A 72,089-nucleotide genomic window follows, 5' to 3' on the forward strand; every position below is an offset into this window, starting at 1 on the left:
TTGGTTATTTTTTCAAAATTTTAAAGATTAAAATATATATTTAAAGTTTAGGAGTCAAAATTGAACAAATTAGTTTATGGGTCAAAACAAGTTTTTTAAAGGGGCAACTAGAGGAGTAGCTATATTAAATAATTTGATTTGAAAAATGGCAAAAAAAAAAAAAATCAGATATCACGAAAATTGCTAAAGGGATGTTCGAGTTGAACTGCAAGATTGTATGTGGACAAATTTATCCTCCCAGAAAAATAGGTAAATTTATCTTACTATTACCCCTATAAATTTGTGACGAAAATATCCTCTAACAAATCCTAAATTTTAGAAAACAAGATTGTGAATCAAAATTATAAAGTTCCAAAATTTTAAATAACATGTAGGTTTAGAAATTTCAAAATTTGAAGATAAAATATGTTGAATGCATACTTTGAAATAAAAAAAGATTAAGATTGAATCAAAATGCAAAATAGATTAAAAAAAACATAAAATCAATTTAGAAAAGTGGAAAATGAATAAAAATAAGATTGAAACTGGAAAGTACTGTTTTTAAAAATATGGATGGAGCAGTTGCATTGCAGAAGATGAAAATTAATACCATGGTAGGATCTATTTTGGAAGGGAAGGCAACTGAAAGGACTCTTTCTCACTTTTGGCCTAACTTCTTCCCACTTTTACCCTAACATTTTCCTAAAGAAAAATTTAAACCTCCCATCATCATCAACCTCGTGGGCTGTGTACGTCACTGAATAAATACATAAAGTAAATATGCGTATAAACAAACTAAAGACAGAGTAAGTAGAAGCACATACGGTTCCTGGATTTTTATTGATCAACCTGCCTGCAAAATAAGGGATGAGAGCATACGATTGATCCAGTGACCCCTTTGATGAACTTCTTCCCCATATGGTAAACTGTATTCTGATCGGCGTCTGCACTTCCACTGCCCCCGTAGATAGTATTATATACGGGGTCAGTAAGGTAAACTATATTCTGATCGGCGTCTGCACTTCCACTGCACCTGTAGATGGTGTTATATACAGGGTCAGTATCTCAACTATGCAGCAGTTGCTACACATGACATCCGACAAAAGGGATATGGCCCACGCCACTTCCCTATCTACTGATAGTGAAAGTCGTGTAATTTTTTTTCCTTCTGGAAATGAATATCTCTAGAGATATATTCACTGAGTTGTTGTAGGGTGGAATTGAAACGTGCCGACAGTGAATCCTTGATAATTATCCTACTCCTTCCAGCTTCCATCATGTAAAACTGTTGCTAGGAATGATTACACAGTATTCCCACATTGATTGGTTTAATTCCTCAAACGATGTAACAAAAATGGGTGGGGATTGATGAAATTTTGTGTAAGAATATTAAAGAGATACCATATTTAAGATTGTTGAATGCAGTAGAATTTATTGACCAATTAGTTATGTTTGTTAAAAAGAAATTAATAATATTGTAAAATAGTTTGAATGATATATGTAGATTTGGTGATTTCAATATTAAGCTGAGATCTTGATCGTTTGGTAGAAAGATTTTAAGGATTATGTAGAATTGGTAGCTATGGTGGTTTCAATATTAAGTCGAGATCATCTGGCTAGTTTGTAGAGAGATTTTAGATTTCGTTTGAACATTTGATTTGTCGAATGTGGGAGGCTGAAAACGTTGATGGGTAGAATGGAGAAAGACTGCAAGGACAATTATGGGCATGAAATGTGTGGAGGGACTAATATGAAATTATACACCTCCCTAGGAAATCAAATTTAGCCATGATGTGCAATTTAGAAAAACTTTGACCATTTTTCTTAACGATAACCTGTACGTAGCTATTTCTGAGGATTTCCTTTTTTAAAATCGCTCCTTCTTTTGGAATTTATCTGTGGCCTATGCGAAAACGGTAGAAGGTTTTGAGTGATGATGGCCGAATTTGGGCTGTATGCAAGCCGGTTTCGTCCCCGACTGTGGTACAGGTTGGCGGTGCCAGACAGTAAGGTTTTAGTTGAGGAAGGAGGTGTTAGGTCAAATTTGCATGGGCCGTATGTGGAGCGGGCTGGGGTTGATAGGCGATTAGGACTCGGTTTGGGTTTGGAGTTGGTGGTTTATCGGTCTGGCGGTCCAGGTGGTTCATCATCGATTCGAAGTCCTGCTGGTTCTGTTAGGTCCGTTTTTTGGTAGCGAATAAAAGTAATAGAAGTTTATAAAATATTGAGGGGCTTTTATCTACTAGTGAGTAGCATCAATTTTTGGTTTTGAAGTTTTTGTAGGAATCGAGATCTAAAGTAACGATTCATGATTGAATAATTTGAAAAATTTTGTACTATTTGAAATTATTTTTTTGCTAAGCTATTTGAAATTATTGTTTACAAGTTCATAATATTCAAATATATAGCGAACTTCATTTATTTTTAAAAAATAGGTTACCCATAGTAACAAACTAAAATAACAATATAAATATGAAAAACAAAGTTCATTATTCCAATATTTTAGTTGGGTTTTTATTGATCTCAAGTAAAAATTGTTGGATAAGTATACATTAGTATATATAAACTGTGTAATACAAGCAAATATATTACAACGTAATTAGCTACAAACAATATACACTTTAACAATTTGATGAAATCAAACATGATAAATATAGTCGACGCACGCTACAATAGCTTTGACCTAAAGACAATTATTCGTTGTGCACAAGTTGCTAGCAGACTACAATGATTGTCTCGGCAGGATACAACGACTAAATCCGGTAAAACTGCAACCTCAAACTACTCGGATCTGGCAGAACTCTTAGACACTTACTCTCAACACAAACAAGAACAACAACTCAAAAGAAGAGAGAACTCTTGGAAGAGAAGGAAGAAATGAAAACAAGAAATGCTTGGATATCTCAAAATGAAGGAAAACAACAACTATACATAGTTGTCTAAATGTGTAACATCTCCCAAGAAACTTAAACACATACAAAGTTACAATTGTACCTTTAACCAAATAAAGATAACTTCATCTTTAACAAATATGTAACATTAACATATTTGTAACTTTAACAAATTTGATGTTATATGAAACAAAAGTTGAAACATAAAGAATTTGTTATCATACAATAACAAACAAATTCTTAATATGCAAATTTAATTTCCGGATGTTAAATTCGTATATTCGACGGTTTTTCCAATATCTTCAAGTTTCACTTTCTGTCACTATTAAAAATCCAACAAAAATATTTTTAGACATAATTGTAAAGTGATTGATTTTAGTATATGTTAGATCTAGGTCAAAGTTCAATCTTCACCTCCAAAAAAAACTTTGGTTTTAATTATTTTCATCTCTAGCTAGGCTTTTTATTTACTTCATTCCTATCTTGCATGGTAAATTATCGGTATTTTATTTGTTTGACACAAAGTAAAATGTCCAAGTTTGTATTTGGGAAATATATATTTATATACAAAATTATATAATGTTTGTTATTTCTACGAGTTTCATATAAATTCATGTTAAATAAACTTGAAGTTAATGAAATACAATACTTTATACTACATACTAAAACTTTAACCAGTCATAAATACTGCAGTCGAATATAGCTTGGTTACCAAATTATTTGTAAAATAATTCAAACACAAATTACAAAGTTAGATTTTCCAACTCCAAATTTCATAAATTCAACTTATTCAGCTAACATTTCTTAAGATAACTTCCAATGTGGTATATTATAACATAGTTCTTTTTCATATGTGATATGATGATCGTTAGTAGACGTAAAAGAAAGAAAAAGATCCATCAAAGTGAGTATATCTCAGCAGTAATTGACATATATATCAAATCAAGAGTTTGTGAGTTCGATCTCCACCCCCACATGTTAAGTTCATGCATGTCTCTAACCGTTTCAATTACATGAAATTTCTTTTCATATAACAAGTTTAAATTCTAAGTGCTCTTTATAGAAGAGAACTGATAATTGCACCAGGGTACAATTATTGATTCCTTACTATTGTCTTGACACTTGTCTCAACATAATTTGATACAACCTAAAGAGATAAGGTTTGGCCGACAAGACAAGTCCTTGACTGGCATCTTATCTCTTTGGAATCTACTTTTAAAAAAGTAAAGATAAGCATGACCGACAAGAGGCATCTTATCTTTGAAAAAGTAGGAAAAGAAATAAAGCGGAAATACTGACAAAATAAAGAAAAGTCAGAAAATAAAAGCTGATATGACTGTTTCTGGACTGGATGCTTATTTTAGAAATCTAACGAAGTCACCCGGCTTCTTCTGATTTAGCGAGGATTGCGGATTCTGTATATCAATCGTAAAGGCTTCTCTGGTTTCCAATTAGGCCGTTCCATCCAGGGTCTTACTCTCGGCTTCCCGCCTTTCTCTGCCTAAGGAACACCATCGATCTTCTACCAGGGTTGCCTTATGAGATATGAAATCCTCTCAACTGAGTCAATCCTATACGCTACCTGCGTTGCCTTGTGGTTGGTTACTCCACATCAGAAGCATGTCATCTACTGCATTGTGATTTCTTCTGCAAATCCTTCACAAAAACAGACTGGGATAGTGATGATAAGATCAGAATACAATGATCTTATCTAAAAATTCAAACGAAATTTAAACAAATTAATTTACATAATTTACAGTAAGAAAATTAAATTAAACATTTGAAATATCTAGTCTCAGCTAGGCTGTGAATCTAGATATGGGTCGTTGATGTCGTATCCTTCGAAGAGATCGAAGTCTTCTTCGTCGTCTACGGCATCATTATTGACAGAGGCGGAAGAGTCAACATCTGTCTGGGCATCGTCGGGGTCAGAAATCTGAACTGCGACGGTATTGAGAACTGAGTTGAAGTCGGCTTGGGATCCGGCTCCAGCTAGCGAACTCATGACAGCATTTTTGGCCAGAAGGAAGCTCTCGTCTTCTTGTCTTGTCATGTCTTGAAGATGGACGTTGATTTTCAACCAATCCTTCATCTTGTCAGATTCTAGGTAGGAATAATCGAATTTTTTCCACCATTTGATGCGTAAAGCTTTGCTCAACGCTTTGAAGTTTCCACTGGGTACTAGCTGGAAATTCCAGCAAAAGATCCATGCTATTTGAAAGTACAAAGCAAATTTAAACGTCTTAGATAGGGGAGACAAATAGATACTTTGTTGGAACAGGTGGTAAGATCTCTGAACTTCTACCGGAAAAATTTCGTCGGAGAGTCCAAAGTATGTCCACCAGGTTTGAAACCAATTCGGAAAGTGCGATTTGTAAGCTTGCTTACAAAAAGTCACAAACCAAGAATGGTTGTAACCTTGTAACCAGAAAACAATATACCAAGCTTTCATGTAGTCTCGGTAATTGTATGTTTGCGGTTGGAAGGTTGCCGTCAGTTTCTTCCTTACAAACATACCCTGTTTCCAGGAGGAAGGGGTAAGGATGCGGAAGATCCTGAGTTTTGAGTAAATGGTCCTTGAGAGATCATTTCTGTCTGGAATATGAGTAATCTCTGCAGACTTAGAATCCACCAGAATAAACTCATAGAATGTCCGGGTTTTTTGAAGATCCTCTGGCAGGAAATTAAAGCCATGAGGAAATATCTGTTTGCAGACTTCTTGGACCGAAGGTCCGTTGAACTCTGGTTGAATGGTTGAGTCCATCAGGGTAGTTTTGGTGAAATAACCAGTGATTGGAGGCCTTGGCTGGAAAACCTTTGGCCTGACTATTTGAGAAAACGAGGAAGGGTTCCTCAGAATCGTTGGTCTGGGAGCGGCGGCAGTCGTAGCAGGGCGCCTATTTCTCGTTGTATTGTCGCGGGGGCGCAACAATGTGCTTGAAGGAGTTGGAAGGCTTGGAGGGCCTTATTGGATAGTCAAGGTTCTTTGAGAAGAACCTAGCTGACGCCTGGATACCGTTTCAAACTGGATATCCATGGCATAATTCTCTGCACTCATTAGTGATGGTACAGATGATTGAGTAATGGGCCTTTTGCCCTTTGAGATAGCAGCCCTACAAGAGGATGCTACTGTTTGTGGAGAAATGGATGATTCATTTCTCGGCGACGGAGGTCGCTGATTGTTTTGTGGCGAAGGCCGCTGGGAGTTTGGCCGTCTCCGGTCGGAAGGAGGTTCCATCTTGAGGAAGAGAGGTCAGAGCTGATTTTGTGTTCTTCAAGAGATGTTCTCTTGAGAGGTAATCAGCAAGGGAGTTTTCACTTCCTTTTATAGGCTCGATTTTGAAATCAAAGCAAGACAGTATGGTCTGCCATCTTGCAAAGATTTGCTTTGAGACAAGATTCTTTACATCCTTTTCAAAGATGTATTTGCTTGCTTTTGAGTCTGTTCGTACAGTGAAATCTTTGTTGATAAGATCTCCCTGGAACTTTTGATCGCAAAGTACTATTGCTAATACTTCTTTCTTCACTGTGGAATAGTTTTTCTGGGCACTATTCCATATTCCTGAATGATAACGGATTATGGAGATTTTCCCGTTAACTTCCTGTTTGAGAACAACTTAATCTTTGGTTGGGAGACCACAAGACCATTTGTTCTGATGATATTGAAAAACAACTGGAGATGCTTAAAGTGCTAATCTACAGTGTTTGAGAACACCAGAATGTCATCAATGTATACTATTGTGAATTCTTGGTATTTGTTGAAGATATCGTTCATTATCTTCTGAAATTCGGATGGGGCATTCTTCAATCCGAATGGCATGACGTTCCACTAATACTGTCCAAATGGAACATTGAAGGCCGTTTTGTAACGGTCACTTGGATGAATCTGAATTTGCCAAAACCCAGATTTTAAATCAAACTTTGAGAACACCTTTACAGAAGTGATCCTTTTTAATAAATCATGTCGATTAGGTATAGGATACCTAATCCATTTGAGGACTTTGTTGAGAGGCTTGTAGTTTATAACGAGCCTAGGAATTCCACGTTCTTTTTCGGCCTGGTTGTTAACATAAAAGGTCGAACATGACCATGCGCTTTTGGAAGGACTGATTAGTCCTTTTTTGAGAAGATCTGTTATCTCGTCGGTACATGTTCTAACCAGATCTTTGCTCATTTGAATGGGCCGAGCCTTGGTAGGGATTTCGGCTTCTTTGAATCCATCTACATATGGCAGATTCACCATATGTTTCTTCCTATCCCAGAAGGCATTCGGGATATTTGAACAAACTTCCTTTTCAAGCTTTCTCAGGAAGTTTTGAATTCTCTGCTGAACGGATGGCACGTTGATTTGTATTGCCACCTTGCAGGTTTTTATATCATTTTGAAGGAATTCAATCTGTTTTTCCTTCTTTGCGATACTGTTGATATAAAGACTAATGTCTTCCTCAATTGATGAAATATATCTTGGAATTATCGGCTGACTGAATTTGAAGATAGTCTCCTTGTTGAACTTCTTTGACACTATTCCTTTATCAGTGACTGAGAAAGGATATAATTGAGTTAAGAAGGGGGTACCTAGTATGACTCCTTCATTAAGGTTTTTGACCAGGATGAAGGTATTGATGAGGCACACGTCGTCCTTGCAGATATGGACCTTTGATAATTTGTATTTGATATTCAACGGATTCTCGCCGGCTCCGCTGAGACTTTCTTTGGTTTTTTCAAAGTATCTTGAAGGGACCAATCCCTCTTGGATAACGTTCTGATCGGCTCCAGAGTCGATAAGAGCGAATGTTTCCAGCTGGAAGTCTCTGATCTTGAAAGTAATCTTGGACATCCATTTCTGATTTTGAACTTTACTGATGTAATTGATCCCCCTTGGTGAACCAATCTGTAAAGTTTGCTCAGGTCTTGAGGAGGTTTCTCCTTCCGTTGTTTCTGACTCTTGGATTTTTCTGAAGGTGAATTCAAGAGTAGAAAGTCGTTGCTTATTACTAGCAACTTCTTTTTTGAGATTCTTCACTTCAGTGTGGAGATCTTCAATTTGGATTGGCTTCTTAGCTTCTCCTTTGACCCTTTTTAGAATATCGTGAAAAGAGTATTCTATTAGGTCGTATTCTGGTTTCCGTTGAAGAGCTTCTGCTTCAAGGCTTTCCCGAAGTTTAACAAGACACATTCTCTTGGAGTCTTCATCGGGTAGTCGATCAATTAGATCAAAGAGAGCCTCTTGATCTTTACTGATGACATTGATATGGCCATGGCATTTTTCCGCGCAATGGCCAGTGCAAGGAATAATTTCATCTTCTTCAGAGGAATCACTTTGGGAGAAAAAGATCTCTTCGTCAGAATCTTCTTCGTTTATAAGGTTGATCTCATCATTGTTAGTGGAAGATTCGGAATTCGAGGAGCTTTCTTCTTCACTTCTGATGGCATAGAGAAGAGATTGTCGTGTTTCTTCATCTATGGTCAGAGAATTGATCTTGTCCTTCAAAGGGCATTTGTTGGAATAATGTCCTTTGCGGTTGCATTTGTAACAAACAACAGAGGATTTTGTGAGGACGATTCTTTGAATAATCCTTCTTACCCTTGTTTCTACTTTAATATTTCCTTTTACGCCTTGGTAATTCGGAATCTTTTGATCTACTCTTATTGAAGAGTCGTTTGTTGGAAGATTTCTTCTTCTTCTTCCGTTCGTCTTCAGGTCTGTTGTCAAGACCATATTGTTTGCAGAAAGTTCCCAACTCCTTTCGGTAGTCGGGATCTTTGATGACTTTGGTTGTATGCCTATTCTCTAGACAGAGATTAACGCATATCTGTTGAATCGTGGCGTTGATGTCTCCGATTGTTAACTCCGCCCAATCGATACGATTAGTTGCAGAGTTTGTTGCCGTAGTCTGGTAGAACTTTTGAGCAATATAATATGGAAGTCCTTCAACGAACTTTTGCTTCCAGATATCTGCTCCACATGTTGTAATGGTATAAAGACGCGCTAGGAAGGTGTCTTTGTACCATTTGTAGTTACTCATCTTTCGACATCGAAGGCTTAAAAGAGCTTCGGCATTGAGATCTAAGTATACTTGAGTGCTCCCAATAAAATTCTCGGTCATTGCATATATTAATTGATTTACCATATCTGGCTCATCAATCTGCATAGCGTTAGAACCTTCCTGTTTGACCACTGATTTAGTCGCCGTTAGGATCTTTGTTCTATCTTCGTCGGTTAGCTGGTTATGCCACCAGCTCCTCAGATTTCCAGAGAGGCCCGAGATAAGATGTGGGCTGTCTGTAAAACCGACTTCTTGGTGCTGAAGGCAGTAGCTGCCATCATCATTTCTTGAAAGGTATTCATCATTTGAGCTTCAGAATATCCATCGATATTCCAAGTGATTATAGAAGATCCGTCATAAGTTCGCTGATCATGGCGGAGATCATCTCATCCCATATCCGTAGGAGATGGTTTAGGATAATGATTCTTTACTTCCGTGTGCATGGTGACCGGAAGTATTGTTGAGGATGAGGCCTGGGGTGTAGTTGGTATGGTAGCCACTACATTTATACTTTTGGCCGCCTCGGTTTTTTTAGAAGAGTCTTCTTTATTAAGGGACAAAGAAGAAAGTCTTCTGTTGATCTCAGCAAAAAGATCTGAGGGGTCTTCTTTGAGAGGTCCAATCTTAAAACTATTTGGTTGAAAGATTGGCTGGCAGGGATCTACAGGTGGGATTCCTGGTATTTTGGAGATAGTAGGAAGAACCGGATTCTCGATTCTTTCTACAGCTTTAGACACCTCTGAAAGGATCTTATTTGAGTAGTTGAGTTGATGTTGGATGTTCTTAATCTCTCGAACACCAATTTTCTGGACCTTGTCTTCATCTATTGTTTTATAGGGTGAAGACACCATCTTTATGGCAGGTATTACTGGGTGAGAGAAGGTAGCTTCTTCTTCCGGGGGGAAGGTGGAAGCTATTTCTTTGCCTCTTGCTATGACCCAGACGGTGCCGTTTCTTATGACTGCTACCTGTCCATCGGCTTGAAGCCTTTTGACTAGAGCTTCGTTTCTAACCAGCTCTCGTTCTTGTATCTTTGAAGCGAAATCTCCAATGGTCATGACAGGTTTCCTTGTTTCTTTTGGTGCAGCAATCCACATATCGATGTATTTGCTGTATAGTTCTTCATAACGCTTCTCAGGTTTTGAGATTACGTTTATTTGATTGAAGGCGGATTCAGTTCTCCTTTCCATGTCGGATTGAGTTGGAGATAGAGATCCTTCTTCGTATTGAACATCTGGGATCAGATGGGTAAAATCTACCGACGCTTGCATGGATTCAGATCTTTTAAAAGATCTATTAATATTGCTCACTGATCTTGCATCTGAAGATACGCTTCGGCGGCTGCTCATAACTTCTCTAATTCTGGGATATCTTGCCTCAGAATTGAATTGAACTTCGACATTTCCATCTGGAAATTCGGTGATTGATGCCTCCGTATTAGTTCTTCTAGCGGGGGCTGAAACTGCTTGAAGTCTCCAGATAGTGTTTCTAGAGATTTCATCCCATCGAAGTGTCTTCGGAATGGTCATCGAAGATTTTTCGAGATTGACTTCCATTAGCATGGTGTAACCTTTTGGAGAGACACCGAGTGCTTTTGGAGAGAGGTTGGTATGCATCAATTTGTAATAGATGCGGTAGGAAACAGCAAACGGAAGGGATCCGTCTTTTAGCTCCAGTCCTTCGGAATGAACATCTAGACATAGTACGTCCATAATGTTCTTATCTTGAAGGGAGACGGTAAGTCCTGGTTTGCAGTTGAAGTAAACTGGTCCTTGAACCAGATTTGATTCGACGATCCCTAGCAGAGAGGGAGTGAAGTTGAGATGCCTTTTATCTCGTAGGGCGAGATAGATTGGGACATCTAAGCCTTCTCTGAAGAGAGGTTTCAAGGCTACTTGGACACATCCAATATGGAGGTATTTGAATTTGTTTCTGACCTTGAAGAGGGTCTCTTCAGGGAGAAGGGTGATTTCTGTGAATTCATCCTTCATAGCCACGTTCTCCTCGGTGATGATAATAACATCCTGCTGGGAGAAATTGAAAGTATTTATTGTAAACCTGATTTGGATCTATCTTGGGGATAGACCAATTTTTGAGGCGATCTTCAACCTTTGTCTCTATACTTTTAAAAAATTACCATTTTGGTCATTTTTGTGAAATTTTAATAAAAATTATATACACGATAGAAACCCTTTAATATACCCTTATGTTATATTTCAAGAATTTTATTTAGTGTAGTGTCATATTGAAACTATGATCAAATTAAACAAAGGGATTAGTACATAGATGGTCTATTTAGGAGACCTAATTACGTAAAAGGATTGAAAGTTAAAGAATTTACATTTTTGTCTAACATAATTCCCAAAATTGATGGTACCCATAATAGAAATTACTAATATATCCATCTCAATATTAAATCATTAATAATATATGAAATTGGTAAATACTTATTAAAATATACCAAATCCCTAAAATTAAGCTAATTCAGATTGTTAGAATCCACAATTTCGTAACCCACTATTTTTAGAAAACAAATTTTCATAACCTCTTCATCTTCATCTTCACCGCTTCGACGGAAACCCAACCATCAGAAGACTTGCCCATCATCTCCGTCATCTCTGCCGGTTGCTTCAGAAGACTTCTCATCTTCAAGGTTCTCATCAACGTTATCTTCGGCGCCTTACGTCGCATTTATAGGGCAACTCGACACCGGCTACGTCTCCGTCGCATTTATAGGGCAACATCTTCTTTTTTTTTGTCACCGGCTACATCTCCGTCACCGACTACGTACCCAAGCTTCTCATCTCCGACGGCCTCTGTCGCATTTATAGGTCAACATCGTTTCAATTTTTCACAGAATCGAGGTATATATTTCTTATTGTATATGCTCAATTTAGGTTTCTTTTTTTGACAAAATATATTGCTCTCCGTTTCCATTATCTATTCCTATCTGCTATTATCCTTTATAACAGTGTATATTTGAGTATATATAATATAGTGATACTGATTAGGATATATAATATATATCTAGGAACAATTTCCATGGAAAATGTATTAGGATATATAATACATCTGAATTTTACATAGGAACTTCAGTATTACATTGGTATATACGAGTATATTTTTCTTTATTCGTTTGTTCTGAGTAACGTATGTGTGGGGATATATAGTGTTTAGATAAGGATATATATTATATATCAAGATTTATGTATCTCGATATATACGGATGGTGATTTAAAGTTAAAAATCTATTGGATATATACCGTTAAGGATTTACATCAATACAAACGGATAAATTTTATATCTCATGATGTGTAGTCTATGTTATATCGGATATATTATATATTAAATATGTTATACTTTATACCATGTCTTATAGAACTTCGTTTTGGCCTTGAAATAGGATTGTTTCTCTTGGCAGTGGCGTGCAAACAGCATACTGATTTTTTTTTTTTTTGAACAAGTTCGAATGTGAGAGGAGTGCAGAAAATTTAGATTACCATTTTGAAACATTGTAGCACCGTGGACCATAGCAGAAATCGAAGGGAAACTGTTCGTAGCACCGTAGCGAAGAAGAAAAAATGGAAGAAAAAAACGAGAAACCTTGGAAGTGAACGAAGAAGAAAAACGGTGGGCGGTGAACGAAGGAGAAAATCCATGGGCGGTGAACGAAGAAGAAAATCCCTGGGCGGTGAACGAAGAAGAAAAAATAGAAGAAAAAAATGAGAAACAAGGGAAGTGAACGAATTTTTAAAAAATGGAATAAATTTTATTTGAGGGATTTGGAAGAGAGAATTAAGGAATTTGAATTGACATAATATCTACGGGGCCCACATTTATTAAATGATTGTGATTTTAATTTATGGAAATAACAATTTAATATTTAAAAAATTCAAATTCATTAATAAATGAAAATGCAATAAATAGGGGTAAGTATAGAATTAAATTAAAATCTTACCTGCAGAAATCTAAAAGTGTAAATTTATAGAGATTTAGACATTTATATAAATAATTCTAAAACAGCCCTACCAAGATATTATCTGTTAAACAAAAGAAGAAAATTAAGGCTCCAACATCACTTTTTAAAAGAACGTTGAATAAAATAGACATTTTCAAATAATTAAATGTACAGAAACCGTAATGAATAAAACGTTAAAAGTTAAAGCACCAAAATAGTATTTAAACCTTTAATAAAAAAAATGGAAAAGTAATCAAATGAATTTTATAATAATGCAGGGGTAGAAGATCAAACTATCAACTTTAAAGATAGTAACAAGTGTTTTATCTATTTAAGGGTAAATGTGGAATAGGAGATTGAATCTTTGACCCTAAAAAAGGAGTAAAATCTCTTCACGGTTGAGCTAGTCAGGTTGGCAGTTAACCTTTATTAATTCTAAAGTTAACCAGATATTAAATTTTAAAATTTTATATGCGGCCTTAACTGTATTAATATGTTTTTTTTTTTTTCAAAATCAATGCCCACGTTCGAAAAAAAGTTAAAAAAGTAAAAAAAAAAAAAACTACAAATATTATTAAATCATAGTCATTGTGTTGGGAATGGAGACAAAGTAATAGGAAGAAAAAAAAACAAAATAAATGAGGGTGCTAAAAGGTATTGGGCCAGAAAACAAAAGGCCAACTACCTTTTAGTTATTCCAGATTTTCAGGTCTGCCCCAAGATACTTTATATAGGTAAGTGTACTTTTGTTTTTTGTTTACAGTCGTGAGAAGAAGAAAATTGTGGGAGTTGACGGCTAGGGTGGTAGTAAAAACAAAACAGTCGTGAGAGGTATATACAGCAGCCACTTTTGGGGTTTTTGGTAGTTAATTTGAGGCGGTGGCTCGGGATAGTTGGTAGAGGCCTGGGCAAATCAAGATGGTCTTTATTGGGGTAATTGTATCTTGATTATCTTGTGAGTTTTTTATTCTTGTACCTAAGTATTATTAGGTTTAGAATAGGAAGCTAGGGGGTTTTTGTTGGGACCTCTAGGAGAAATTATTGGGGAGAGTTATTGTAATCCGATTCTTAACATTATTATTGAATTACCTGCAACTAAGTGGACTACTGGATGTAGTCTTTAGTGGTGAACCCCTATAATAATTTTACTGTGTTGTTTTCTTGTTCTTTACAGTTTTCTTTCTTATTTGCATATTGTGGTCGTGTGTGAATATTTTATGTGGAAGGAAAAATTATACCAGACCGTTAACAATGGAGACAAATATCACGCACACCATTATTATGAAGGGATTCTGAAGTTCATCGGAGAAAATTTCAGTTTTTGGAAGATGCAGGTAAAGGATATTCTTTCGTGCAAGAAGATACACAAGACTCACTACAAGAAAATTGAGTATTTTCAAAGGTCAACACCTTTGGAAAAGTATAAAATGAACCTTCGATAAATCGTTTTTCAAAGGTTTACTCAACCTTCAAAAAGGGTCGAAATAGGTCCCGTCGAAAAAGCTTTTTCAAAGGTTTTGTTAACTATCAAAATTCCATATTTTTCAAAGGTACAATTAGCCTTCAAAAATTCACATTTTTCAAAAGTTATAAATCTTTGATAATTGTTAAACTAGTTGTCAATAATTAGATGGTTTCAATTACTTTTTTCAAAGGTTTTTATTATTTTCCAACGATCATAATCCTATTTTCAACCATTTTCAAACCTTCGAAAAAAAGTTATTTATTGACATATGTAAAACCTTCGAAAAAAATCAAGTCAATAATAGAATATGAAATTAATATGAAACTAATAATAATTTCTTTTAGAAAAATTAAATTACTTTTCATCAATAATTATGGCAAAAATGACCAACAAGTAGTCACGGTATTTTGAACAAATAACAGGCAACAAGTGCATTTAATAAAAGAACAAAAACACAAACATTCTACAGACACCATAATTGAAAGAATAAAAAGACACTAAAGCACCAAACGACATATGAAATGAAAGATTTACAGGAAAATAAAAAGGAAAGGATTAGAGACGCATATCATATCATGTACTTACCATTTTCTCGAGTTATTTTCATTCACCTCGTGTACCAAAGTTGTCGGATCAATTAATGAATCTCACCAAAGAATCAATTAATGTACCTGCTCGATAAATATCTGCCCATTTATATCTAACATACTAACTCGTTCCATTCCCAACCCTCGAGGATTTCTCCTATCGAAAGAGCCCATTCTGCATCTTGGAATGCTTCTTAAGGGATCAATGCTTTATTACCACCTCCCTCAACAAAGGAAAAATGGAGTCCTCAAATTCCATAACAACACGGGCATATGTGGAGATATCAATGCATAACTTTAATATACCTCGATAACATTCAGATAGTTGGAAGATGGTCCAAAATAGAACCGACTTGCAAGTTCTTATTATTTTTAACTGTTCTCAAGACATCAAGGGTAATAAAATTGATACAGGCTAAACTTTAAACTTTATGAGTGACTAAAGAAATACCTTGCAATCAAATGATCCACAAAGCAATACTGAAAGTTATTTAAAACACCCAAACTTGCCTTCAAGTGCTTGAATGACCTTTCAGATCCCAATAGTTTCAATGCAATCGGTTGATCAAGACCAAAAACTTCACCAGAGGCAAGCTAAGGAAACAATCAAAGTAAGATTTCATCCAAACCATCAAAACATAATGAGAGAAATACAAGTTATCTCTTAAAAAAGGCATCCCACCACCATGTCATTCTTCATAGAGAATGAAACATCAGAACATAAATACTACTACTCAATCTAGACGCTCAATTCATTTCTCCCTAGCACTCAAGCTATCAAGAAACTTGCTATAAATGGAAAAGGCCGCCAATGACGAAACTCTAGTCAAGATTTTACTTGCTCGAATGATATCATCTAATGACTTACAAGATAGCATCTTAAAATAGTATTAGATAAATATGCATAAACTCACCTACTTGATATGCGCCAAAAAATTAATATCAGTTTTTCATTTGATGATAGAGATTAATGAACTTAACATTTACTATATTATATTAATAATTACAAGTTGTATCACTACTAAATTTCAATTATTTATAGATCTAAAGCAGGAATAAATTTAGAGCAAATATCTCACAGAGTTGAAGTAATTAAATGTCGTATGATGAGATTGAGGAAGCATGGTCCAAAGTGGGAAAACATTAGGATCCATATTGGAGGAGGAAAGTGTTAAATGTCAACAATAATAACAACTAAAATTAATAACAACAAAAATTAATCGTATGGGTAATTTGGTTCAGCTTTTAGTGTATATGTTCAGTAAAAGTGTATAGCAGTGTAAGATTACATCGTCAAAACTTATGGGAATTGGGGGAACTCTGAAGCCCTCTACGAAATCTTCCAGTGAGCTCAATTTTGAAACTTATATACACACACACTACAAAAAATTGAATTAAAAAAAGTGATAAATTACAATGTAACCTAATTTTATAAAATTGAAGATGTTGGTTTCGTCATTTTATTATTATTATATGAATATTTTAGATATTCGTATTATATTATATTAATTTTAATTAATACAAAATATTGATTTAAACATATTTTCTATTCATTTATTTATGGTACCTTTTACGATTCATAATTATTTATTTACGTGAATATTTTAGATAATCCTTTTTTTCATATGAATATTTTTTTATTGGAATTTAAATCAACACATACGATATTGCATGAATGTTAAACTACGTATTATATTTTATCATGATTTTTTATAAAAATATTTTATCGGGATTAATTACAATTCTTCATTTATCGTCAAAAAATATCAAAATATATTATTTACTTACAATTTTTTTTGTAATTATAATTTCAAAATAAAGGATAATTAATTATTCAACAAAATTGAAACTGAATTTAAACATGTTAATGAAATTAATAATTGTTTTATATAATACAATACATTATTTATTGGACTTTATTTCTAAATTAGAAGTGGGAAAGTTACTTAATAATTACCTACTATAGCTCTCACCTATTTTTACCTATACCGACCCAATATAATCATATGTAGCTCAACCATAAACTTCAGCTAATAACAAAGTCCGACTACAAGGATTTTGTATTTCTAAACATAAATGCACAAATTATAAAAACCTATTTTTCTCTCTCCTTTCCCTTCACGCGCGTATCGCCTTTCAGTATATGTCGTCTTTTTCTATCCAGTGCCGCTACTGTCTCAACAGCTTTCTCCTTCTGGCTCGCCACTACCGTTCCCTCTCTCGATCACGCCCCTAGCATACAAGTTTAAAGCAACAACATTTTGCGACCTCGACTACAACTGTTATGCCCTCTGTCTTCCCTGTAACGACTTCTACTATGCCCTTTGGTTAAGTATGGTGAGAACGAAAATCTCACTTTCTCGCAAGTTTTTTAGTGCTCTCCCGTTTGCATTTTGTATTTATCTCACCCACTATGTATATATATGTCTCTCGAAAAGATGAAGAAGATGAAGAGTTTTTAGAAGTTAAATGGAATAAAGATAATGAAGCATTAATAATCTTCTAATTATAGTCTTGATTCATAGTATATGGCAAAATTGAAATATGAAGATGAAACACTAGAAGGTATTATGGCATAAATGAAGGGAGAGGGGAATTTTAAGGAGTGGGATCCTGAGGGGGAGAAGAGAGAAATGGAGAGAGAGAAATGGAGAGAGAAAATTTGTATTTAAATTATACAAGTACAATCAAAAGAACAGTGAAAACAGTTAAAATGAGAGGGTAAAAATGGAACACAAAGTTTCTCCTAATAGTGACATTTATATATATATATAGATATATATCAATTACGTCAAGAATTAAGTCGATTTCATCCCGATTATCTGATAAGCGTCGATTCCTAAAACCCAATTCTTTCCATCATAATCCATTCGATTCCGATCTTTCCATGTAATACTCATAATTTTCAATTCTCGATCCGACAATGATCTTTTCAAAGTGAATCTTCCACCAGATCGAACATAAAATGAATATTATATATTTCACTATATTCACAAACGAAAACGAATAGAGTGGGGAAGTTGCAATCGAAGTTTGAAATAGAGTTCGCATAGGAACAATTAAAGCAAACAATGTCCTCTTGATAAAATTACACACAAAATTAAGAATCGAAAAAGGAATTGCAAGGCGCACCAGAAGTGTAGAGGTCGATTGCCTTCATCTAAAACAGTTTCCCGGAGGCAAAATCTACACTATCCATCAAATTATCGACGAACAAGTCATTATTCTTTACCGCTGTCGATCGCCTCTAATCTCTCTGTGAACAAATAGTAAAAACCTCGAGGTTTCAGAAATTGACGTCGGAAATACGAATGAGAAACTGGAAGCATCGACGATGGTGGCTGTAAAATCAACATTCGAATTAAGAATAAAAATTATAAGTTTTTTATAACCTTCAATAAAAGTACATAATTTTATTTAAAGATTTTTAAGCACCTTCAATAATATATTTTTCAAATGTTAATATGTCAAAGGTTTTTTCAAATGTTATACTATATGTTAAAGGTTTTCAATAACCGTTGGTGAAATAGTGAAATAATTTGGAATAATTTTCGAAGGCCTTTAAAATACCTTCGATAAAAGATAACACAATTTCTAGAGGTTTATGAAACTTGTTCATAAATATGTATCTTTTTTTTAAGGTTGGTGATAATCTTTGATAAAAAGTGCATAATTTTCGAAAGTTTTCCAAAATCCTTTGATAAAAGATGATATATTTTTCAAAGGCTTTAAATATCTGTTGATAAATGTATTGTTTTTCAAAAGTTTTTAATAACCTTCGATAAAAATGTGAATAATTTTCAAAGATCTTCAAAATAGATTCAATAAAAGATAACACAATCTCTAAAGGTTTATGAAATATGTTCATAAATGTGTATCTTTTTCTAAAGTTTTTAATAACCTTTGTTAAAAGGTGCTTCGAAGGTTTTCTAAAAAACTTCGATAAAAGATTCTATATTTTTCAAAGGCTTCAAATATTTGTTGATAAATGCAATGTTTTTCAAAGGTTTTCAATAACCTTCGATAAAATAGTGTATAATTTTCTAAGGTTTTCAAAATACCTTCGTAAAAGATAATACAATTTCTAAAGGTTTGTGGAATTTGTTGATAAATGTTATCTTTTTCGAAGGTTTTTAATAACCTTCGGTAAAAAGTGTAAGATTTTCAAAGTGTTTTTAAAAACATCATATATTTTTCAAAGGCGTTAAATCTTTGTTGATAAATGTACTATTTTTCAAAGGATTCAATAACCTTCGATAAAAGGTGCTCGAAACAGCTCAACTTTCTTGTAGTGACTTCAGGGGAGAGGCTAGCAAGGATGACTGACAAGGATTGGAATGAGATGGATGAGCAAGTCGTTGCAAACATCAGAATGTTTGCAATTTGGTGGCGAAAGAGACTACATCAAAAGAACTATTGAAGGTCTTGCAAGACAAGTATGAAAAACCTCCTGCCAATACAAAAATACTTCTATGGACGAAGTATTTTAATATTGACGTGGAGGAGGAAACTTCAGTAAATTCCCACATTAATGTGATCACTGATATCGTGAATAAATTATAAGGGTGCTCAAAGGCATTGGGCCTAGAAAACACAAGGCCAACTACCTTTTAGCTATACAAGATTTTTAGGTCTGCCGCAAGATAGTTATATAGGTAAGTATACTTTTGTTTTTTGTTTACAGCCGTGAGAAGAAGAAAATCGTGGGAGTTGATGGCTATGGCGGCAGTAAAAACAAAACAGCCGTGAGTGGTATATATAGCAGCCACTTTTGGGGTTTTTGACAGCTAATTTGAGGCAGCGGCTTGAGGTATTTGGTAGAAGCTTTGACAAATCAAGATCGTCTTTATTGGGATAATTGTATCTTGACTATCTTTTGAGTTTTTCATTATTGTACATAAGTATTATTGAGTTTATAATACTTACAAGTTAAAGGGATTTTGTTGGTACCTGTAGAGGATATTATTGGAGAGAGTTATTTAATCCAAATCTTAACATTATTATTTAATTACTCACATCTGAGTAGAAGACTCAACGTAGCTCTTAGTCGTGAACCAGTACGATTTTGCTGTGTCGTTTTCTTGTTCTTTACAATTTTCTTCCTTATTTACATATTGTGATTGCATGTGAATATATTATGTGGAACGGGAAATTATACCGGATGTTAATTTTCAAAAACTATGTACCTTTGTAATTATTGTAATAATTAGCTAACCATAAAAAATGATATTCTCCTTGATGTCCAGTCAAGTGGATTGCTGACTCAATATTGCATTGTATTCAATTATTTAAAAAGTCAATGAATTGATGAGGGATTTCTATCAGTAGTAGAATTTAAAATTAAAAATTGAGATATGTCCTTATCCACAATGTTTGGGGGTAAACGTACCCGGGACACGTGGAGGACCCTTATTCGTGTTTGAAGAAATTAGATAAAAATGATTGCTTAGGTCCACCTCGGCCCCACCGAGGTGACCGGGTTTGCCCCTTAAAAGATGAAGTATGGGCACCAAAGTTCGACCTGACTGGGGTCCGACCTGTTCGGAACCCGACAGGTCCGATATGAGAAAAGACATGTAACGCCGGTCGTGTGTGCTGTTGGATCCGTCACCTATAAATAGAGGGCTTCATTTCACGCTCAGGTATCGAGTCTCACCTCGAACTAAATAAGGAGTCCATACCCTCTTGTGCAGGTCCACTCTTGTGTTCAGGTCGGAACCGGAGACCGGGTTCGAGCTCGATTCGTGAAGAACCATTGTGCAAATTCCTGCATAAACATTTGGCGCCGTCTGTGGGAAGACATCTTAAGTCATCCCGATCTAAAAAAAATAATACGCAAAAATGGTGCATCCAGCAAACTCTGCCAATACGACAGAACAGAGGGGTGTGAACGCTGATAACGACCCTCAACGAGACCTCGGTGCAAGAATAGTGGAGGATTAGGTCCGAGCAGGGCAAGAGGGAGATCTGCCGCACAGATCTGCCCGCCATGCGAACCAAGAGCTACCGCCTGCTCACCCGAAACCCTCAAAGGCCAACAGAGGCCGAGGAGGGACGTCGAGAAAGACCTCCCAAAGGGCCAACCAGGCAGCAGACCCTGAAGCTCTGTCTACTCTCCAGCGCGAGTTGATGATATGCGCCATCGGTTGCGCACAATGGAAGAGATGTACGTCGAGGCAACGCGTGCTAACCGAACTGCGTCTCCCTCTATAGCCCCGGGCGCACCCGGTGAAAAGGGAGCTCCATCTATCCAACCTGGCGATCGCGAGCCCATTCCCAACGATGAAGGAGTGGATTACAGCTTGCGGGATAACGATATGAGAAAGCATCTCACTGAAAAGAAGAAGAGAGCATCTCGGGAGCCGGAAGACTCTCCTTCCTACTCCCGAGAATTCTCCAACTCGAACCTAAAGGCTCAATCGAAATACAAGCCTCTAACACCAGAAGTTGTGATCACCAGGGAAGAATTCGACATGATGAAACACAGGTTCGATGAGCAGGTCGAGGCACTCAAAGCCAGGTGCGAGAAGAAGGAAAGCTCATTTAACGATGGCGACTTGGGAGAATCGCCATTCACTTCGGATATTATGGAGGCCCCAATCCCTCCGAAGTTCAAGACTCCCACTATGAAGCCCTATGATGGGTCTAAGGACCCCAAAGACTATGTTGAGGTCTTCGAGAGCCTCATGGATTTTCAAGCGACAATGGATGCAATAAAATGCCACGCCTTCCAGATCGCTCTTACCGGCAGCGCACGCCTGTGGTACCGAAGACTGCCGGCTAGGTCGATATCGACCTATTCTCAGCTGAGAAAGGAGTTCATTAGCCAGTTCCCTTCTCGACATTACGATAGAAAAACAGCGACTCACCTCGCCATCATTAGACAGAAGGAAGGAGAGACGCTGAGAGAATATGTCACACGGTTCTAGGAGGAGCAGCTTAAGGTCGCGCACTACTCCGATGATTCGGCCATGTGCTACTTCCTCACCGGCCTGGCCGATGAGACCTTGACAGTAAAACTTGGAGAGGAGGCTCCAGCCACCTTCGCCGAAGTATTGCAGAAGGCGAAAAAAGTCATTGATGGACAGGAGCTACTCCGAACCAAAACTGGCCGACGTGAGAAGCGGATCGACCAGAAGAAATTGAACCAGGAGACGAGGAGGCCTGATGTCAAGTCCAAGGATAAGGGTCCATCCTCCTCCAGTAGCCGAATTGAGTATCGCAGGTCGGACGGTGGCCCCAATCGAAGCCGACCTTACGAACGTTATACCCCGACCACCATCCCAATCTTTGAAATACTTACAAACATTGAGGAGACTAGGATGGAAAAGCTCCTCAAGCGACCCGAGAAGCTCTGTGGAGACCCAGAAAAACGTAACAAAGACAAGTACTGTCGTTTTCATCTCGATCACGGCCACAATACAACAAGTTGCTGAGAATTGAAGCGTCAGATTGAAGATCTCATTCAAGATGGCTAATTCAAAAAATTTGTGGGCAAACCGAGGTCTAACTTGGTCGAAAAGAAAGAAGAGAGGAAGCGTTCAAGAACGCCGCCTCGCCGGCATGACCGACCTGCGGTCATCAACACTATTTTCGGGGGCCCGAGTGGAGGCCAGTCCGGAAACAAAAGGAAAGAGTTAGCTCGCGAGGCCAGACGTAAGGTATGTATCATCAGGGAGCAGAAGCCCACTTGCTCCATCAGTTTCGGCGATGCCGATCTAGAGGGGGTCCATTTGCCCCATAATGACGTGCTTGTGATCGCTCTTCTCATCGACCACGTCCTGGTCCGAAGACAACTGATTGATGGAGGCGCATCTGCCAACATCTTGTCTCTCCCAACATATCTTGCCTTGGGATGGACCAGGTCATAGTTGAAGAAGAGTCCAACACCCTTGGTTGGATTCTCTGGAGAATCGGTCTCCCCAGAAGGGTGCATTGAGCTGCCGGTAACTATCGGGCAAGATGCTATCCAAGTAACGCAGATGGGCGAGTTCGTAGTGATCGACGGCAGATCGGCCTATAACGCCATTTTCGGGAGACCCATCATCCACTCATTTCGGGCCGTCCCCTCCACACTGCATCAAGTTTTGAAGTACTCAACCCCGAATGGGGTGGGCACGGTCCGAGGTGAACAAAAAACCTCACAGGAATATTATGCATCCGCGCTTAAAGGGTCGGTGGTATGCGTCCTGGAAGAACAAACCAATCGTGGCAAGCTGCAGGAGTAAGAGGCCGACCTGTCAAAGGGAGGCAAAAGGCAGTTCTCCCCGCCAACAGAGGAGCTCGAGCTTGTTCTTTTACTTAGCCCCGAAAAACAAGTAAGCATAGGAACCAAGCTGGGGGCCACTGACAGGGAAGAACTGATCAACTTCCTCAGGTCTAACTCGGACGTCTTCGCATGGTCTCACGAGGACATGCCTGGTATCTACCCGAAGATCATGGTGCATCGCCTTAACATAGACCCATCATTCCGACCTGTAAAGCAAAAAAGAACACCTGTAAATAAAGAGAGGAGTGATGTAATTGTTGAGGAAGTAAACAAACTTTTAAAAGCTGAATATATACGAGAAATTGTGTATCCCGAGTGGCTCTCTAATGTAGTATTAGTTAAAAAGTCCAACGGGAAGTGGAGGATGTGCGTGGACTTCACTAGTTTAAATAAGGCGTGCCCAAAGGGTTGCTTCCCCCTTCCAAGGATCGACCAGCTCGTGGACGCAACAGCCGGGCACGAGCTACTCACCTTCATGGATGCCTACTCCGGATACAACCAAATTAAAATGCATTTGCCAGACCAAGATCACACCGCGTTCATAACAGACCAAGGTCTGTACTACTACAAGGTGATGCCTTTTGGCCTAAAGAATGCGGGTGCGACCTACCAAAGGATGGTGAACAAAATGTTTGCCAAGCAGATCGGTCGGAATATGGAAGTGTATGTGGACGACATGCTTGTCAAGAGCAAGCAGTCAAAGTCGCATCTTTCCGATATGACCGAAGCTTTTGGAGTGCTAGCAAGTACCAAATGAAGCTCAATCCGACCAAGTGTGCCTTCGGTGTCTCCTCGGGAAAATTCCTTGGTTTTATGGTAAATAACCGTGGGATTGAGGCTAACCCAGAGAAGATAAAGGTCGTGCTCGAGATGGAGGTACCCAAGACTCTAAAGCAGCTTCAGTGCCTCAATGGCAGGATTGCAGCCTTGAATAGGTTCGTGTCAAGATCGACGGACAAATGTCTTCCGTTCTTCAAAGTTCTTAGGAAGAAGGGACCGTTCGAATGAACGGAAGAGTGTGAGCAAGCGCTAGGGCAGTTAAAAGACTATCTCTGCTCGGCACCTCTACTCGCAAAGCCATTACCAGGGGAAAAACTCCATTTGTACTTGGCGGTATCTGCTAGCGCCGTCAGCTCGGAACTGATCAAGCAGGAGGGTGCGAGCCAAAGCCCCGTTTATTACACCAGTAAGGCCATGACCGAGGCCGAGATATCCCCAAATGGAGAAGCTGGCCCTCGCTTTAGTCACCTCGGCCCGAAGACTTAGGCCGTACTTCCAAGCGCACACGGTCGTAGTACTTACAAACTTGCCCCTGAAGAATATCTTCCTTAAGCCTGAAACATCAGGGCGTCTGATGAAGTGGGCATTGGAATTGAGCGAGTACGACATCCAGTTCGAGCCCAGAACTGCGATGAAAGGACAAGTAGTGGCCGATTTTATCGCAGAGCTCACTCCACCACCTCAGTTGGTCAAGTCCGACCTCCCATGGACGATCTTCGTTGATGGATCTTCTAACGAGAGGGGGTGCGGGGCAGGAATCCTCTTGCTCGCACCAGGAGGTGAGCGATTCGAATATGCTCTGCGGTTCAACTTTCAGACGTCAAATAATGAGGCCGAGTACGAAGCACTCCTAGCAGGCCTGCGCGTTGCCAAAGGACTGGGGGCCAATCACATAAAGGTCTTTAGTGACTCCCAGCTAATTGTAAATCAGATCAAGGAGGAGTACCAAGCGAAGGACCCCGGATGGAAAAATATCTGAGCAAGGTCAGATCGCACCTCGCCCAGTGCGGGACTTGCGAGGTGAGTCAAGTTCCAAGATTTGAGAACTCTAATGCAGATGCCTTAGCTAAATTGGCATCAGCATACGAGACCGACCTGGTCGAAATCTTGGACACTCCTTCAATCTTGGAGCCAGATGTAATGGAGGTTGATACTCCATCACTCACTTGGATGGACCCAATCGTGGAGTTCATCAAAGGAACCCACCGCAAGATCCGAAGGAGCAAAAGAAGATGACGCGAAGAGCAGCTCGGTTCACACTCCGAGAAGGAATGTTGTACCGACGTGGCTTCTCCCTGCCTCTCCTCAAGTGTGTGACTCCCGAAGAAGGCCTTTACATTCTTAGGGAAGTTCATGAAGGGGTGTGTGGAAACCACTCTGGCGCTAGGTCATTATCGGCCAAGGTGGTTCGACAAGGGTACTATTGGCCCAGTGTCGAGCAGGATGCAAAGCAGTTTGTGAAAGCTTGTGACAATTGCCAGCGTTTTGCAAACATTATCCATCAACCCCCCGAACTGCTCACCCCCATCTCGTCCCCATGGCCATTTGCGCAATGGGGGGTGGACATCATAGGTCGTTTTCCTCTAGGCAAAGGACAAACAAAGTTCGCCGTGGTCGCTGTGGACTACTTCACTAAGTGGGCTGAAGCCGAGGCACTATCCCACATCACAGAGTCCAGAGTCACGTCATTCATATGGACAAACATTGTGTGCCGCTTTGGCATACCCAATGCTATTGTGACGGACAACGGAAAACAATTTGACAATGCAAAGTTCAAGGACTTTTGCAGAAAACTTGGTATAAGCCACCTCAGTTCGTCCCCTGCGCATCCAAAAGCGAATGGACAAGTCGAAGCGGTAAACAAGATCATAAAGCGAGGACTCAAGCTAAGGTTGGACTCCAGAAAGGGAAGGTGGGCCGAGGAGCTACCTGAAGTTTTGTGGTCATATCGAACCACCCCAAGAGAATCAACTGGCGAAACTCCGTTCTCGCCAGCCTTTGGCTCCGAAGCTGTTGTACCAGTCGAGATCGGCATACCAACAGACAGGGTAGAACAGTACGAGCCAACAAAGAACGAGGAAGAGCTACTCCTTAACCTGGACTTATTGGAAGGGAAAAGGGAAATGGCTTAGCTGCGCTTAGCAGAGTATCAGAACAGAATGGCCAGACATTACAATGCCCGAGTTTGACCTCGAAGCTTCCAAATTGGACATTTAGTCTTAAGAAAAATTCAGAGTCATGTTGGCACCTTTGACCCAAGTTGGGAGGGACCATTCGAAGTCAAAGGCATAGTCCGACCTGGAACTTATATGCTGGCTGACCTGGAAGGAAGAGTGCTTGCGCATCCATGGAACGCGGAGCACTTGAAGCGCTATTACCCCTGAAATGTTAAAATAGTCCCAAAATGGGCTTGTAAAAATTTTCGAGGGGCGGAACTTTCAATAAATGGGTTACTTAATTTCATAACTCCGAGTTCGATTAGAAATTAAATGGGGGCCACGGACTCCCATAAGACTGAAAATCGGCAAAGTAAGGGCAAAAATTGATCAAATTCGATCACAGGTTCGAGGTGCGATGTCAAAATCAATTACGAACCAAAATTCAATCCTTTTAACGCTTAAGTTAAAGGTGCGATGTTGAAGGTTTAAGAAATTCAATCCTCTAAACCTACGGGTTCGAGGTGCGATGTGAATATTAACTATGGACACAAAATTCAACCCTTTGAACGTACAAGTTAAATGTGCGATGTAGAAAGTTCCAATTGCTTAGTGTTCTTTCGGACTTCCGAGTTCGAGGAGAAATATTAAAGATTAATAAAAGAGACTCTCAAATTCAAACCTTAGGAAAGAGGTGCGATGTGAAAAAAGTTATCTCACAAGCCTTTAAACTTACAAAAGTTATGGGTTAGAAGTGCGAGATGAATTTGTTCCTTCATAAGTTCCAACTTATACAAGCAAGTTTAAAAAGATTCTTAAACGGAAAAGTAGTAAAAGAACAGACAGAAATGGAGAAATGGAAGTTTCATTGATTAAAAAGGACAGAGCTAAGGCTTATATACCTTGCAGCTCTGCCCAAAGACTTACAAAAAAATATATAAAGATAGAAGGAAAGAGAGCTTCAGCTACTTCCGAGGTGGGAGGACAGCTCGCCCTCGGAGCCTAGAAGGTTAACCTCCTGAGATCCATCCTGCTGGGAAGGAACCTCCTCTTGCGTTGTGCCGATCTCATTGGGCTCTTGGCTAGGAGCATCCTCTTCTTCCATGTCGGAGTAGTCAGAGTCCAGCTCCCTGACGTACTTGACCACCAGCGATTGGGGGCCAGGAGTCCCATTAGGCCCAGAAGCCCACTTCTCAGAATATTTCTTCTTGAGATTGCTGAGATCGATCTGAAGGTGGGGCATGTCGGCAGCAATGCCCTTCATCAGGAACTTGAAGCCGGCGTCGCTGAAGTCCTTGGCAAACCCATCGAAGTCCAGGTGTTGCCTGAACGACTCCTCCAGTAGAGATCCATTGGTTAGGCGCTCCTTCAGGTCTTTAAGCTCGGCTGTGAGGCGCCCAATTGAGGTATCCTTCCCCTCAAGGACCTGAGCGAGATCGTCCTTCTCCTTCAAGAGTTGGAATTTCTCCTTCTCCAGCCCCTTGGTAATCGCATGGGCTGCTCGGAGGTGGGCCTTGTGCTTTTCACCCTCCTTCTTCAAAAGCTCGGCCTTGGCATCCACCTCGGCCCTTAAGATACCCACCTCGCCTTGGGCCTTTAGCAGCTCGCCCTTCAGCGTGGTGGCAGCCTCTAAGGCAGCAGAAGAGTTCTCCCTCTCCTTTGCTGCCAAAGCCTCCCTTCCATCCAGCTCAGCCTTGACCATAATAGCTGAATGAATGGAAGCGACAAACGCCTGCGAAAGTCAAGGAACACAATGGTTAGATCAAGCTGTGAATCGAGAAAAGAAAAAATAATAATAATAAGTGATGCAAAGTAGATCTTACCTCGGCAGCGTTGTCAATGGTCCTCTGCAGTACAGACCCAGGATCACTCACGAACTTGGATGCTCTCTTCAGGCAGCGGTCCAAGCACGTGGCCGAGATGCGGGACACCTGGTCCTTCACCCCGGAGCTTGACGGTTCCATCCTGAACCGCGTTCGCACATCGAATGTCCCCCCCATCCGAGCTTCGGGGTCATCTACCAAATCAGCATGCCTCGTAGGCGGAGTCCCACGAGCCCCAGCTTTCGAGGAGGAGGAGGCCTTCTTCTTCTTTCTTCTTCTCCTCAAAGGCGACTCTCCCCTCACTTCGTTTAGGGGAGATACGTCAAGCGTCTCGGACTCTTCCCTCGGACGCTTCTCTTCAGATCGACCCCCAGACAAGTCTAGTTCGATCACAGGGGTGGGGACTGCAGAAGAAAGCCTAGAGTTACCCTGAGCCTCAGTCCGTGGCACCGTAGGCGTCACCGGTTCAGTCCCCACCACAGTCTTGAGGGCGTGAGCACGACCCTTGGACTTGCGCTTCACACTCCCAGTGAATCCGCACACCATTGCTGCAAAATAAACAAGCATAAAATTAGGGATCGAAGGAAAGATGAAATTAAGACCTAGGTCGAGCACGACTTACCGAGTTCAGAGTTTGGCCTTGAAGCTTCGATTGGCCGAACTAGAGGGTTGTAGTCAAGAAGCCCCGACTCCAAGAGAAGCTTGTCGGTGACTAAGGTTCCGATCTTCCTGCCCTTGGGGAAGTTCTCCTTGTAGAACTTGAGGGTGTCGAAAGTGGCTTGATCGAGCTCGGGAATCGGCTTGATCGATACTGCACAAAGTAAACAAAAAGTTCGAGTTAGATGCAAATATCAAGAAGCTGAAAGAAAAAAGAAAACAAGAAAGACTCCATACCTAGGTTCCCAAACCTAGCAGGCATGTCAAAGAAGGGACGACCTGACTCGTCCTTTGTCAGCCACTCACCCGAGGCAAAGAACCACTTTCCTACCCATCCCTTGATGGAGGTCGGCCCCTTGACTATGCCACCTGCGCCTTTCCTCACACACATATAGTACCGACCAGGTTTTTTGGCTATCCTCTTAGCCTCAAAACACCCAAGGAGCTGATCAACACTTAGCAGCTCGGCCTCGTCGTCATCCCGAGCTCGCAACCAAAAAAGAATGGCTAAAGCAAAAATGACACCCCACCCATTGGGGGCCACTTGAGCAGGAGCAAGTCCAGTTCGGTTTAAGAACTCCTGAGCAAAGGGATGGAGAGGAAGTCTGAGGCCGTACTCAAACATTTTCAAATAAAGAGTGACCCATCCCTCTGGAGGATTGTCAGCTCTTTCCCCTTCCTCCGGAATCCTAAGGAGGATGTCATTCGAAATGTTAAACCCCCTACGAAGGGGTCCAAGATAATGCTCGGGCATCCTAGAAGGGTACTCCAAACCCTGGCCCGAGGTGGAGGTATCGCTATCCTCTCCGTTATCCGAGAACCTAAAGTTCTCTATCTCTTCCAGCTCGGACTCTAACCTACGAGCTAAGACCTCCCCAGTGTCACTTGGTTTGGGGGGCGAACTACTTATTGTCCGACCTAAACTACCCAGACTATCACTACTGGAGGGGGAAGATAAGAAAACTACCATGTCTGAAAGAAGTATAAAAGCAAGGAAAAGCGACTGACCTATAGGAAGGGTTCGAGCTGCTTTCAGATCGAACTCTAGAAATTCAGGAAACGTAAGGTTTGACCTGAAGTTTCGGGACTATTTATAGCTGATCGGAAAAACCTCTGCGCCGTACACGTGTAATCAACGAGCGGCTGGGATCTTCTCGGGATACGCAACGGCGAAACGCTTGAGTGCTCTGACAACCTGGCAGGTCGAAACGTATTCCGCAACGGTCATATTCCGTCTACAAATGGAAAGTCGCCACGTGTCCAAAATAGATTCAAATGAACTTCTCTGTCAGGTCGAGATCGAACCTAACAGAGAGGGGGGCCAATGTTTGGGGGTAAACGTACCCAGGACACATGGAGGACCCTTATTCGTGTTTGAAGAAATTAGATAAAAAGGATTGCTTAGGTCCACCTCGGCCCCGCCGAGGTGACCGGGTTTGCCCCTTAAAAGATGAAATATGGGCACCAAAGTTCGACCTGACTGGGGTCCGACCTGTTCGGAACCCGACAGGTCCGATATGAGAAAAGACATAAAACTGCCGGTTGTGTGTGCTATCGGATCCGTCACCTATAAATAGAGAGCTTTATTTCACGCTCAGGTATCCAACCTCACCTCGAACTAAATAAGGAGTCTGATCTATACTGACTTGAGCGTCGGAGTGCTTACCCTCTTGTGCAGTTCCACTCTTGTGTTCAGGTCGGAATCGGAGACCGGGTTCGAGCTCGATTCGTGAAGAACCGTTGTGCAAATTCCTGCATAAACACACAACAATTTTTTTTTTTCAAAATTTTCTGATCAAAATGGAAAGAATACCACAAAATCAATTCATTTTAACATTCTTTATCTTCTTTTTATCATTAATTCAAAACATAAAGTTTAAGATTGTTTTATCTTTAATTTATAGTTGTTTTAATAATTAATGAAGTCGATTGCTTATTCAACGTTATAAGAATTAAATTACTAAAAAAGTCAATGAATTCATAATAGACTTGCACAATTTAAAATTAAAAGTCAAGATAGGTCGTTGTCCATTAAAATATTTTCAAACTTTTATGATTAAAATGGAAAGAATTCCACAAAACTCTATTCATTTTACCCTTTCTTATCTTCTTCTTGTTATCATTAATTCAAAATACAAAAATATCATTTGCAAATTTTTATATAATTATGTAATAACTAATTAAACACATTCAAAACATTAATTAGTGATTAGTCAAGTCAATTGTTTTAGAATTAAATCACTAAAGAAGACACTGGAATGATAAGGCCAAGCACCACAATTTAAAACTGAGAATTAAAATATGTTCGATTCTTAAAATTGAAATTAAATAATTTGATTGGAAAAAGTAGGAAAATGGGTATTATAAATTTTCCAGACGTTGAGAACGCTAATGGTGGTTTGCTATTAGGAAAGTTTCTAAATATTAAATATTAAGGACTAAGGACTAAATTGCGGACCAAATAAAACTTAATCAAAATACAAAAGATAGTAGTTTAATTACTTTAAACTAGTAAATATAAAATCAATCTAAAGTTTTATTTGGTCCTAAATTTCAAAATCTAACAATTTAATTACTTTAAACGAGTAAATATAAAATCAATCTAATTCAATTAACATAATCTAATATTTAAAAAACCACACACTCCTACAATAATTACAAACAAATACACACAAAAAGAAGGATCCAAAGTCTTAGTGTTCACAGGAATATTTAGAGGCACAACGCATGGAAATTTAAAAATTCAATGGCTACATAGTCATGCTATGGTTGTTTCAATGGATATGATGGTACTATCATCTGTAAGGTCGTCGTCATCCCCATCCTCTCGAGAGAACGATGAAGAAGTTCGAATTGATTGAACTTCTTCGCTAATTTCTGGACAATCTTGAGACTTCCTTAATCCTTCTAGTTCCAAATATACTTGTTTCATCGTTGGCCTTTCCTTCCCATTTGATCTTAAACATTTTGTGGCAAGTGTAGCAACATGGTTAACAACGTCCATAATTTCTTCTGTGGCTACTATAAAATCTAAAATTTCGATAAGCTGATCAGTCTTTACCAATGAAATGAAATGATCTAACAGATTTCTACCATCATCCCTTGCAAAAGAAACCGGTAGCTTCCCAGTTAAAAGTTCCACCACTAATACTCCAAAGCTATATACGTCACTCTTTTCAGTGTATTGACTTGATCTGAAGTACTCCGGATCTATATATCCAAAAGTTCCCAACACTTTCGTAGTGAGATGTGATTGATCACATGACACAAATCTAGATGTTCCAAAATCAGAAACTTTTGCACTAAAGTTATCATCCAAAAGTATGTTTAAAGATTTGATATCTCTGTGATAGATAGGAATTGAAGCAGCAGAATGCATGTAAGATATAGCTCCTGCAACTTCAGAAGCGATTCTAAGACGAGCTTCCCATGAAAGAGGTGAATCTTCAAGATTTTCCTCGTGAATATGGTGCGAAAGCGTCCCATTAGGAACAAATTCATAAACTAACAACGGAAACTCAGTTTCTAAACAACAACCCAGAAGCCTAACAATATTTCTGTGGTTAATTTGAGAAAGGACAATTACTTCATTGATGAACTGTTCGATCCAGCTTGTCTCGATTTGCTTTGACCTTTTGATTGCAACAGTAGTGTTATCACGGAGCATCCCTTTATAAACCGTGCCATATCCTCCTTGACCAAGTAATCTACTGTCACTGTAGTTATCTGTTGCTTGTTCAAGTTCTTCCTCTGTAAACACTTTTACTCTTTCACTATCTTCAAGTAGCTTCTGCTGCAATAAGAAGCCACCATTTTGTTTGAAAAACTTTTTCTTATAAAGTTTGCGTCTTCTTTTCTTGAGAAGTAGTTGATTTCCTTTGCATCCGCAAAAGAAACAACATGCTAATGTTATTAGACCACCTTCAATGCAAGTAAAAAGATGTTAGCAAGTTAATTAGCCATCAAAACAAAAGGAAAAAAAAAAAAGAAAATGGTATAACGAAATATCAAAATAAAAAGAAAGAGATAAACCTATTGGAATCGTGACCAGGTATAGGAAAATAAATGGAAGAAGGTACGAATTGGAGTTAGAGCTGCAATCGCCGTAAGGATATATTCTGCAAGTGTCATCTTTACCCAATGGAACCAAAATAGGCGTAAATGGATATATGTGGCTCCAATTTGAAAGCATATTCGCTTCCAACACGCTTTTCTCCTCAACCCCAAAAGCCCTCGCCACGGATCCAATGGTCTCATTTAGTTGCAGCATATACACAACCAAGTTGTCAATCCTACTAGCATTTTGAGCTTTGGTAGGACAAGCACATCGCAGTGGAACTTCGAGCCTTCTGCCTATCGCTGCAGTACTATTAAGGGGATAGTCGTCGTTCTTATTTTTCAACGCCGAACAGCTCGTCAAGCCTTGAAAAATATCATACGCTATCTTTTCATAACTATCACCACTTTTAATAGTGTAGTCGATGATATATTGATAGGAATGACCAAAACATGAACATGACCACACCTGAGCAATAGACAAATTATTATTGTTCCTTAATGTTATATTGAAGTAATAAAAGGCATCAAATTGAGCACCATATTTGAAGGCAAAATAAGAATCACATGAGTAAATAGAATCAGTGCACACGTATTCTTGTGGCGTCGAATTGTTGTTGATAGAACAGCTCGTCTCCTTTCCCAAATACGACTGTTGGGAAAAGGATTGATAGGGAAAGAGAGAAATTAGGAAGAGGATGATTAGAGGAAGAGCATGACATGAAGAAAAAATTGCTGCCATCTTTTAGATGCTTGTTTTTGCTGCCACACTTTTCTTTATATTGGAAAGGAACACATATGTGTTTACTATGGTTGCATTATATATTTCAAAATCTATATATATTTTTTTATTTGTGTTTTTGATCCATTTATTTTAAAGAAAATTGTTTTACTTAAAAGAGGGAAAAGTTGTTCCCTTTATGGGCAAGGAAGGAGGGATTCGAAGTCCAACACCGTAGTTCGGAGCCACTGCTCTAATTCTCTAAACTACAGGTCTCACCCCGTCTCCAATAATGAACTGTTCACGGGTACTCTAAAAAAAGAAACTTTCCATCTGCTATTTCAGGTCAAAAAGATGGGAATAGTTACATATTCTTTTAGTATAATAAATCTGGGGATTGAACCTTTGTTGACCTTAAAAAGCATCCAATTATGTTGGGAGGGGCAGTTTCATATATTTCTTGAGTTGCTTATTGGAATTCTCTGCATCAGTTAAATTAAAATGTACTGGATTTTATGCGTGTTTTCAGAAGTATTTTTAAGAGCTATCAAAACATTTAAAAATTTTGAAAAATATTTTTAATTACCCAAAATTGTCTGTTCTTATCAATATCGAACCACTCTTTAAGCATAACAATCAAATTTTAGTTTGATAATAATTTAGTTTAACTTTTTTTTCCTTCAAAAATAAGTTTATTATTAAGTTTCTTTATTTTATTTTAACTATATTAGGTATATTTCAAGTAATAAAATTTATTTATCTATTTTGCCCCTTTCTTTTTATTTTATTTTATTTTTGTTCATAGTATTTTTCAAATGTACTCTTAAATTTAGTAGGATTTTTTAACTTTACAAATATATATACCATAAAAAAATATATTATTAGTAATTAAAGAAGTTCATCCTCTGTAATAAATGAACAACAAATCTTTAAAACTTACACCTTAAAATATATTGTTAATTTCTGAACTAATATTAACATTTTTTTACTTGTTTAGGTTCCTATCCAAATTATACTTTAAAGAAACTGAGAAACAAATTTACGTCACATTGTTTCAAAGAAATAATAATAATATTACGTCGTCACATTAATTTAATGTCTTTTGAATCGGTCTATTTGATTGATACATATAATCTCAAAATTATTTTGGATCATTCAAACTCGATATCTCTCCAACTACGAGATCAATAATGGAGAGCCGATACTTCTCACTTATAAAAATTAGAATTTGTTTGATAACATAAATCATAAATGTTTACTAACCTTTTTCTTCCATCTCCAATTTACACTTTTTTTTTGGATGAAAAATCATTTCCAAATTTATAAATTAGTGATGCGTTTTTTATAAATATTTAATCTTTTTCTAACTTTTAGTTTTGGAAAAACTTGATATTTTGATGCCGAATTTAATTTTCAATTTTAAGTTTTGAAGTACTATATGGCTTCAATCAACATATTAGCACTCGTTTGGTAATATACCGGTTTCTTATTTTTTGTTTCCAATTTTCTTTATAAATCTAACTATTTTGCAACTAACTTTGTTTTTTGTTTCTCATTGTCACAATTGTATAGAAATTTTGGAAACAATCAAAACGAGTTTCTTTTTTCTTGTTCCTATTTCCACTTTATTTTAAAACATAATTAAAAAAATGTTTTATCATACTTGAATTCATGGATGTTGGAACCATGCAATTCATTTTTCTTCATTAAAAATAAATAAATGGGAACGAGAAATAGGAACGTTACTAAACGGGTCCTTAATAAGCATTTTTGAAACTTGGTCATCCCACCTAATCAAAATAATTGATGTCAGAGCAAAAATGAAAACCATTTTTATGGTTATTATTTGAAAGTCTAAAGGCTAAAACGTTTAAAGTTTTAAGGATGAATATATAAAATAAATAAGTTCGTACGTCAAAATAAACTTTTTAGAATATAATATTATAAAGGTAGCAATAAGGATTGAGATACTTAGGATTCGTTTGGTTTATTGGTAATTGGTAACGCTCCTGTTTTTTATTTCTGTTTTTTAATTTTTAAGAAAGAAAAATGAATTATGTGGACTCACATCCATGAGTTCAAATATGATAAAACATTATTTTTATTTATGTTTTGGAATAAATTGGAAATGAGAAAAAAAAAACAAGAAGAAGAAACTTGTTTTGGTTTTGTTTCCAATTTCTATACAATTTTTGAGAATGTTCAAAAAAAAAAGGAGAACAACAAAAATAATTAATTACAAAATGCTTAAATTTCTTAAGAAAAATGAAAAAGAGAAAAAATGGAAACCTTACCAAAATGACCCTAGAAATTTACTAATTTCTTAACTAGTTTAATATATACAGTGACATTGTTGGTCCAATATAAAATTGGACCTGCTAACAAACTAATGCAAGTTGATCTTATAAAAAAAATTGAGGGCTTTTATCTACTAGCAAGTAGCCTCAAGTTTTTGTTTTGAAAATTTACAGGAATTGATATCTAAAGGGTCCGTTTGATAACCGTTTTTTTTTTTTCTTGGGTTGGTTTGATAACCATTTTAGTTTTTGGTTTTTGGTTTTTATTGTTTTTAGTAACATGTTTGGCAACCATTTTTAGTTTTGTGTTTTTAAAAAGTTAGAAAATTAAAAATACATATTATTAAAGAGAGAAAATCTTATGTAGGGTAGAGAGGGTGTGGGTGCGAGTGAGGATGCTCTCCCTCATTCTTAGGCTCGTGAAAATTTTTAGTCTCCGTCTCCACCTCGTTCTTGGGTCTGAGAGATGTTCTCGAGAAAAATTATCGGTTTTATAAATGTTTTTAATTATTTTCAGAATTTAAATATAAAAAAGTGTAATAAATATATATTAATTATTTAAAAAATGGAATCAGGGACGAGGACGGGGTCGGGACGTGCATTTTCTATTTTTGGAACTTGAACCTACGGAAATTTTTGTCTTTCCATAATGTAGAGACATGAAAATAGAGATGTAAATAAACTTTTGGAAGATTTTAGAGAGATAAATAAAAATATTTAGAAAAAAATAAAGTCGAGAGGAAAAGATATGTTAAACAAAAAAAAGAAATTATAAAGAAAGAGAAAAATTATAGTGGAAACAAATTTAGAGTTAAAAACAAGATTAAAAATATAATTTTATATACAATAAATAAATACAAAAATAAATAAAAGTTACAATGAAAGAAAATTGAACGAGAAAATAAAATATAATTTTTAGAAGAAAACATAGGTTACGAAGAGACATAAAAATTATAAAATATGAAATTTTCGAGAGAAAAAAGTTAGGAAAAATATTAAATTTTTAGAGAGAGAAATGAAACTGGTCTGTTAGGAAAAAAACAAAAATACAAAAAATTTTGGAGAAAGACAAATAACAATAAACATTCAAAATATGGAAATTTTAGAGAGATAAAATAAAGTTTGTAGAGATAAATTTAGAAATAAAAAAACTTTAGAATGAAAAATAAATTTTTTAGACATAAATATGAAAAATAAAAACAAAGTTGAGTATCAGGAGAAGAAATGAGATTTTGAAAAACAAAAACCTGTTTTTGAAGACTACTTTTTTTTGTTTTTGAAATTTACATAGAATTTCAAAATGGTTTTTTAAAAACTAAAAGCCAAAAACCAAAAACAAAAAATGAAATGGTTATAAAGGGGTCCCTTGTTTTTGGTTTTTTGTTTTTGGTTTTCTGTTTTTGAAAAAACAAAAATCATATATATTTGATAACCATTTTTAGTTTTTTGTTTTTAAAAAGTTAGAAAATTGAAAATATATATTAGAGAGAGAAAATTTTATGTAGAGTAGAGATGACAGTGGTGTGGGTGCGAGTAAGGATGCTCTCCCTATTTTCGTACTCATGAAAATTTTTAGTCTCCGTCTCCACCTTGTTCTTGGGTCCGAGAGATGTTCTCAAGAAAAATTATCGGTTTTATAATTGTTTTTAAGTATTTTTAGAATTTAAGTATAAAAAAAGTGTAATAAATATATATTAATTATTTAAAAAATGGAATCGGGGATGGGGATGGGGTCGGGACATACATTTCCTATTTATTGGACCCGACCCTCAAGAAATTTTTGTCTTTCCCCTAATGTAAAGACATGAAAATACAAGTTTAGAGAGATGTAAATAAACTTTTGAAAGATAAATTTTAGAGAGATAAATAAAAAGATTTAGAAAAAAATCGTGAAAGAAAAATTAAAGACAAAAAAAGGAAAATTGTAGAGAAAAAATATAAAGTCGAGAGGAAAAGATATGTTAAAGGAAAAAAAAGAAATTATAAAGAAAGAGAAAAATTACAGTGAAAACAAATTTAGAGATAATAACACGATTCAAAATATAAATTTTAGAGAAAATAAATAAATACAAAGATAAATAAAAGTTACAGTGAAATAAAATTGAACGAAAAAATAAAATATAATTTTCAGAGGAACAAATACGAAGAGAAAGGAAAATTATAAAAGATGAAATTTGAGAGAGAAAAAAGTTAAGAAAAATATTAAATTTTTAGAGAGAGAAATGAAACTGGTCTGTTAGAAAAAAAATACATAAAAATTTGGAGAGAGACAAATAATAATGAATATTCAAAATATGAAAATTTTAGAGAGAGAAAAAGAAGGTTTGTAGAGAGAAATTTAGAAAAAAAAATTTTAGAGTGAGAAATAAATTTTTTAGAAATAAATATGAGTAAGAAAAAAAAGTTGAGTATTAGAAGAAAAAATCAGATTTTGAAAAACAAAAACCTGTTTTTGAAAACTACTTTTTTTTTTTCGTTTTTAAAATTTATAAAATTTCAAAATGGTTTTTGAAAAAGAAAAAACAGAAAATTGAATTGGTTATCAAACAAGCTTGAAAAACTAAAAACTAAAAATAAAAACAAAATGATCAGACGGGCCCTAAGTTTTTTTAAACGTTTTTATTTTAATCCATTGAATTATGTCCAAATTGAAACTAGACTCGAAGATTTTGTAATTATCTAGAAAAGCATTTATTAAGCGAGAGAGGTAAGTTTGAAAAAGATGGGTGATTTTAACCAATTAAAAACTTTTTTAGGTTACATGTACGACATGTTTCAACAGTTGATAATTTTAATTTGGGTGGGGGATTATTTTGATTGAAAATATATAATTACAACTGAGTTAGGTTGGTTGTGGCCTCTAACAATTTCAATTAAATTATATTTACTTCTTTTTTATAACAAATTTAAATTCTATTTTAGACGATATAGGTGGAAATGGTAGAATTGTTTTTCCTTTCTTTTCCTTGTTTAATGTGATTTTATACCTTCAATTTTTGTTTATTTTGAGTATTGTAGTTTCACTTTCAACTTTTATTCATTTTAATATCAATTCTTTCAAAAGGTATGTTTTGGTCTCTATACTTTTAAAAAATCTATTTTGGTCAATTTCTCTAAATTTTGTACACAACATAAACTCTTTAATACAACATTATGACTATATTTCAAGAATTTTATAGAGTGTAATATAATTTGAAACTGGGATTGAAAAAATGAAATAAAAAAAAAAGAAAATGAATGATCCAAAACAATCACTTTTTAAAAGTGCATGGTCAAAAATAGATGTGTTTCAAAAGTACAAGAATTAAAACGGGATAATTTAGATGAGTGGCTAAAATTTGGCACCTGTTTTAAAAAATGGCCAATACATTTTGCCAACAGCTAAACAACCCTAGCAGATTTAAAAATTTGATGATTTTTCAACTTTGCCCTTAAATCTATTTTTGCCTCTTCTAATTTGAAACCACCTAATAGATATAGATTTGAACCAACCTCTCATTTTCCAGGGATTTAATTGATTTGATTTTATATCTCCCATTAAAATTTTAGTCTCAAAGGTCATCTCCAATCTTTCAAGCTTTACCCTATGCAACAACCAATTTAACCACCAATTTATTTGATTGATAATATTGTTATAAGGTGGACGATCTCTCATTCTTCCAAACTCTTTGCTACAACGATGGATTAAGTCTCATCCTTCCAAGCTTTCTCCTCAAGAACAGTGAATTCTAACATTTCTATATGATCATAGTTGAGACCAAAACAAATTTTATTTCTAGTTACTTTCCCCCTCTTTTCCACTCAAGTTCTTTGTTATAGGTCACGGTTGTGCTCACAAATTATTTTAAGAAGCAAGTTAGCTATGGAAGACATTGTACGTATTGTCTTTGTAGATACTGAAAACTTTCCAAAAGAGAGTTATTGGTGCAAGAATTCCATATAAATTAGTTAAGGATAGCCTCATTTGCACCCAAATTACACTGAGTCTGTGCATAAAATGTTACAATTTCATTTCCCTCCTTATTTTTGCTAACAATGCTGGAAAATAGAAAGATGTTCTAATTTTGGGCATTTTGTTGCGGCATCAGTTATGCTACAGCATCGGAATCAAAATGGAGTAGAAAACAACAAGCTGGCAGTCACAGAACTTTACACTACGAGTTAGTAATTCAGGGAATCACCTGTAAGTGAGAGTTGAGCCCACTGGATTTATTTGTTGCCCTAAAACCAGAGGGGTATAAATGCTCACATTTAAGGAAGCCTCCACTCTCACTTGCACATCACCTCAACCTCACCTCAAAAAAATCTCCCAAAAAGTCGTTCAAAGAAGTCAAAAAGAAGAGAAGAAGACCCATCAAAGTTACCGGGACAGAGAGCAAAACAACCAACTCGGAGCTGAATCCTCAGCTTCATCTCTTCACCCTTGACTCCATTTTGTATTGCATTTCTTCTTTTCATTTTCTTGTATTCATTTATGGTTGTGCGTAGCTAAACCCAATTGTGAGGGGGAAATATTGTGAACTTTTTCTCGGGCAATAAACCATATTATTAGTATTAACGATGATGGATATTGAGTTGAAGTTCATTTTCAATATGCTTGATCAACATGTTGGGATATCTCCTGGTTAACTTTTGGAAAACTGTAATAGAGAGTGATAAACTTCAATTCATGCTAGAATCTACTTGAGTTAGATACTGAGTACTTAGGAATAGGGCTCACCTAGCACGGTTATAAACTAATTTAATATGCTGTTGAGTTTGTCTAAAAATCCTAATAGCAGAAAATCTGGTATGTTTGGGAACACTCCTGTTTGGCCAATATCTCAACATTGTGAATACTATATCATCGTTTATATAGCCCAAGGTTACATTTAACTTTCCCCCTCATCCTTTTAAAAACCATTAATTAACCTTTTGTTCTACATTTAAATTTGATTATTTAGAGTTGATTCCTACATTAAGGTGCGTTAGTTTTTGCCAATTATTGTACCAAATAAAATCCCTAAAATTAAATCCATATAGTTATAGGGGCATATTTGTCTAAATAATATTTAAGATTTAAAAAAAAAATCCACTTAACTATTTATATAATATTCAATGTACTGTATGACCATTTTTTAAAACACTTTATTTATTTTGGTTATGCAGTTTCCAATTAAAATGTGCAAAAGTTTAAGGTAAGACTCAAATGAACAAAAATTAAAAATACAAAGGGCTAAAATAGCAATTAAACATTGAAAAAAAAATTCTAATAGTTAGCAATTTAATTTTATAATCAATGAGAAGTGGTCGTTTGACAATTATAAGGGGAAGCAAAAAAAAAAAAAAAAAGACGGAAACAATACGTGTCTTATCGAGTGGGTTTGGAATTAGTCCCAGGTTCATTTCCACTACCCTAGCCCATATTTGAATTGTAAATACTTGAAGAAGAAAAAACAATGTAGTGATGACAAATACATGAATTCATTATTCACATATGACCTTATTTTATATTCATCGTTTTATCTCATGCTCCTAAACTTATTTTACATAATTAATGACTTAAAAGTCATGTTCCTTTAATTATAATGATCGCGTCTTTACTCACAAAATATATATATTATATTAATTATTATAATAAAATAAAATAAAATTATAATTTTTTTCAAATTATTTTAATTTAAGTTAAGTCAACCAGTTGCTAATTTTAAAGTTAACCAGTTATAAATTAACAAAAAAAAAAAGTTTAGCATATGCGGCCTAAGCTGTTTTAATATTATTTTTCAAAACTAATGGCCAAGTTTGATAGAAATTTAAAACGAGTAAAAAATTTAATTATAAATGTGACTAAAATTAATTTAAATAAAAATTTAGATTATAAATTTGATCAATTATAGCTGTATACGTACCTTATAATTATTTTAATACTTAGTTAACTATAAAAATGAAACTTTACTTAATGTCTAGTCAAGTCGATTGCTTACTCAGTTTACATTTATTAAATGATTAAAAAAGTCAATGAATTGATAAGAGGCTTTTTTTTTTTTAGACAAAATTCATAAGAGAAATCTATCACGAGTAGGGCAATGTAAAATTATAAATTAAGATATTTCGTTGTCTAAAGCGCTTTTTTTATTTTTTCAAATTTATCAGATAAAAATTGAAAGTATTCCACAAATTTACTTCATTTTATCTCATCTTATCCTCATTTTTTGAAGGGATCTTATCCTCTTCCTTTTATTATGAATTTAAAAGAAAAAAAATTATATATATTGTATAATTATTTAACCATTAATTAACACATGCACAGCTTTAATTAGTGATTAGGCAAATAAATTGCTTTGGAAATAATTACTAAATGATGAGGAATTAATATCATAGGTAAAACAATCTAAGCATTAAAATTAAAATATTTACCAAAAAAAAAAAAAGAAAAAAAAAACTAACCTAGCAATTGAAGGCAAACATTCCCTTAAAAAAAATCTTAAACTAACTCCATCATGCATAAACTAAACTAAAATAACAAATACAAATGTAAAGTGCAGAAAATTAAAATTCTTCGGGTAGGGGAAACCAACTCCCCTCATCAGACTTCTTCCCAATCACTGCAGCTGCCTGCCAGTTGAGATGCTCCAATATATATTTGATATACAATATATGTTTAATATATAAGATAGGTATTTGATATACAATATATATTCGATTTACAAGTGGATAATGTTCTAGTAATAAACTAAATGGTCTATAGTACATGGATAAGGTTGGGTACCTATCCCCAGAACACCATAGATACGACCCACTTTATAATAGTTACAAACGACTTTATCCATGTCGTTCATGTAGAGATATGCGAGTGAGGTATTCTATACAATGAGTTTGTATAAGACCAGACCAAAATAATTAATCATTGGCTCTAACACCGTTAATCAATAGATTGTTATCTCATATGATGACCAGGTAACTCGATCTTAAACTTTGAGCGAGTTATGGACTCCTGCCTATACGGGATCATCCTTTGATTTGTATGGGTGAGAGCTGCCAGGTTGCTGACTCAGTAATTCTACCATTTTGGGATGAGATAGAGTGGGGAGCTGGGAACATAACTACGCAAGATAGATTTCACTCATTCCCGACTTTATAGAAGTAGATGAGTATTTCCTTACATGCTAACTCTGGGACTTGAACAAAAGGTCCACCCTCTCACTGGCCCGACACTACAACAAATAAGCTTTTTCCCGATGCTTCAAAACGTCGGGAAAAATTTTTCCCAATGAAATTTTTGCGTCGGCAAAAAAGTAGGGAAAAGCTCTTTGGGAGAGGTCACTCCCAACGCTTTTGACAAAAAGTCGGGAAAAGTTTACTTTTCCCGACTATATAGAAAACGTCGGCAAAGTGATGTTTTCCCGACTATTTTTTTAAAAAAACGTCAGGAATATTTTTTTTTCCCTTTTTTCCACCCATGCTAATTTGAATCGCATCGTTGGTTAACGACCTAATTTATGTTATTTCAATTGACATTATCAAAATATCAAATAATATGATTATATATTAAATAAAATAATCTTCTTATCAATTAAAAGAGTTTAAACTGTACATTACAAAAGTTGAGTACAAAAGTTAGGATGTAATAATAAAATATTACATCAAAACAAAAGTTGCATCTATCCGCAAAGACTCCCAATGGTCTTAGGATTTTCCCTCTCTATAAATATAACAGTAAATAGAACCTTTAAATGAATGCAAATGGCTAAAAATCTATCAACTCTCTTACTCTCTCAATCCCTTGCAATTGGATCCCACAATCCGGATTCTCGACTGAGAGATATAGCGAGAAAGATCAAGTGGTGTTGTCTCATTAGGATTACATGAAGAATAGTCTTCAAAGGTAAAATCTAACATTCTTCTCTGTTTTATATTTATCCGTGTTTAAAATTTCAAAAGAAATTCAAGAACGTGTTCTACTACTTCCGCTTCGGGATTCACTTCCCCTTCAATTGTAATTAGAGCGTGGTTTTTCGTTATGAATTTTCTGTTGAAATTTTGCACATAATATGGTGAGTTTTCTTCTGCATATTGATGTTTAAGGTTTATGGGTTTTGCAATTGGATGTTTGTTGGTTTTGACATTTAGATTTACAAATTCGTTTGATTTGGTCAATGTAAAGTGCTCGGTGTTTTTAGGCATTTAATGTTGCAAATCATTGTGTAAGTCCATGTCGTTCATGCTGGATGAAATCAGAGGTTTTGGCCACGATTTAGCAGAATTTTTAAAGTTTAAGGAGACGATCCGATGCTGTGTTCGTAAATCTTAAGAAAAAAATTATCGTTGAAATATTAGTTTAAATACATGTGGATTGCATAAATAGTTATAGTGTTGGGATATTGCCTAGAGTATGCAATACAATCTTATTGAAGCAAAGTACTTTGGTTTGAGTCTCAATAGATGTGTTTTTTGTTTTTATTTTTTTCCCATTTTTTGATATTAAATTAATGTAATCATGATTATATTAATTTAATATACTTTTAGGATGCCAAAACCAAGTCCAATTTGCTGCTTATTTAATTATTATGCATTACGAATATATATTTAATTAAATGTACGATGCATAAAGTATGTCATTTAGATTAAAATTTCGCCATAAGTTAAAGCATGATCATGCATTGAATTAATATAAGTGTTATATTATATGAAGCATGATGTATTTTTCTTGTAATTAATGTAATTATAATGTCAATTAATGGAAAAATGAGTTGTAGTGAGCATGAAATTTCTTTAGTAAATATAATTGTTATATTTTTACGAATGTCATTTGATGCATGCCTATAAGCTTTAATTATATGTATAATTGTTATATGTATGTTTAAAGCTTGCATGTTTAGAGTTAATTAATTTGTTTTAAAAAGGGATTTTTAAATTAATTAATTAAACCTTATGTAACCTTTTTTTCTAGTAAGATTAGAGTTTTTTTTTTAAAAAAACACTTAATTATAAAATATTGCCCATAAGGAACCTTGTCTTAGCAAGGTTCTGTCTAGGTTGAGGTATTTAAGTTGACCATTTAGGGAACACCTCTACTTTGGAACCGACCTGGGGGTCGAATTAGTCAATATTTTATAAAAGCATGCAATAATGTTTTAGTTTATTAAATCGTTTCATAAACTAAAAATATTAGTGTAAAACTATCCAATATAAACAAGTTGTATTGGGCAAATGGCTTTATTTAAGGAAAAATGTTTTAGCAGTTTTTTCTTAAATAATAAACCCGAAGTTATAAAATACTTAGTGGGAGGATTACTATATGTATATAACATACCAGTATGTTTCATATACGAGGTATGTATAATATATACTCTTTCCCTCATGCTTTCCGTGAAGTTCACACCGTGAGATTCATGCTCAGCCTCGTGGTGTGTTAGGTACGTGCATGCTCCCTTCGGAAGGTGTTTGCATGGGTCAATATCAAGATGAATGAAGAAAGTATTTAAAGTAAATGGGATAAGGTCGTGTGACAACACTTCCTACGGTCTGCTTTATTACTTTGCAAACCAAAGGTTTCATCCTCGGTCTCGTGATGCCCTAGGTGCATCCTCCCTTCGGAAGGTGTTTGCATAAGATCAGTGCTATGGTAAACTCTAGAAACGAATAGGGTTCTAAAGCTTTTGCAACGGTATTGTCCTACCCTTTGGTGGGTGTGTTGGGATAGAATTTTAGGGTGTAAAATGAAAGGGTTACACTTACAAGAAATTATTAAGTTGGTTAGTGATTTTTGGACCAAATAAAATGGTAGCTAATCATTATAGGGGTAAGAGTTATCCTTGTACAGTGCTTGGTTGAGATAGTCTTAATTCAGTGAAGGAATAACTAACTACCCTTCGGTGGTAGTTGTTCTATATCATTGAAGTATCATTGCAAATTATTTAATTGTTAGGGTTGATTATTTCTTAATTTGCTAAATTTGATTGGTTTAAAGTATTTTTTGCAAAGTTCTAATGTAAATAATTTGTTTGTTTCAGCAATTATGTATGCGTCTTTAATTTCAAATCTCACTGCCGATAAACTAACTGGGGATAGCTATCCCACGTGGAAAAAGAACCTTAACACCATACTCGTGGTAGATGATCTCTACTTTGTCTTAACGTTTGCCTATCCAGAGGTCCTTAGACCTGATGCCACGAAAGCTGTTCATGGCGCATATGACAGGTGGACAAAAGCCAATTCAAAAGCTTGAGTCTACATCTTGGCCAACATATTTGATGTTTTGGCTAAGAAGCATGAGAGCATGATCACTGCACTCGAGATCATGGATTCATTGTATGACATGTTTGGAAAACCTTTTTCACAAGTCATGCATGAAGCTCTCAAATTTATGTTCAACTCGCGGATGAAGGAGGGAACATCTGTCCAGGAACATTTTCTCAATATTATGGTCCACTTCAACGTGGCAGATATGAATGGCGCTGTCATTAATGAGTTCAGCCAAGTCAGTTTTATTTTGGAGTCTTTTCCGAAGAGCCTCCTTCAGTTTTGCAACAATGCTGTAATGAATAAACTGGAATACAACCTGACCATGCTCCTCAAGGAGCTCCAAACTTTCAAGTCCTTCATGAAAAATAAGGGACCTAAAGGAGAGGCAAATGTTGTCACCTCCAACAAAAACTTCCACAGAGGTTGGACCTCTAGGACTAAGCCTAGACCTTCTTCTTCGAGTTCGAAGAACTTCAAGATGAAGAAAGGTGGACAGGTCGTAAACCATTTGAACATTGGAGAGGTCGTAAACCTAGTTTAAGACACTTCAGAGTTCGGGGTTGTCCAACACATGTGCTTGTGACAAACCCAGAGAAATTGGAACCACGTTCAAAGGCATGCCTATTTATAGGTTATCCGAAAGAAACAAGAGGTGATTTCTTCTTTGATCTTAAGGAAAATAAAGTATTTGTATCGACAAATGCTACTTTCCTGGAAGAATACCACGTAAGAGATCAAAAGCCACGTAGTAAAATGGCGTTAAATGAAATTTCCAATAAAGTTATCAGTACGTCAACAACAGTTGTTGATTCTGCTGGACCATCAACGAGGGTTGTTGACGGAGCCAGTACATCGAGTGAACATCAAACTTCACAATATTTGAGAAGGCCTCGATGTATTGGGCGGGTTGTAACTCAGCTTGATCGTTACGTGGGATTAACAGAATCCCAAGTCATCATAATGGATGATGGCATTGAAGACCCGTTGTCTTATAAACAAGCAATGATAGATGTTGATAAAGATGAATTGGTCAAAGCTATGGATTAGGAAATGGAGTCTATGTACTCCAATTCCGTCTCGGAGTTTGTGGATCAACCTGATGGGGTAAAACATGTAGGTTGCAAATGAATCTACAAGTAGAAGAGAGATGTCAATGGAAAGGTTCAGACCTTTAAGGCTGGACTTATACAAAGGGTTATACCCAGCAGAGGGGAGTTGATTATGAAGAAACTTTCTCCCCTGTTGCCATGTTGAAGTCTATCTGCATTCTCTTCGGCATTGCCACATATTATGACTATGAGATAGGACAAATGGATGTCAAGACAACTTTTTTGAATGACTATCTTGATGAGAGCATTTACATGGCTCAATCAGAACGATTCATAGAACAAGGTCAATATCAAAAAGTTTGTAAGCTTAAGAGATCCATTTATGGATTGAAACAAGCTTCGAGATCCTGGAACATAAGGTTTGACACTACGGTCAAATCTTATGGCTTTGACGACCTTGTGTTTACAAGAAGGTCGTCAACAGTATTGTAGCTTTCCTAGTTTTATACATTGATGACATTTTACTTATTGAGAATGATGTAGATTTTCTCACCGATGTTAAAAACTGGCTGGCAACACAATTCCAAATGAAAGATTTTGGAGAAGCACAATATTGCTGACTCGTTTACAAAGGCTCCCACGGCTAAAGTGTTTGAGAGTCATCTAGAGAGTCTAGGTTTACGAGACATGTGTCATTTAGTCTTGGGCAAGTGGGAGATATTATTGCGTATATTGTATGGCCTAGTTTATTGTAATACTTGTACATTTCACTCGCTTTTGGACAAGTGGGAGATTGTTGGGTTTGGTGCCTTTAGCTCGTGTATTTGTAATAAGTTATCTTATTATTTCTCTGCATTACTCGTATTCCAATAAACTAAGATCAAAGATTAGTTAATGTAACTGGTACAATATATATTTAATATACAATGTATATATTTGATATAGTATATATTTAATATACATAGTATATATTTGATATAAAAGTGGATAATATTCCAGTAATAACCTAAATGATAGTACACAGATAAGGTTGGATACCTTATCCTCGTAACACTATGGATACGACCTACTTTGTAATAGTTACAAATGACTTTATCCAGGTCGTTCATGTAGACACATGCGAGTGAGGGTATTCTATATAATGAGTTTGTATAAGACCAGACCACAAAATAATTAATCATGGGCTCTAACACCGTTAGTAAATAGATTGTTATCTCATAGGATGACCAGGTAACGAGATCTTATCTTGAGCGAGTTATGGACTCATTCTGATAAGGGATCATCCTTTTATTTTTATGCGTGAGAGTTGCCTGGGTTGCTGACTTAATAATCTTACCATTTTGGGGACGAGACTGAGTGGGGAGCTGGGAACATAACTACACAAGATGGAATTCACTCCTTCCCGACTGTAGGGAAGTAGATGATTGTTATCTTACATGCTGACTCTAGAACTTGAATAAGGGGCCTCACCCTCTCACTGGCCCAAGAGAGACTTTTGATTATTGATCCGACCATAACCAGGTTGTTCATTAGAGTAGAAGTGGTATTTAAGGAGCAAGATGTAACTCAGGGAAAAAACGGTAATTTGACCCGACTAGAGTTACGAGCACTCGTGAAGGATTGACTTGCCGTTAATTGTCTTACATCTATGGACACGAAAATATTTTGCAGTGAGAATAGTATAGCTGCGGGTCTATAATGTATATTATGATACATTATATATATAATTTATTTTTCAATAAAGATTCAATAATTAAACTACATGTTATGAGAGAAATATTGGAATAGGATTCAAATAATTAATATGAATTGTATTCATATTAAAATTATAGGTTATATAAGAGAGTTGAATTAAAAGTTAAATAATTAATCATTAATTAATTATTTAATTAATTTTGTATTTAAAATAGTTAATTATTAATTAGATAAATAATTCTTAATTTAAATTTATTGAATTAATTAATTATTAAATAGATTAATAAGTATTAATTTAATTAATCAATTAAATTAATTAATTATTAATTGATTCAATTAATTTGTTTATTATTAATTAAAAAGAAAATATCCTGATGACCTTGAGATTTCCCCTAGATTAAGGAGAAGATATCCTATATCAAGAAGGATAAGATATCCTAATGGTCTTAGGATTTTCTTTCTTTATAAATGTAACAGTAAACTGAACCTAAAGGGATGCAAAAGACTAAAAATCTCTAAACTCTCTTACTCTCTCAATCCCTTGCAATTTGATCCCACAATCTGCATTATCGACCAAGAGACATAGCGAGGAAGATCAAGTGGTGTTGTCTCATTGGGATTACACGAATAAAAGTCTTCAAATATAAAATCTAACATTCTTCCCTATTTTATATTTTTTTGTATTTTAAATTTCAAAAGACATTCAAGAACGAGTTTTACTGCTTCCGCTCCGGGATTCACATCCCCTTCAACTTCATCCTCTAGGGCCACTTGCTCTTCTTCTGCAATGGGCTCTGAAGGTGGCTTGACTTTGGCAGATTTTTGCCCCCTCTTTGCTGGCTTTTTCTTATTTGGGAAAGAGCGAGCTTCATCAAGCTGTGGCTCTTTCTCTGTTTGTTGCTCTTGCGGGGGAGGAGATTTTCTAGGAGCTTTTTCTGGCGATTTTTCAGGCGAAGGAGATGATGTGTGACTAGGAGGAAGGATTACCTTTTTACCTTTCATAGCTCTTGTCTTCATTCTAGGCATGGCAAGGTATTGGTGCTGTAGGGATGGTTTTGCTGTATGAGGGTTTGGGCTATGGTAGAGGCTGGGCGAGGGAGAATTTGGGGAAGACAAAGGGAAGAGAGAGAAGGAACATGGTTTTGAAATTGAGTTTGATAATAGTTTGGCGTCTTTCTCTTAAATAAACCCACATTCCTTCCCTTTTATTAATGGCCCAGAGAAAATGGGTTGGGGGGGGGGGGGGGGAGTCGGGTGGGTGGTGGATTTGGCAGCCTCTGACCCTATTTTTTACTTCTGACCAAATTGTCTGAGAAAAAGTAAAACTGCTTTTCTCTCTTGCAATGGTTCACCTCACTTCAGAACCATGCCCTGTTTATAAGTGTTTGAAAGCAATGCTGTAGCATTTATAGAATCTTCAACATCAGACTTTTTCTATACCCTTCCCTTGAAAGTTTCATTGTCTTATGAATTACTGACTTGAGAGCTGAGTTCCCCTGGAATCAAAACAACTACAAAAAATGATTTTTTTTTTCTAAACAAAATTCCTAAAGAAATTTAAACTAAACTACCAACTAACATAGGAGAAAAATAAAAGTTAGTCAAGAGTTCTTCCCCTTTTTATTTTGTCCTTTCTTAGTCTCAGGTTGAATGCAATTGGTGAGAGTCCATCTTTCTCACCACTTCTCCTCCCCAGTAATGCTTAAATCTTCAGCCATTCATAGTGAATTCCATTTCAATATTATCCTCTCTAATATTTATGGCTCCATGTGGGTATACATGCATCACTGTGAAAGGGCCTGGCCATCGTGATTTTAGCTTTCTAGGAAACAATTTCAGCTTTGAGTTAAACAACAAAACTCTTTGCCTTGGCTCAAATATCCTTTGTTCGATCTTTTTGTCATGCCATACCTTAGTATTTTCCTTGTAGACTTTTGCGTTTTCATAGGCCACCCTTCTGAAGTCATCTAGTTCTAGGACTGTAATTTCCTTGTTTCCCCTACTGCTGTCAAATTCATATTTAGCTATTTGATGGCCTAGAATGCTCTTTGTTCCAACTCCAATGGTAAGTGACACGCCTTACCAAGAACTAACTAATAAGGAGATGTTCCAATTTGAGTTTTGTTGGCTGGTTTGTATGCCCACAGCGCATCATCAAACTTGAAGGACCAATCCCTTCTGTTAGTATTCACCATTTTCTCCAATATGCATTTTATTTTGCGGTTTGACACCTCTGTTTGTCAATTTGTCTGAGGGTGACAAGCAGTGGACACTCTATGCTTAACATTATACTTTGCAAGCAGTGTGGCCATGACCTATTGACAAAATGTGTGCCTTATATCGATGATGAGTGCCCTTGGAGTCTCGAATCTGGTGAATATATTTTTATGCAGGAACTTAAGGACAGTCTTGGCATCGCATGTCACACATGCCACAGCTTCAACCCATTTGGATACGTAATCAACTGCCAGGAGAATGTATAGATTACCATTTGATGGTGGGAAAGGTGCCATGAAGTCTATACCCCATACATCAAAGAGTTCAACCTCTAGAATAAACTTCAGGGGCATCTCATACTTATTTTTAAAATTTCCCACTCTTTGTCACCTATTGCAGTTTTTCACATAAGAGTAAGCATCTTGGAAGATTGACGACCAATAATTTCCACTTTGGAAATATTTTGCTGTTGTCCTTTGCCCTTCAGTACTGTCCACAACACATATTCGCATAATCTGATCTTTACACAACTTATACAACTATGGGTTATCCCAATAATATGGCTTGCTGTCATGGAGGAACCGTTTCAACTGTTGATTCTTCATATCTGGTGGTAAGATTCCACTAGCTACATAATTATCTAGATTTGCAAAACATGGCTCTGGGTCCATTTTTTCTTTTGTCACGGCCAGCAACTGTTCATCAAAAAATTAATCTCTAATGTGAATTGGGTCCTCCACTACTCTCTTGAGCTCCACTTTTGGGAGGTGGTCAGCCACCTGATTTTTTGAGCCTCTTTTATCTTTGATTTCTATATCAAATTCTTGTACAAGTAATACACATTTGATCAATCTTCGGTTGGCATCCTTTTTGGCTAACATATATTTGATGGCAACATGGTCAGTGTATACCACCACCTTGGTTCCAACCAAGTAAGCTCTAAATTTCTCGAACTAAAAAAGGACTGCCAAGAGCTCTTTTTCAGTGGTTGTGTAATTCAGTTGAGCTTCTACCAAGGTTTTGTTGGAATAATAAACATGGTGAATAAGTTTGTCCTTCCTTTGCCCCACATAGCACCTACTGCATAATCGCTCGCATCACACATGACTTCAAATGGTTCATTCCAGTTTGGTGCTGTCATTATAAAGGTCGTGATGAGTGCTTCTTTTAAAGTATCAAATTCCTACAAACAATCAGAAGATAAGTAAAAAATTCTATCATTTTCTAAAAGAGAGCACAAAGGTTTAGAGATTTTAGAAAAATCCTTGACAAATCTCCTGTAAAAACCAACATGCCCAAGTAAACTTATGACTCTCTTTACTGATGTTGGTGGAGGTAGCTTTTCTATAACTTCAATCTTAGGTTTGTCAACCTTTCTTTCTTGGACACCTTGTGACCCAATACAATCCATTCTTGCGCCATGAAATGACATTTTTCCCAGTTAAGGAATAGGTTGGTCTCCTCACACCTTCTAAGCACCTTCTCCAGATTTGTTAGACATTCGTTGAAAGTCTTCCCAAAGACTGAAAAATCATCCATAAAAACCTCAACCACTATCTCAATCAGGTCAGGGAAGATTGCCATCATGCAACGCTGGAATGTTGCTGAAGCATTGCACAATCTTGCTTTTTCTAAATGCAAAGGTTCCATATGAACAAGTGAACATGGTCTTCTATTGGTCTTGTGGGGCAATGGTGAATTGATTGTACTCGTTGTATCCATCCAAGAAATAATAGTATTATTGGCCAACCAGGCGATCTAGAATTTTATCTATAAATGGTAATAGGAAGTCATCCTTCTTGGTTGCTTTGTTCAACTTTTGGTAGTCCATACATATGCGCCAGCCTGTGACTGTACTTATTGGGATAAGTTCATTGTTGTCATTAGGCACTACTGTGATCCCTCCATTTTTAGGCACATATTGCACTGGGTTAACCTAATTACTGTCAACTATGGGGTAAATTATCCCAGCATCAAGCCACTTGATGATTTTTTTTCTTAACCACTTCTTTCATGGTAGAGTTGAGTCTTATTTGATGCTCGATTGAATTCTTGCAGCCATCTTCCAAGTTAATCGTATGCATACAGTAGCTTGGACTGACCCCTTGATGTCTGCAAGCGTCCAGCCAATAGCTTTCTTATGGCTCCTCAATACTGCTAACAATTGAGATTCTTTTTCTTCAGCCAAGTTAGCTGCAATGATAATTGGCAGAGTTTCAGCATCGCCCAAGCAAGCATACTTTAGATGGATGGGTAAGGTTTTCAAGTCCAGCTTGGGAGCTTCTTCCATTGATAGTTTCAATGGTTCTTGCTCTCTATCTTCGAGTTCCAGTGATTCAAAAGCCCTCTTGAATACTCTGTCTTTTTGGTTGTCACCCTCAGCTGATTGAATCAGTTTGACTTCAATTTCATCACCCTCTTGGACTGTGTTCACCTCTATCTCCAACTGATTTAGCAAATCTTCTGTTTGTAATTCCACGCTCAGCACCACATCAGCAGGAACTTTAACATAATTAAAAATAGAAAAGATAACTTGTTGATTGTTCACTCTCATGGTTAACTCCTCATTCTGTACATCTATTAACGCTCTACTAGTGGATAGAAAAGGTCGCCCTATAATGATTGGGATTTCCTTGTATGCTTCATAGTCAAGGATGATGAAGTCAACTGGGAAAATGAATTTGTCCACTTGCACTAACACATCTTCAATGTTGCCCTCTGGATGCGTAATTGATCTGTCTGCCAACTAAAGAGTGATTGTAGTAGGTCTTGCCTTTGCAAGTCCCAGTTTCTGATATATGGACAGCAACATGAGGTTTATACTTGCCCCCGAGTCACATAAAGCATGACCCAAATTCTTGCCACCAATAGAAACAGGGATAGTAAAGCTCCCTAGATCTAGCATTTTCTGTGGAAGCTTCCCCTGTTAAAATGACACTACATTACGTGGTAAGAGCTACAGTTTCAAACTTCGATAATCTTTTTTTTGTTGCCAAGATATCATTAAGGAACTTGACATAGTTGGGCATCTGTTCTAGGGCCTCAACCAAGGGTATGTTGATGTGTAGTTGCTTCAACACTTCGATCTTGGTTTTTCTTATGGAGCCTTTGAGGGTATGGAGGTGGTGGTCTGTGTTCTAATGGTACCTTTACCTTCTTTTAAATTGGTGTTTCCATGGATACTTCGTCGGCTGGTTTTGCTTCTGCGACCCTTTTTCCTCTATTAATCTCAGGTTCAGGCTACTTTTCTACCTCAGGTTGCGCCGCTAGTTCTTGTTGAATTACCTACTCATATTATGCTCCAGCATTGCTCACCCTGTCTTCATCGATAGGCATGTTCTCTGTAACTTCTTCTGCTACTTTTTCTGTTTGAGATTCTGCTTGAGGTTCCACTCTGTCTGCTTGTATATGTGAAGGATAGGGTGGTGGCAAAGCCTTTCCACATCGTAAGGTTAAAGCTTGACATTGCTCCTTCCCTTTTCTCTTAGGATTGTCAATGTCACTTGGCAAAGTACCTTGGGGTTTGTTCTTTAGCTCATTTACCATCTGTCCCATTTGGACTTCTAGATTCCTTAGTGCAGCCGCTTGCCTTTGAATCATTGCATCATTCTTAGCCATGTACTCTCTCATCAAGATTTCCATAGAGTTAGAAGGGTTGGCTATTGACCTTGTCCCTTGCTGCTGGTTAGGCATTAGAAGACCTAGTTGGTGAGCCTCCTTTTTCTGATATTGAGTGGTGTTCTAATGCATTTGATTCCCCTGGTTTGCTCCCCAACTAAAATTGGGGTGTTTCCTCCACCCTAGATTGTTAGTATTTGAGTAAGGGTTGTTTCTGCTGGGGTTTCCTAAATAGAAGATAGATGCTGGGTTTCCTGGGCAAGAGTCGTAGTGGTGTTCGCCCTCAGAATAATAACATGAGATGGTCATTACCTTGCAGATTTCATGTTCTTTACCATATTAGTCAGGTTAGCAATCTCGTCTTTCAATGCAGCCATTGCCTTATTATGAGCAGCCCTGTAACTGTTTTTGTCAGTTATGGCTCTAGAATCTTACTAGTGGTAAATTGGGGGGAATTCTCTATAAAATGTCAACTACCTCCACAGAAGATTTGGATAATAATGCCCCATTAACTGATGCGTCCACCACCATTCTTGTTGCTTCATTCAGCCTGTTATAGAAAGTTTCAATTTGGATACACCTCGGGAGACCATGGTGTGGGCATCTCCTTAGCGGTTCTTTGAACCTCTCCCATGACTCATTCACCGACTCTCTTGCTCTCTGTTGAAAATTATTAATATCTCCCCGATACTTAACATTTTTACTTGGGGGGAAATACTTCATAAGGAATTTTTCAGTAAGGTCATTCTATGAGGTGATAAACTCAGCTAGCATAGAATTCAACCAATCTCTAGCCTTATCCCTAAGTGAGTAGGGAAACAATTTCAAACGCAGCGCCTCCTTAGATACTCCCTGCATTTTGAAAGAATCACTCATTTCCAAGAAATATCGTAGGTGCAGATGGGGGTCCTCCGATGCATTTCCATATAACTGACCTACTTTTTAGATCATTTGGAACATGAAATGTTTCAATTCAAACTTGTCAACCTCTATTTCTGGTTCTGCTATAACCGGATGAAAGCTATTGGGGGTGTGTTAGAGTTCACTTTTTACTGCATAAACATGTGTCGGTAGCCCTGTTTGACCACGATTTTATCCCTTTCCCATCATTATTTGCCAAAAAGGATTACATATTCTTAAAGTAGAACATGCAAAAGTCAAACTATGGTACTTTAGGAAAAGTATGAGAAAAATGCGGTCAAAGTTGGAAGAAAATAACAGTTTTATGTTTTGCACGAATTGCGCCTCGCACAATTTTGGAGAACAATTTTGCCAAAACGTGCATTTTGATTAATGAGGGGCAAGGATAACATTTCCAATGTGTTTGAATTAAAGTATAACCGTGAGTCTAAGTCAAATTGAAGTTGTTAGGTGCATCTCAACTCATTTCCACATAAAAAGGTGGGAAGTTCAACAAATCCAAGGGTCTAGAGAGCCATCCATCCAGCAGCAAATCATCCATTCCAAGCTCGTTTTCATCTTCATTTACTTTTTCCTTCGTTGTTAAACTCGTTCTTAGGCTTTATATACAAGTTTTAGTTGTTATTTCCTTGTATTTTCATACTTTTGCTTCCCGTATTGCATTTAATTCAAGTTCTACCTTTTGTTCTTCATTTATTTTGTTCTTCTTACGTTCTTTAGCGATTTTACTCTCTTCACGCTTGAGAGAGAATAGTGTCAGGCTAGAATTCATTGTACAACTCGTTTATTCATTTTAATTCAATGAAAAATATTTCCTTATGTTTTCATGCATTTTCTTTCCTTTAGAAATGTTCTAAATTATTTATCAACCTCTTTGTGGAATGCCTTAGTGAAAATGATTTGATTTTCAACACACTCGGGATTTGCCCAGAATTGCGTCTGGCATTTTTTTTGGATTGGTTTTTAAAAACTTCTCTTTACGTCTTTTTTCCATTTGGCTAGTGGAAACTTAATTTATACACTAAAACCCAACCCTGAGAAGGGTGAGTTAGGTAAAATAATAGGAAACCGATATGAGATGTGACTTAGACATAAGCGCATAAAATATAGCCCTAGACATAGGCCCTCTAACCCAAAATGCATGTGATTTGATAATTATTCTCTAGGATTGTAATCACACATAGACATATGATTTTAGGTTACCTTAGCCTCTGCAGCAACCAAAAGCGGTAGTGAAAGAGTAGAACTTGGTTTCCCAAGAAAAGTTAGGATTGCGCTTGATGCATTTTCCCAACAAAGTGTGTTTTCCATATTTTGCATCAAGACTAAGGTAGGAAGCAAGGAGGTTGAGTTTTATTAAATTGCTTGGTAGTTAAAACCCCAAACAACAACATTTCATCACTATTTTTCTTCCTAAATCACAATTGCATATTTGAACCATTTCACAGCATTACTTGATTTTGAAAAGCAACAAGTCCCTTAGGATTCGACCTTGGATTACTTCCGAGTATTACTTGTAATTGTGTGCACTTGCACGAGTGTTTGATCTTTTTGAAGGTAGAGAAAGCCCCAACAAGTTTTTGGCGCCTTTGCTAGGGACTTAGGTTTTTCAATTCATATTCATTTTAAGTGAATTGTTTCATGTGTGATTGTTGCATACCTCTGTCATTGGACTTAATTGTATATCTAACCTTTAACGGGAGTTGTGTATGAGCACAGGGTCTGGTTGGTTGACCTTTGATCCAGAGATTGAAAGAACCCTTAAGAGGATAAGGCATCAGCAGAGGTTAAGAAAAGGAAGAGAAAATAAAAAAGAGAAAGAAGATGAAAAAGAGACCATCGAGAAGAATTGAAATCCACAAGATCCTCCACCTCCACAAAATCCACGTGTGAACGGAGATATGGCAGGTGAAGGAGCAACAAACCGAGTAGGAAAAGTTCCTTATCCGATCCTTCTAGCTGATGACCGGGATGTAGCCATGCAGAACTATGTCATTCATGCGTTCCACAACTTAAATTCAGGGATAAGTAATCCTTTACCCCAAGTCGTACAGTTAAAGCTTAAGCTAGTCATGTTCCAGATGTTGCAGACGATGGGCCAGTTCGGGGGATTGACTAACGATGATCCTTACTTCCATCTCAAATCTTTCATTGAAATAGCTAATGCATTTCAACTTCCTGGAGTTTCTGAGGATGCACTAAAACTAAAAATGTTTCATTTTTCTCTTAGGGACAGTGTAAGGACTTGGCTAAACGCGCTAGAACCAAATTCTATCACCACGTGAGCAGAACTAATGGAGAAATTTTTTGGCAAAGTACCACATTTTGACCAGGAACGCAAACCTTCGAGAAGACTTTGTGTCTTTTCGACAAAAGGAGAACGAAGCAGTTCAATAAGCTTGGGAGTGTTTCAAAGAGTTACTCAGAAGGTGCCCGAGCCATGGATTGACTACATGTGTGTAGATTGAACAGTTTTATAGAGGATCGTTCATCAAGAATGATGTTAAATACCGTAGGTAATGGCTCACTGTTAGAAAAGTCGGTTAATGAGATCGTTGACATGTTGAACAAGATGATAGAAATTAATGAGCAAGGAGAGATAGGAATGTCATTGCCAAAGAAGCAAGTATCAGCCGGAGCCTTTGGGTTAGACACAATAGCCTCAAAGCAAGCCCAAATGGTGGTTATGAACCAAAAGTTAAAACAGCTGACAATGGAAAAGGAGACCAAATCCGCCACTTCAGTGATTCTTGAACCCTCTCCTATTTTACAAATTTCATATATATCTTGTATTTATTGTGGTGATAACCAATTATATAAGAATTGTCTAGTTAATCCAACATCTATTTTCTATGTAGGTCAAGGTGCCTAGTGGAACTTCAATCCGTATTCAAACACTTACAACCCTTGATGAAGGCACCATCCAAACTTTTCTTGGAGTAACCAAGGAATAGTAAGTAGCAGTGCGCAAGCACCCGCTGAACAACTCAAACAAAACTACACTCCTGGTTTTCCCACGCAACCTGCATTGCCGGCACAACAGTACAATCAGCAAAGAGCTCAAAATAACACTCAACAAAGTGGTAGCAATGCAAGTTTGGAGGCCATGATGAAGGAATACATGACAAGGAATGATGCTGCGATGAGAAGCTTGGAGATGCAAGTGGGGCAGATAGCGAATGACCTAAAATCTAGACCACAAGGTACACTGCCAGGACACACGGAGAATCTGAAGCGAGATCGTGAAGGTAAGGAGTAATGTAAGGCGGTCGTCATGAGAAGCGGACTGAGTTATGATGGACCTAGATGGAGGAACCGATGTGGCTACACCTGTTCCTGCATCCACCTTCACTCCACAACTAGAGGAGAAAGCAGAAACCGTAAGTTTAGAAGAGAAAGGTAAAAAGGCGAACAAAGGTAAGCAAGTAGTGTCTTGCAGTACTCCGCAGGTAGGTAATATTAAGATCCCTCCATCTTTCCCCCAAAGATTAGTTAAGAAGAATCAGGATAGTCATTTTAAGAAGTTCTTTGAGATTCTAAAACAGTTGCATATAAATATACCTCTCGTAAATGCCTTAGAGCAAATGCCTAACTACACCAAGTTTTTGAAAGATATTATTTCTAGGCATAAAAAGTTAGGAGAGCATGAGACGGTAGCCTTAACAAATTGCGGTAGTGATGCTTTAGGGAATCCATTGACTGTTAACTGTAAGGACCCAGGTAGTTTTACTATCCCTTACTCTATAGGTGGTAAGAATCTAAGAAGAGCATTATGTGCCTTAGGGGCAAGCATTAATCTTATGCCTCTTTATGTCTTTAAAGAATTGAATATAGGAGAAGCTTATCCTACTACTGTCACTTTACAACTAGCTGATATGTCCATAAAGAAACTAGAAGGGAAAATAGAAGATGTGCTTGTTAAAGTCGATAAGTTTATTTTTCCCACCGATTTCATAATTTTGGATTGTGAAGCAGATCTTAAGGTGCCAATCATTTTCGGGAGGCCGTTTTTAGCAACTGGAGACACGGTATTCATTGTTCGAAAAGGAAAGATCACTATGAAGGTCAATGATGAGCAAGTCACCTTCAACGTCCTTAATGCAATGCGGCTCCCAGATGAAGTCGAGGAATGCTCTACAATAGGGGTTGTAAGGATTGTTTGTTTTCCTTTTAAATAAAAAGAAGAATATAAGGAAATTAAAAAAAAGAAAGAAAAAAATTGGAATTTTAGTTTGGAAAGGTATTTTGGTCATTTTGCAAAAAAAAAAAAAGAATTTTGGAGGTGGCACGTGTGTGGGGTGTTGTGTGTGTGTGACGTGTTTAAAAGAAAAGAAAAAAAAAAAGGAAAAAGAAAGAAGAGAGAAGCACGAAAGGAAAGAAAAAGAGGGTTTAAAGGAAGGAAAAAAAAACAGAGAAAGAAGGAAAGAACAGAGGAGAAGGAAAACAAGGCTTTGACAAGAAATTTATGAGGATTGGAGACTTGAAATCCTGTCTTTGAAGGTAAAATTGAATATTTCGACTATGGAAATGAGCAAAAACTTGGTAACTCAACTCGTTTTCTTGGATGATTTTGAAAGAATAGAAATTGAAAAGGGGTTTATGGATTGTTTCATTTTTCTGTTGAAGAAGTTTCTTGGAGATGGTGGATTTTAGACTTCCATGAAAGTTTGAATTAAGTTTTTAGAGCTTCTTAAGGTTGATTGGGAAAATGCAAGCAAATATGAACAGAAATTAGTCTGTAATTTTATGGTAAAATTTAAGGAAAAATGTGTGGGCTAGAAGAAATTTTAGAGAATAAAAAGAAAGGAAGAAAATTTGAGAAATGAGGGGAGAAGAAGAAGGAAGAACCTGTGGGTTTGGTTGGAGAAGAGAGAAGAAGAAGAAGAGTTGTTGAATAGAGGAGAGAGAAATGAAAAGTGGATAAAAATAAATCAGAAATAAATAGGAAATAAAAGTGGTGTTATCACGTGGGGTCAGAAAGGAAGTGAAATTGAATTGGTTTTTGGTGGGACCCACGTATAAGATAGAAGAGAGAGAAGGAGTGATGGTTTTAAATGATAGAGAATGTAGTTGTGAATTTGGATAATTGGTTTTGTTTGAATATATTCTATAAAGTTTGGAATTAGTTTATGTTGGAATTAAGTGAAATAATTTTGTATTGGATTGATATTTCAGGTCAAGCGGAATTTGGAACAGTGTACGATTCTGTTTAAAGGATTTGTGAGTGGTTAGTTTACTAAATATTTTGGATATTATTATTAGAATTTGTGACTGATTTATTTTAGAAATGTTTTTATAATATATTATGATAGAATTTCAAGAAAGTATATATTAGGTATGTTTTAGCATTTTTGCTGATAATTAAAGAAAATGTGTTAGAAAGAATTATTTTAGAAATATTTATGAGAATTTAAAACTGTTTAATGAGTTTAAAGAAATGTTTAAAGCTTATGAAAGGTATTTAGAAGGAGATTTCAGAAAATGATATTAGAATTTCATGAATGTTCTAAAGGAAGATTTTAGAAATGATTTGAGAAAGTTAGAAAAGTTCTTAGAAAGAAGAATAAAAGAATTTTATAATAGTTTATGAGAATTGTTTCAAACCACCATATTGCTATATCTAGGTGATTACCCGTATGCTATAAGAATGTGTTTCTATAGTATACATAGAAATAGAAGGTCTTTGGGACCATTTGACTCCACGTGTTGAGAGAATTATTCTGTTGTGTGTATTGAGATTACTCTATGCCAGTAGACCATAATAGAATGTGGATACATGTGTGGTGTTCGGTTTTATCTATCTGTTTTATGTTTGAAAGAAGAATCTTTTACATGTTTTAGAATATGTTTTAGAGCAGGTTGAGAAGTTGGCGTAACTAGGTCACAGGAGATGCAGGGGAATGCCGGGGCGATTAGGGCTTGATCTGGATTCCGAATCCTGGTCCGAATCCTAGACTTGGGAGCGTTGTCTTTTCAGTTTGCCTAGAAAGAACTTGTTACAAGTTATTGTGAGAAAGTTTACTGAGTTTTTAGTTGCTCAAGTTTTATGAGATTTAAATGAGAATGTTCTTACTTTAGTTTGTGATGTTTGTTTTAAGAACTGAATTTCTGTTATTTATGGAGAAGTTTTAATAGAACATTTTCTTATTAACCTATCACTCACCGATTTTCCCAGCTCACTGTTTATGTTTTGTTTTTCCCTTCAGGTTGTACCTGAGTATCAGAGTTTCTGAGTTTCAGGGAGAGAGTAGTTAAGTTTCTGCCACCAAGAGTAGTTCAAGATTTGCATAACCTTCTGTATGTAAATTTCGTTGGTCTGTAAGAAGTTTTATATGCACCATTTTGATAGAACAGAATCAAAAGAATCTTTAAAATTGATGTGAGATTGATTGTTTGTAAAGATTTTTATTTTATAATGCATCCATTCAAAGCTTGTAAGTCACATATCAGGTCAAAGTTAAAAAAGAAGTTGACCGTGGACTTTGTAGCTAGTCGGGGTCTGTGGTCCGCACGACTCGTTTGAGGACTAGTAGGTGCTTTGGAATGGGTTGTGTCAGGGCCAATCATGAAGGACTCCAGCAAATCATCGTGGAAGGATTAGAAGCAGATTTGGAGGCTGCAGAAAAAGAAGCGAAAATTGCGCCTGACACAATTTTGCCACAATATGACCATTTTGAGATTTTTCAGCCAACAATAGCTTATTTGAAAGCCTTGCAACCTTCCATCATTGAACCTCCAGAATTGGAGAAGAAACCCCTACCCTTCATTTAAAATATGCTTATTTGGGTTTAAACGATACTTTGCCGGTTATCATTTCTTTGTATTTGTCTAATGAACATGAATATTTGCTTTTCAGGTGTTGTATAAGTACAAGAGGGCTATTGGATGGACCATAGCGAACATAAGAGGAATTAGCCCTACTTTTTGCATGCACAAAATCATCCTATAAGAAGGAGTCACCAATTCTATCGAGAGCCAAAGAAGGCTCAACCCTAAAATGAAAGAGGTGGTCAAGAAGGAGATAATAAAATGGTTGGACGCCGGGGTGATCTATCCCATTTCAGGTAGCAGCTGGGTTAGCCCGGTTCAATGTATTCCCAAGAAGGGTGGTATGACGGTGATTACCAATGACGACAACGAGTTGATCCCGACAAGGACGGTGACTGGTTGGAGAGTGTGTATGGACTACCATCGTCTAAACAAGGTAACTCGAAAAGACCATTTTCCACTACCCTTTATTGACCAAATGCTTGATCGTCTTGTAAGGAAGGAGTGCTATTGCTTCCTTAATGGGTATTCTAGTTACAACCAAATTACAATAGCTCCTGAAGACCAAAAAAAGATTATGTTCACGTGTCCCTATGGAACATTTGTGTTCCGGACGATGCCGTTCGGTCTTTATAATGCTCCCGTCACCTTCCAAAGATACATGACTGTGATTTTTTTGATATGGTAGAAAGCACGGTAGAAATATTCATGGATGATTTTTTTGTGTTTGGTGAGTCGTTTGAAGTTTGTTTAGAGAATCTAGAGAATGTTTTAAAAAGGTGTGAAGAGACTAACCTTGTTCTCAATTGGGAGAAGTGCTATTTTATGGTACGTGAAAGTATAGTTTTAGGTCACAGAATTTCAGGAAAAGGAATTGAGGTCAATAGGGCCAAGATAAACTTGATTGCCAAATTACCCCCTCCCACTACTTTAAAAGGTGTTAGAAGTTTCCTAGAACACGCGGGTTTCTACTGCTGTTTTATAAAAGATTTTACGAAAATTTCTAAATCTTTATGTCAGTTGTTAGAGGTGGATCGACCCTTTTATTTTGATGAACATTCTTTGAAAGCTTTTGAGACACTTAAAGATGCACTTAGCTCAACAACTATCATAATTGAACCAGATTGGAACTTGCCATTTGAACTAATGTGTGATGCAAGTGATTTTGCCGTAGGTGCGATGTTGGGTCAACAGAAAGGTAAAGTTCTTCATCCTTTTTATTATGCAAGTAAAACCTTGAATAGTAGTCAGTTAAACTATACTGTAATTGAGAAAGAACTTTTAGCTGTTGTTTTCGCATTTGATAAATTTTGTTCATATTTGATTGGGACTAAAGTGATAGTTTTTACAGATCACTCTACATTAAAATACTTGTTTGCTAAAAAAGAAGCTAAGCCTAGATGAATTAGATGAATATTATTGCTACAAGAGTTTGATTTAGAGATAAAAGATAGAAAAGGAATAGAAAACCAAGTAGCAGATCATTTATCTAGGCTAGAGTCTTCTTTGCAGCATAATAGTTGTGAGATTAAAGAGCATTTTGTGGATGAGCATCTGTTAGCTATTTCTGACGTTCCTTGGTATGTGGATTATGCAAACTATCTGGTTAGTAATATAATTCCTAATCATTTGAGTAAGCACCAGATAAAGAAGTTCTTTCATGATGTTAGGTTTTATAGATGGGACGAACCTTTCTTGTTTAAACTAGGACCTGACAATATTTTTCACAGGTGTGTTGCTGAGCATGAACAGAAGGAGATTCTGGAGGCGTGCCACAAATCACCATATAGTGGACATTTTGCTGGACGAAAAACTGCGGCAAAGGTCCTCCAAAGCGGTTTCTTTTGGCAGTCCCTATTTCGATATGCTTACATATTCGCTCAAAGTTGTGACCACTATAAAAGATCAGGTAACTTGACATGGAAATATGAGATGCCCTTAAACTCAATATTGGAAGTAGAGTTGTTCGATGTTTGGGTCATCGACTTCATGGGTCCATTCCTACATTAATTCGGTAAGAATTACATTCTCTTGGCTGTTGACTATGTTTCGAAATGGGTTGAGGTTTTGGCCACTCCGACTAATGATGCCAAGGTAGTTTCTCTCTTCTTGCAAAAGTTTATTTTCACTATATATGGTACACCTAGATGCTTGATTAGTGATGAAGGCACACACTTTTTAAATAGAGCAGTGTGATTTGCTAAAAAAGTATAACATTCATCATAAGATTGCTAATGCATATCACCCTCAAACTAATGGATCAGCGGAAGTATCAAATGCAATAAAGTCAATTTTAGAGAAGTATGTGAATGTGAATAGGAAGGACTGTGCTATTAAACTTGACGATGCTTTGTGGATAGGAAGGACTGGGCTATTAAACTTGACGATGCTTTGTGGATAGGAAGGACTGGGCTATTAAACTTGACGATGCTTTGTGGGCTTATAGAACGCTTGTAAAACTCCTTTAGGCATGTCCCTTTATCGCATTATTTTTGGTAAACCATGTCATCTTCCGCTAGAATTGGAGCATATAGCATTTTAGGCTACGCGGAAGCTAAATTTTGATTATGTTGCTGAAGGTGAAGCAAGATTGCTACAGTTACATGAATTGGATGAGTTTCGTCAGTTTTCTTATGAGAATTCTAAGATGTATAAAGAACAAACCCAAAAGTGGCATGATAAGAAAATAATGGATAAGAACTTGGAACCTGAAGACTTCGTTTTGTTGTTCAATTCTAGATTAAGGTTGTTTCAAGGTGAGCTTAAGTCTAGATGATCGGGCCCATTTGTTGTTGAACGTGTTTATCCACCTGGAGCTGTGAATTTAAGTGATTCGAAAGGTAGTATTTTTAAGGTAAATGGACATCGAGTTAAGAAATACTTTGGTGAGCATATTAACAGAGGTAAAACCTCTCCATTAGTGAAAGATCCATGAAAAGGCAGTGGAAACAATCCTTTGGTCGGTGTTGAGGGCGTTTTTATGTAAAATATTTTTTTTGTCTTCTTTTTGCAAAATTATTACATTTTGTTTAAGGCTTTTTTGTGTAGATTCCAAATCTAATTTTTTTTTTTTACATTTGAATTTTGCAGGATCAAAATCTGACCCACGTCAAAATTGTGCCAGGCGTAGTTTAAGAGAAAAAAATCGATTTTTGAGTTATGAGTTAGGGCTTTCATGGGCTTTAAATGAGTTATGTTTAAAATGGGCTCTGGATAGTTTTTAAATCAAAAAGAGGTCCAACACAACCCCTAATTATGTTTTTAAACTTAAAACAAAAAGCCCTAAAGTTTCAAAACCCTCATTTGCGATTTCCACCTCCCAAATCCCTCACTTGTTTTCAAATCTTCTATCAATAAATCTTCAAGAATTCCAAAATTTTCTCACCTCCCTCTCTTTTTCGGCACACTTAGGGTTTGTTGGAGGAGTTTTCTTTATGGAACGTGAAGCAAGCTAAAGAACCCATGGAAGACTCTTCCTCCTCCAAGCCTTGCTACAAAGAGAAGGGGAAGAAGAAGGCGTTGTTGCCGCCACCAACTAAATCGAGTATGATTCCTCTTGAAGCTCCTAGGATTTCTCATGAAAAGCTAGTTTTTGATCCTAGGGAACAAAGAAGAAAATATGAAGAAGCTTTAAGAATGAACCCTAGAAGAAATCTATCCATAGGTGGTGCAAATTTTGAAAAAATAAATGTAGAATTGCATGATGCTAAGGTTAATAAAGATGTTCATTATGAGAAGAAATTAGGGGGAGTTAGTAAGGTCTATCTTCGAAAAAACCAATCCTTGGACGAAAAAAGTGCTGCTTTAGATGAGAAAATTGTCAGACTTAATGAAAGAGTGGATAGTGAAAATGAAAAGAAAAAAATTAGGGATAAGGAGAATGAGGGCATTTGTGCTAAAATCGAAGAACTAAATGTAAAATGACAAGAATTAATGGAAAATTTAAATAGAATGAGTCAGGAAATTCAACTTGAATTAAATAGTATGAGTATGAGCCATATGTTGAATTCCTTTCAAGATAACCCTGTTCCCAAATCTTTGGAATTGTCTATCCCTCCCCCTCTTTCCGCTACTGTTGCTATGAATGTTGAAGGTCAAGAACATGTTAGTGGAGACTCAGAACACGACACAGAGCCCTTGGAGCATTCAGATTCAGCCACGGTTGAAATACATTGCCAAATTGTGCCTGGCGTAATTTTGGAGGATACTCCACCGGCACTCTACAATGTCTTTTATATCCATCTTTTCCAGGTCATATCTTGACTAAAAAGTTCCTAGTTTTTTATGATTTAGAGCAGGAAAGGACAACGTCAAAAGTTGTCGAAATTTTGGTGGCTTTGAATGAGGCAAGGTCCATTAGAGGATGATGGAAACGGTGGGGCAGTGATTACGCTCGTTTACATGCGTAAAAAGAGGGTTTTAGATGCTGTTTTTACTATGTTTTAACTTTGTTTCAGACTTTTTCTCGGTCGTTTGAGTTCTAATTCATGCAAAATTCATATATGATGGTTTGTGGTTGACTTATATTGTATTTATGACATTTTAGGACCATTTGAGAGTTCAAATTAATCAAAAGAAGCAAAAAGTCGGAAAAACCTACATGGGAGGCGCCAGGCGCCTGCGTGGCTGCAGAAAAATTGGTTTTCTTCCAATTTTGCCCTTAATGAAACACGTCTTCCCATGCGTTTTGGTGGTTCCAACTGATGCATACGTGTAGAAGAAGTGTTCCACTATCAGTTTGAGCACGATTTAGTCAGTCAAAGATGTTGGAAATAGGTGATTCACCATCGTTTTAGGACCTACCTAACCAAGTCTGCACAGCTATAAATTCCAGCAACTTCTCTACCAAATTCATCAAGCTTTGCTTCCTTCTCTTGATCATTTTTAGTGTTTCTTTGTTGCTTTCTAAGTACTTTTGAGTTGCTTTCATTAGTTGCTTTTGGTTTTTAAATCCCGAGCACTTTACATTCCTTTATTGAGCTTTGTTTTGTTTCCATTTGTACTTAGTTATTTTCTACTTATTCAAATATATAAAAATCCAGCACTTTGCTTATCTTCCCTTTGCCTTTACTTTATTTTTAGTTAAGAGAGTTTGTTTTTGGAGGAAAGAGCACGTGACACTCCCCTTTGCTTGAAAGAGAAGGGCGAAGCTCTCAATCCCGAGCAAAACTCTCCGTTAGTTAACTTTTGTTTTTCACACATGCATTTCAATTTCAACCACTTTACTTGCTGTATTTTCTTCAATATGTCTTTCTAAATTCCCGTCTCTAGCCCGGTTATGGATAGTTAGCCTTTTATTTCTAATAAGGGTTGCTAAGAAGTAGTGTTTTTGCTTTCCATTCATTGCTCAACATGTTTTCCCAAAAAGTTAGGATTTAGAGAAGGTCACTGTAAGTCTTAACAAGTCAATACTGAAAAGGTTGCTTATTTGCATTGTTGAGTGGTTAAACCGAGGAGAGGAGCGCCTTAGACATAAGCGTTCCGCTTAAGTAGCCTAGACATAGGACCTTAACCCGAGGTTGCGACTATTTCCATCCTAAAACTAAGATATCTCTCATAATAGACATATTAGAGAATGTCTTAGGACTTTGAACTTGCTTAGACATAAGTCAAGTGAAAAGCGTAGTCGTTGGTTCCTAAAGTAAAATGCATATCGTCCTTAGCGTGTTCTTGATTCTTTGTTGGCTAACTTGAAGTAATTCGGACTAGGTTTTACCATTATAAGACCAAATCCCAAATCCAAAACCATTATTTGTGACCACTTCCCATTTTACAGATATCACTCATTTCAACGTTCACTATTCAGTAAAACTTTAGAGTTTGGAAATTATTTAGAAGTCCTTGAGGATCGATACTTGGATACTTCATCCATTTTATATTACTCTGACAGGTGTGCGCTTGCATCTATAGAATTGTTACCACGCCTAGTGCGTGCGTTCAGCAAAAACGCCCAGTCAGGCAGTACAAGAAATATTGGATGTTGAGGGAAAAAATGAAGATCTTTGAGAATTACCTCAATAAGTGCATAGAGATGAGTATGAGGAGGAAGTAGGAAATGACAATATCTCTTAATATGAAGTGAGAGTACGAACTCCGGTGCACGAATCTCAGCAAGATAATGAGGAGCCCTCCTGCAAAAGAGCAAGAAGGAACAACCGGTCCTGTGGATGTCCCTATAATGAGGCCACGAAGGAATCCTCTTCATTTTCTTCCACAAAAAGTAAGTCCCCTTTTTTATCAAGTTTGAATGTTTTTTACCCCAACTTTGTTGCTATTGCAGAGACCTAAGAGGAGGAGGTGTGCTTGACCTAAGTGGTGAAGAATACATGAAAGAAGAAAAATGTTACAGAAATTGTGCCTGATGCAATTTCCAGGCCAAGGACTCCAGTCGCTGTAGAACGTTTGATTGGTCCATCTAAAAAAGCCAAGAGGACAAGGGCGTAAAGAGGGTTAGAAGAGCCACTTGAGGAGGCCAATGAAGAGGAGTCCAATTCTACCGAACAAAGACCATAAAGAGTCAAAAGGGTGAGATTTGAGGTAAGGAGGCCTTACTTCACAACACGCGAGATCCTAGTTGAGAAGGGCTTTGATAAAGCACGAAAGCCTGTCCCGAAATATGTTAATAGAATGCTTGTGGAGACTGGTTGGGAAACGTTGTTTGCCCGAACTACGCGGGTATTTGAGGCCTTGGTTAAAGAGTTTTATGCTGCCATCAACTCAAACCGAGGAGACGCAGTGAGAGTACGGGGTAAAGTGGTAAAATTCTCGTGTTCCATTATTAACACTCACTATGGTTTGTTTGATGTCTTTAATGCAATAGGTAATGAAATTTTTGTGCATCCATCGGACGAGAAAGTGGAGGAGGCGGGTAGACTTAATTGTAGACCACACAAGACTTGGATCGTTTCAACCACGGAGAAGCTTTCCCTAAAGCCCCTTGACATCAATGAACAAGCAACGGTTTGGACATATGTGGTGAAGAACTGGTTCAACCTGAATTCTCATGATTCTTCCATTAAGTGCAACAGGGTGATGATGGTGTACATCTTGATAAAGGGCATTGAGTTTAATTTTGCAGAACTCATAAGAAATGAGATACGAAGTTGCTCAGAGAAAATGGTAGGTATCCTTGTTTTTCATGGACTAATATATGTGTTATACTTGCAGGTCGGAGTAGGGGCCGATGACGCGAATTTAGTGACGCCTAAGAAGCCGGTCACATCCCTAAGGAGAGTTCGGGGATATTTGCTTGTTCAAGAGGAAGATTCTCCCATTACCACTGTGGATCCCGAGACCTAAGGCACAAGTACGAGCTTCTCTTGGCTACTCAACATGCCACATGTGAGTTCCTCAAGAAGATATATGGTGCTGATGCACCTTTTCCCTGATGAGCTTGCGACCGACTTACCTTCTTCTTCCCGTTTTCTTACCGATTCCACCGACGATGAATCTTCAGATGATGATTAGGGGAGTATCTCCCTCTGTTTTCTTTGATATCTGGATTTTGATTTTGTATGTTAGGTTGTTTAGTATAGGTTGTTTAGTATAGGTTGTTTAGATTAGTTTGTTTATTAGGTTGTGTAGGTTGTTTTTGTTCTTTTAGTTTGTATGATATGTTGTTTAAATTAGTTTTTGTTTTAGGTTAGTTGTTGGGATGTTGTGTTGTTAGGAATGTATATAAGTTGTATTTTTGTATATGTTTAAAGTTCAAGCTTGCATGCTTCCTTGTTCTAGCTTCTAGCTTGTCCTTAGCTTATTCAATGCATATTTTCTAAACTCTCAACATGTTCATCTTTTTAATGAAATGTTTTCCTTTGTTCTTTGTCTTTGTATCATGTCGATGAGGATACCTAAGGGCATGTATAGGTTAGATTTCCTAGTTTTATGATCAAGCCATAAGTCATTTTCCACTTTTTGTTTTGGTTATAAAACTGTGTTCTGCTTCTTTTTGTTTTAAAACCTAAGCGTTTTCATTGCTTTGGAAGTCCTTGTCCTTTTTGTGCCAAAATTTTGCATCTCTCAAAATTTCTTTCCCTTAGTGAGGACACTGTTTTCCTTAAGTTTGGGGGGGACAGTGTGTGTCTTTTTGTTTTAGAAAGAAAATACTTTTTATATTTTGAAAAAGAGCCGAAAAGAAAATGCAAGCAAAAAAAAGTCTTATGTAAAAATGTCATATGCAAGGAAAATGTTTTGAAAAAAGAGTATGAAAAAGAGTTCAAAAGAAGAAAAGCAAGTAAAAAAAGAGTCTTGAGAGAAAATAAGAATGGGGGAAAGAAAAGAGAAATATAATCGAGAGAAAGACAAAAGTGGTAAAAAACACGAGAGGCAAGAAAACCATTTACTTTTTCGCTAGTCCCCACTATAGACATTCATTTTCTTTAAATGGGTGGCGTTAGCATCTTGGAGGGTAGTAGCCTACATATTAAGGTGACTTCGTGAAAACCATTGTCGACATCATTTTATACCGGGTTGCTACCTAAAAAGTTTCTATGAGTGGCTGTGGTTTGAAATTGATGTTGGTGTGTTGAAAACATCAGGGGCTAGTAGCCGGCCCACGTGTCTTTTTTATGTAAAACATTTTTGAATCAAAATGTAAGTGTGCATATTCTTTGATTTTGTAAAAAGTTTTGTGTTTTATAAAAGAACGGGTTTTAGAATCATTTTTATTTCAAAACAAATGATGGTTTATGGTTTGTTGGCTTGAGACTAAAGTTAGGACGTTTAGGTTGTGGAGCCTTTCCTGAGACGTATATGATTCATTTACTTAGAATATTTGGATTGTTTCTCATTCGTCTTTCTAGCATGTTGATTGTTTAAGATTGGTTGTTGTTGTTTTTGCTTGAGGACAAGCAAACGACTAAGTTTGGGGTGTTTTAGGGTTGACTTTTTACTGCAGAAACATGTGTCGGTAGCCCTGGTTGACCACGATTTTACCCATTTCCCATCATTATTTGCCAAAAACGATTACATATTCTTAAAGTAGAACATGCAAAAGTCAAACTATGGTACTTTAGGAAAATTATGAGAAAAACGCAGTCAAAGTTGGAAGAAAATAACAGTTTCTGTTTTGCAGGAATTGCGCCTGGCACAATTTTGAAGATTTCCCATGTCTTTGAATCAAAGTATAACCGTGAGTCTAAGTCAAATTGAAGTTGTTAGGTGTATCTCAACTCATTCCCACCTAAAAAGGTGGGAAGTTTAATAACTGCAAGGGCCTATATAAGAGAGTCATCCCTCCAGCAGCAAATCATCCATTCCAAGCTCGTTTTCAGCTTCATTTACTTTCTCCTTCGTTGTAGAACTCGTTCTTAGGTTTTACATTCAAGTTTTAGTTGTTATTTCTTTGTATTTTCATACTTTTGCTTCCCGTATTGCTTTTAATTCAAGTTCTACCTTTAGCGAGTTTACACTCCCTTCACGCTCGAGAGAGAAGAGGATCAAGTTATAACTCATTGTACGACTCATTTATTCATTTTAATTCAATGAAAAATACTTCATTTATGTTTTTGTGCATTTTCTTTCCTTTAGAAATGTTCTAAATTAGTTATCAACCTCTTTGTGGAATGCCTTAATCAAAATGATTTGATTTACAACATGCTCGGGATTTGCCCAAAATTACGCTTGGCACTTTTTTGGGCTGGTTTCTAAAAACTTCTCTTTACGTCTTTTTTCCATTTGGCCAGTGGGAACTTCATTTATACACTAAAGCCCAACCCTAAGAAGGGTAAGTTAGGTAAAATAATATGAAACCAATATGGGATGTGACTTAGACATAAACATTTAAAATATGGTCCTAGACATAGCTCCTCTGACCCATAATGCATGTGAGTTGATAATTATTCTCTAGGATTGTAATCACACATATACATATGATTGTAGGTTACCCTAGCCTCTACAGCAACCAAAAGCGG

General features: G+C 36.6%; 2 protein-coding genes across 2 annotated transcripts; both read right to left on the reverse strand.

The window, feature by feature from the left end:
- Nucleotides 1-27,032: 27,032 nt before the first annotated feature.
- LOC111019909 (uncharacterized) lies at nucleotides 27,033-28,874 on the reverse strand. The gene is made up of 4 exons (XM_022296427.2): nucleotides 28,850-28,874; nucleotides 28,578-28,766; nucleotides 27,956-28,503; nucleotides 27,033-27,864 (listed from the first exon to the last, which is right to left on the reverse strand). Exons 1-4 carry the CDS (start codon nucleotides 28,872-28,874, stop codon nucleotides 27,094-27,096), a joined length of 1,533 nt encoding a protein of 510 aa, XP_022152119.2. The 3' UTR covers nucleotides 27,033-27,093.
- A 2,307-nt stretch (nucleotides 28,875-31,181) lies between these two features.
- On the reverse strand, nucleotides 31,182-33,456 carry LOC111019884 (wall-associated receptor kinase-like 1). Its single transcript, XM_022296407.2, has 3 exons — nucleotides 33,261-33,456; nucleotides 32,645-33,137; nucleotides 31,182-32,533 (listed from the first exon to the last, which is right to left on the reverse strand). The coding sequence occupies exons 1-3, from the start codon at nucleotides 33,408-33,410 to the stop codon at nucleotides 31,371-31,373; spliced, it is 1,806 nt and encodes a 601-aa protein (XP_022152099.1). The 5' UTR covers nucleotides 33,411-33,456; the 3' UTR covers nucleotides 31,182-31,370.
- Nucleotides 33,457-72,089: the final 38,633 nt, after the last annotated feature.

Source organism: Momordica charantia, assembly GCF_013281855.1.
Source record: "Momordica charantia cultivar OHB3-1 chromosome 6 unlocalized genomic scaffold, Mcharantia_2.0 BLBB01000006.1, whole genome shotgun sequence".
Lineage (NCBI taxonomy): Eukaryota > Viridiplantae > Streptophyta > Magnoliopsida > Cucurbitales > Cucurbitaceae > Momordica > Momordica charantia.

Excerpts from the sequence above, each read along its gene's own strand:
- LOC111019909 (XM_022296427.2), bottom strand. The coding sequence starts at position 28,874 with ATGCCTGCTAGGTTTGGGAACCTAG. Across the intron at positions 28,504-28,577 it reads AAGGCCAAACTCTGAACTCG|CAATGGTGTGCGGATTCACT; the intron begins GTAAGTCGTGCT and ends TTTATTTTGCAG. Across the intron at positions 27,865-27,955 it reads CCATTGACAACGCTGCCGAG|GCGTTTGTCGCTTCCATTCA; the intron begins GTAAGATCTACT and ends TGACTTTCGCAG.
- LOC111019884 (XM_022296407.2), bottom strand. The coding sequence starts at position 33,410 with ATGGCAGCAATTTTTTCTTCATGTCATGCTCTTCCTCTAATCATCCTC. Across the intron at positions 33,138-33,260 it reads ATTCGACGCCACAAGAATAC|GTGTGGTCATGTTCATGTTT; the intron begins GTGTGCACTGAT and ends TCTATTGCTCAG. Across the intron at positions 32,534-32,644 it reads CCTGGTCACGATTCCAATAG|GTGGTCTAATAACATTAGCA; the intron begins GTTTATCTCTTT and ends CTTGCATTGAAG.